We start from the raw sequence: 68,981 nt of genomic DNA on the forward strand, positions 1-68,981 counted from the left end.
TTCAGTGATTTTATAAAAACAGCTAGGAAGCACAATTTAGCAGTGGGTTGCAGAGAAAAAGAAATATGCTGGCAAAAAAATCCAATTGACTGATTAAACAGCTCTTCATTTTCTGGCTTTATTTTTATGCTAACAAATTTGTTCTCTGAAAAGTGTCCACAAAGCCAAGTATCTGATTAACATCTTTGTAGGGATGGTTTTTCACCTATTACTAAATTAAACTTGCTTCATTGGAAAGGCAGCAAGATGCATCCTCATTTCAATATCTACTGAAATAATACAGGTTGACACCAGGAAACATTAACGCCACTGCATCCTTGCTGCTTTCTCATGTGGAAGTCTGTTTAATGTGAAAACAAGGTGATATCTAATTAGCACACAGGTAAGGAATTAAGAAAATCTTTATTTAAGGGTGAAGATGTTTCTCACAAAATCGTTGCCCCAATGCATCATTGAAATTCAAGCTGGAAAGATGATTTTAATATATCACTTGTACATGTTGTATTGCTCTTCTGGTGACAATGTAGTTTGCTTTTGTCAATTACCATTTTAATAATCGGGTAAAGAAAATTAATTGGATTTTTGAAAGAAAACAATACTGTCAATATACTATTAAAACAAATTAAAATGGTAAAAGTTATTGTACTTTAAGTAAAAATAAAAGAGCAAAAATATCAATCCCAGTTTTGGATTACTTTAATTAACAAAAAAAAAATGCATATAGCAGAGGATAGTTTCAATCTGCCTACCTCTGGGTTATGGACCCAGCATGCTTCCATTACAGTACTCTGCTGCACATGTAAGTGCAAGAGATCCTGAAGCACTCACTCATCATGGGAAAGTACCAATGTGTTTCTTCATTGGTTGATGGAAGAAACATCATACAAAAACTCTCCACATTATTGACTTTTTAAAATGTTTCTAGGAATCGTTCTAGATGAATGCTTATTAGCCTTTGTCAGTATGTACTTTTGCAAAGTGTCGCGGTGGCGCAATCAGTTAGTGTGTAAGGCTATTAACCAAAAGGTTGGTGGTTCAATCCCACCCAGGGACTTAATTGACCTTGTTATCAGATTTTGGTGATCTTTAAGTAGACAAGTCAAAATTTCAAACCCCCTGTTATGGTGTAGGGTACCTGGCCTTCTCTGATGTAATCAGAGTTAGATTTGATTCAGTGATTTTATAAAAACAGCTAGGAAGCACAATTTAGCAGTGGGTTGCAGAGAAAAAGAAAAATGCTGGCAGAAAAATCCAATTGAGTGATTAAACAGCTCTTCATTTTCTGGCTTTATTTTTATGCTAACTAATTTGTTCTCTGAAAAGTGTCCACAAAGCCAAGTATCTGATTAACATATTTGTAGGGATGGTTTTTCACCTATTACTAAATTAAACTTGCTTCATTGGAAAGGCAGCAAGATGCATCCTCATTTCAATATCTACGGAAATAATACAGGTTGACACCAGGAAACATTAACGCCACTGCATCCTTGCTGCTTTCTCATGTGGAAGTCTGTTTAATGTGAAAACAAGGTGATATCTAATTAGCACACAGGTAAGGAATTAAGAAAATCTTTATTTAAGGGTGAAGATGTTTCTCACAAAATCGTTGCCCCAATGCATCATTGAAATTCAAGCTGGAAAGATGATTTTAATATATCACTTGTACATTTTGTATTGCTCTTCTGGTGACAATGTAGTTTGTTTTTGTCAATTACCATTTTAATAATCGGGTAAAGAAAATTAATTGGATTTTTGAAAGAAAACAATACTGTCAATATACTATTAAAAAAAATTAAAATGGTAAAAGTTATTGTACTTTAAGTAAAAATAAAAGCTAAAATATCAATCCCAGTTTTGGATTACTTTAATGAACAAAAAAAAAAATGCATATAGCAAAGGATAGTTTCAATCTGCCTACCTCTGGGTTATGGGCCCAGCATGCTTCCAGTGCAGTACTCTGCTGCACATGTAAGTGCAAGAGATCCTGAAGCACTCACTCATCATGCGAAAGTACCAATGTGTTTCTTCATTGGTTGCTGGAAGAAACATCTTACAAAAACTCTCCAGATTATTGACTTTTTAAAGTTTTTCTAGGAAACGTTCTAGATGAATGCTTATTAGTCTTTGTCAGTATGTACTTTTTGCAAAGTGTCTCTGTGGCGCAATCGGTTAGTGTGTTCAGCTATTAATCAAAAGGTTGGTGGTTCAATCCCACCCAGGGACGTAATTGACCTTGTGATCAGATTTTGGTGATATTTAAGTAGACAAGTCAAAATTTCGAAAACCCCTGTTATGGTGTAGGGTACCTGGCCTTCTCTGATGTAATCAGAGTTAGATTTGATTCAGTGATTTTATAAAAACAGCTAGGAAGCACAATTTAGCAGTGGGTTGCAGAGAAAAAGAAATATGCTGGCAAAAAAATCCAATTGACTGATTAAACAGCTCTTCATTTTCTGGCTTTATTTTTATGCTAACAAATTTGTTCTCTGAAAAGTGTCCACAAAGCCAAGTATCTGATTAACATCTTTGTAGGGATGGTTTTTCACCTATTACTAAATTAAACTTGCTTCATTGGAAAGGCAGCAAGATGCATCCTCATTTCAATATCTACTGAAATAATACAGGTTGACACCAGGAAACATTAACGCCACTGCATCCTTGCTGCTTTCTCATGTGGAAGTCTGTTTAATGTGAAAACAAGGTGATATCTAATTAGCACACAGGTAAGGAATTAAGAAAATCTTTATTTAAGGGTGAAGATGTTTCTCACAAAATCGTTGCCCCAATGCATCATTGAAATTCAAGCTGGAAAGATGATTTTAATATATCACTTGTACATTTTGTATTGCTCTTCTGGTGACAATGTAGTTTGCTTTTGTCAATTACCATTTTAATAATCGGGTAAAGAAAATTAATTGGATTTTTGAAAGAAAACAATACTGTCAATATACTATTAAAACAAATTAAAATGGTAAAAGTTATTGTACTTTAAGTAAAAATAAAAGAGCAAAAATATCAATCCCAGTTTTGGATTACTTTAATTAACAAAAAAAAAATGCATATAGCAGAGGATAGTTTCAATCTGCCTACCTCTGGGTTATGGACCCAGCATGCTTCCATTACAGTACTCTGCTGCACATGTAAGTGCAAGAGATCCTGAAGCACTCACTCATCATGGGAAAGTACCAATGTGTTTCTTCATTGGTTGATGAAAGAAACATCATACAAAAACTCTCCACATTATTGACTTTTTAAAATGTTTCTAGGAATCGTTCTAGATGAATGCTTATTAGCCTTTGTCAGTATGTACTTTTGCAAAGTGTCGCGGTGGCGCAATCAGTTAGTGTGTAAGGCTATTAACCAAAAGGTTGGTGGTTCAATCCCACCCAGGGACTTAATTGACCTTGTTATCAGATTTTGGTGATCTTTAAGTAGACAAGTCAAAATTTCAAACCCCCTGTTATGGTGTAGGGTACCTGGCCTTCTCTGATGTAATCAGAGTTAGATTTGATTAAGTGATTTTATAAAAAATCAGCTAGGAAGCACAATTTAGCAGTGGGTTGCAGAGAAAAAGAAAAATGCTGGCAGAAAAATCCAATTGAGTGATTAAACAGCTCTTCATTTTCTGGCTTTATTTTTATGATAACAAATTTGTTCTCTGAAAAGTGTCCACAAAGCCAAGTATCTGATTAACATCTTTGTAGGGATGGTTTTTCACCTATTACTAAATTAAACTTGCTTCATTGGAAAGGCAGCAAGATGCATCCTCATTTCAATATCTACGGAAATAATACAGGTTGACACCAGGAAACATTAACGCCACTGCATCTTTGCTGTTTTCTCATGTGGAAGTCTGTTTAATGTGAAAACAAGGTGATATCTAATTAGCACACAGGTAAGGAATTAAGAAAATCTTTATTTAAGGGTGAAGATGTTTCTCACAAAATCGTTGCCCCAATGCATCATTGAAATTCAAGCTGGAAAGATGATTTTAATATATCACTTGTACATTTTGTATTGCTCTTCTGGTGACAATGTAGTTTGTTTTTGTCAATTACCATTTTAATAATCGGGTAAAGAAAATTAATTGGATTTTTGAAAGAAAACAATACTGTCAATATACTATTAAAACAAATTAAAATGGTAAAAGTTATTGTACTTTAAGTAAAAATAAAAGAGCAAAAATATCAATCCCAGTTTTGGATTACTTTAATTAACAAAAAAAATGCATATAGCAGAGGATAGTTTCAATCTGCCTACCTCTGGGTTATGGACCCAGCATGCTTCCATTACAGTACTCTGCTGCACATGTAAGTGCAAGAGATCCTGAAGCACTCACTCATCATGGGAAAGTACCAATGTGTTTCTTCATTGGTTGATGGAAGAAACATCTTACAAAAACTCTCCACATTATTGACTTTTTAAAATGTTTCTAGGAATCGTTCTAGATGAATGCTTATTAGCCTTTGTCAGTATATAGTTTTGCAAAGTGTCGCTGTGGCGCAATCAGTTAGTGTGTAAGGCTATTAACCAAAAGGTTGGTGGTTCAATCCCACCCAGGGACTTAATTGACCTTGTTATCAGATTTTGGTGATCTTTAAGTAGACAAGTCAAAATTTCAAACCCCCTGTTATGGTGTAGGGTACCTGGCCTTCTCTGATGTAATCAGAGTTAGATTTGATTCAGTGATTTTATAAAAACAGCTAGGAAGCACAATTTAGCAGTGGGTTGCAGAGAAAAAGAAATATGCTGGCAGAAAAATCCAATTGAGTGATTAAACAGCTCTTCATTTTCTGGCTTTATTTTTATGCTAACTAATTTGTTCTCTGAAAAGTGTCCACAAAGCCAAGTATCTGATTAACATATTTGTAGTGATGGTTTTTCACCTATTACTAAATTAAACTTGCTTCATTGGAAAGGCAGCAAGATGCATCCTCATTTCAATATCTACTGAAATAATACAGGTTGACACCAGGAAACATTAACGCCACTGCATCCTTGCTGCTTTCTCATGTGGAAGTCTGTTTAATGTGAAAACAAGGTGATATCTAATTAGCACACAGGTAAGGAATTAAGAAAATCTTTATTTAAGGGTGAAGATGTTTCTCACAAAATCGTTGCCCCAATGCATCATTGAAATTCAAGCTGGAAAGATGATTTTAATATATCACTTGTACATTTTGTATTGCTCTTCTGGTGACAATGTAGTTTGTTTTTGTCAATTACCATTTTAATAATCGGGTAAAGAAAATTAATTGGATTTTTGAAAGAAAACAATACTGTCAATATACTATTAAAACAAATTAAAATGGTAAAAGTTATTGTACTTTAAGTAAAAATAAAAGCTAAAATATCAATCCCAGTTTTGGATTACTTTAATGAACAAAAAAAAAATGCATATAGCAAAGGATAGTTTCAATCTGCCTACCTCTGGGTTATGGGCCCAGCATGCTTCCAGTGCAGTACTCTGCTGCACATGTAAGTGCAAGAGATCCTGAAGCACTCACTCATCATGCGAAAGTACCAATGTGTTTCTTCATTGGTTGCTGGAAGAAACATCTTACAAAAACTCTCCAGATTATTGACTTTTTAAAGTTTTTCTAGGAAACGTTCTAGATGAATGCTTATTAGTCTTTGTCAGTATGTACTTTTTGCAAAGTGTCTCTGTGGCGCAATCGGTTAGTGTGTTCAGCTATTAATCAAAAGGTTGGTGGTTCAATCCCACCCAGGGACGTAATTGACCTTGTGATCAGATTTTGGTGATATTTAAGTAGACAAGTCAAAATTTCGAAAACCCCTGTTATGGTGTAGGGTACCTGGCCTTCTCTGATGTAATCAGAGTTAGATTTGATTCAGTGATTTTATAAAAACAGCTAGGAAGCACAATTTAGCAGTGGGTTGCAGAGAAAAAGAAATATGCTGGCAAAAAAATCCAATTGACTGATTAAACAGCTCTTCATTTTCTGGCTTTATTTTTATGCTAACAAATTTGTTCTCTGAAAAGTGTCCACAAAGCCAAGTATCTGATTAACATCTTTGTAGGGATGGTTTTTCACCTATTACTAAATTAAACTTGCTTCATTGGAAAGGCAGCAAGATGCATCCTCATTTCAATATCTACTGAAATAATACAGGTTGACACCAGGAAACATTAACGCCACTGCATCCTTGCTGCTTTCTCATGTGGAAGTCTGTTTAATGTGAAAACAAGGTGATATCTAATTAGCACACAGGTAAGGAATTAAGAAAATCTTTATTTAAGGGTGAAGATGTTTCTCACAAAATCGTTGCCCCAATGCATCATTGAAATTCAAGCTGGAAAGATGATTTTAATATATCACTTGTACATTTTGTATTGCTCTTCTGGTGACAATGTAGTTTGTTTTTGTCAATTACCATTTTAATACTCGGGTAAAGAAAATTAATTGGATTTTTAGAAAGAAAACAATACTGTCAATATACTATTAAAACAAATTAAAATGGTAAAAGTTATTGTACTTTAAGTAAAAATAAAAGCTAAAATATCAATCCCAGTTTTGGATTACTTTAATGAACAAAAAAAAATGCATATAGCAAAGGATAGTTTCAATCTGCCTACCTCTGGGTTATGGGCCCAGCATGCTTCCAGTGCAGTACTCTGCTGCACATGTAAGTGCAAGAGATCCTGAAGCACTCACTCATCATGCGAAAGTACCAATGTGTTTCTTCATTGGTTGCTGGAAGAAACATCTTACAAAAACTCTCCAGATTATTGACTTTTTAAAGTTTTTCTAGGAAACGTTCTAGATGAATGCTTATTAGTCTTTGTCAGTATGTACTTTTTGCAAAGTGTCTCTGTGGCCCAATCGGTTAGTGTGTTCAGCTATTAATCAAAAGGTTGGTGGTTCAATCCCACCCAGGGACGTAATTGACCTTGTGATCAGATTTTGGTGATATTTAAGTAGACAAGTCAAAATTTCGAAAACCCCTGTTATGGTGTAGGGTACCTGGCCTTCTCTGATGTAATCAGAGTTAGATTTGATTCAGTGATTTTATAAAAACAGCTAGGAAGCACAATTTAGCAGTGGGTTGCAGAGAAAAAGAAATATGCTGGCAAAAAAATCCAATTGACTGATTAAACAGCTCTTCATTTTCTGGCTTTATTTTTATGCTAACAAATTTGTTCTCTGAAAAGTGTCCACAAAGCCAAGTATCTGATTAACATCTTTGTAGGGATGGTTTTTCACCTATTACTAAATTAAACTTGCTTCATTGGAAAGGCAGCAAGATGCATCCTCATTTCAATATCTACTGAAATAATACAGGTTGACACCAGGAAACATTAACGCCACTGCATCCTTGCTGCTTTCTCATGTGGAAGTCTGTTTAATGTGAAAACAAGGTGATATCTAATTAGCACACAGGTAAGGAATTAAGAAAATCTTTATTTAAGGGTGAAGATGTTTCTCACAAAATCGTTGCCCCAATGCATCATTGAAATTCAAGCTGGAAAGATGATTTTAATATATCACTTGTACATTTTGTATTGCTCTTCTGGTGACAATGTAGTTTGCTTTTGTCAATTACCATTTTAATAATCGGGTAAAGAAAATTAATTGGATTTTTGAAAGAAAACAATACTGTCAATATACTATTAAAACAAATTAAAATGGTAAAAGTTATTGTACTTTAAGTAAAAATAAAAGAGCAAAAATATCAATCCCAGTTTTGGATTACTTTAATTAACAAAAAAAAAATGCATATAGCAGAGGATAGTTTCAATCTGCCTACCTCTGGGTTATGGACCCAGCATGCTTCCATTACAGTACTCTGCTGCACATGTAAGTGCAAGAGATCCTGAAGCACTCACTCATCATGGGAAAGTACCAATGTGTTTCTTCATTGGTTGATGGAAGAAACATCATACAAAAACTCTCCACATTATTGACTTTTTAAAATGTTTCTAGGAATCGTTCTAGATGAATGCTTATTAGTCTTTGTCAGTATGTACTTTTGCAAAGTGTCGCGGTGGCGCAATCAGTTAGTGTGTAAGGCTATTAACCAAAAGGTTGGTGGTTCAATCCCACCCAGGGACTTAATTGACCTTGTTATCAGATTTTGGTGATCTTTAAGTAGACAAGTCAAAATTTCAAACCCCCTGTTATGGTGTAGGGTACCTGGCCTTCTCTGATGTAATCAGAGTTAGATTTGATTCAGTGATTTTATAAAAACAGCTAGGAAGCACAATTTAGCAGTGGGTTGCAGAGAAAAAGAAAAATGCTGGCAGAAAAATCCAATTGAGTAATTAAACAGCTCTTCATTTTCTGGCTTTATTTTTATGCTAACTAATTTGTTCTCTGAAAAGTGTCCACAAAGCCAAGTATCTGATTAACATATTTGTAGGGATGGTTTTTCACCTATTACTAAATTAAACTTGCTTCATTGGAAAGGCAGCAAGATGCATCCTCATTTCAATATCTACTGAAATAATACAGGTTGACACGAGGAAACATTAACGCCACTGCATCCTTGCTGCTTTCTCATGTGGAAGTCTGTTTAATGTGAAAACAAGGTGATATCTAATTAGCACACAGGTAAGGAATTAAGAAAATCTTTATTTAAGGGTGAAGATGTTTCTCACAAAATCGTTGCCCCAATGCATCATTGAAATTCAAGCTGGAAAGATGATTTTAATATATCACTTGTACATTTTGTATTGCTCTTCTGGTGACAATGTAGTTTGTTTTTGTCAATTACCATTTTAATAATAGGGTAAAGAAAATTAAGTGGATTTTTGAAAGAAAACAATACTGTCAATATACTATTAAAACAAATTAAAATGGTAAAAGTTATTGTACTTTAAGTAAAAATAAAAGCTAAAATATCAATCCCAGTTTTGGATTACTTTAATGAACAAAAAAAAATGCATATAGCAAAGGATAGTTTCAATCTGCCTACCTCTGGGTTATGGACCCAGCATGCTTCCATTGCAGTACTCTGCTGCACATGTAAGTGCAAGAGATCCTGAAGCACTCACTCATCATGCGAAAGTACCAATGTGTTTCTTCATTGGTTGCTGGAAGAAACATCTTACAAACACTCTCCAGATTATTGACTTTTTAAAGTTTTTCTAGGAAACGTTCTAGATGAATGCTTATTAGTCTTTGTCAGTATATACTTTTTGCAAAGTGTCTCTGTGGCGCAATCGGTTAGTGTGTTCAGCTATTAATCAAAAGGTTGGTGGTTCAATCCCACCCAGGGACGTAATTGACCTTGTGATCAGATTTTGGTGATATTTAAGTAGACAAGTTAAAATTGCAAACCCCCTCTTATGGTGTAGGGTACCTGGCCTTCTCTGATGTAATCAGAGTTAGATTTGATTCAGTGATTTTATAAAAACAGCTAGGAAGCACAATTTAGCAGTGGGTTGCAGAGAAAAAGAAATATGCTGGCAGAAAAATCCAATTGAATGATTAAACAGCTCTTCATTTTCTGGCTTTATTTTTATGCTAACTAATTTGTTCTCTGAAAAGTGTCCACAAAGCCAAGTATCTGATTAACATATTTGTAGTGATGGTTTTTCACCTATTACTAAATTAAACTTGCTTCATTGGAAAGGCAGCAAGATGCATCCTCATTTCAATATCTACTGAAATAATACAGGTTGACACCAGGAAACATTAACGCCACTGCATCCTTGCTGCTTTCTCATGTGGAAGTCTGTTTAATGTGAAAACAAGGTGATATCTAATTAGCACACAGGTAAGGAATTAAGAAAATCTTTATTTAAGGGTGAAGATGTTTCTCACAAAATCGTTGCCCCAATGCATCATTGAAATTCAAGCTGGAAAGATGATTTTAATATATCACTTGTACATTTTGTATTGCTCTTCTGGTGACAATGTAGTTTGTTTTTGTCAATTACCATTTTAATAATCGGGTAAAGAAAATTAATTGGATTTTTGAAAGAAAACAATACTGTCAATATACTATTAGAAAAAATTAAAATGGTAAAAGTTATTGTACTTTAAGTAAAAATAAAAGCTAAAATATCAATCCCAGTTTTGGATTACTTTAATGAACAAAAAAAAATGCATATAGCAAAGGATAGTTTCAATCTGCCTACCTCTGGGTTATGGGCCCAGCATGCTTCCAGTGCAGTACTCTGCTGCACATGTAAGTGCAAGAGATCCTGAAGCACTCACTCATCATGCGAAAGTACCAATGTGTTTCTTCATTGGTTGCTGGAAGAAACATCTTACAAAAACTCTCCAGATTATTGACTTTTTAAAGTTTTTCTAGGAAACGTTCTAGATGAATGCTTATTAGTCTTTGTCAGTATGTACTTTTTGCAAAGTGTCTCTGTGGCGCAATCGGTTAGTGTGTTCAGCTATTAATCAAAAGGTTGGTGGTTCAATCCCACCCAGGGACGTAATTGACCTTGTGATCAGATTTTGGTGATATTTAAGTAGACAAGTCAAAATTTCGAAAACACCTGTTATGGTGTAGGGTACCTGGCCTTCTCTGATGTAATCAGAGTTAGATTTGATTCAGTGATTTTATAAAAACAGCTAGGAAGCACAATTTAGCAGTGGGTTGCAGAGAAAAAGAAATATGCTGGCAAAAAAATCCAATTGACTGATTAAACAGCTCTTCATTTTCTGGCTTTATTTTTATGCTAACAAATTTGTTCTCTGAAAAGTGTCCACAAAGCCAAGTATCTGATTAACATCTTTGTAGGGATGGTTTTTCACCTATTACTAAATTAAACTTGCTTCATTGGAAAGGCAGCAAGATGCATCCTCATTTCAATATCTACTGAAATAATACAGGTTGACACCAGGAAACATTAACGCCACTGCATCCTTGCTGCTTTCTCATGTGGAAGTCTGTTTAATGTGAAAACAAGGTGATATCTAATTAGCACACAGGTAAGGAATTAAGAAAATCTTTATTTAAGGGTGAAGATGTTTCTCACAAAATCGTTGCCCCAATGCATCATTGAAATTCAAGCTGGAAAGATGATTTTAATATATCACTTGTACATGTTGTATTGCTCTTCTGGTGACAATGTAGTTTGCTTTTGTCAATTACCATTTTAATAATCGGGTAAAGAAAATTAATTGGATTTTTGAAAGAAAACAATACTGTCAATATACTATTAAAACAAATTAAAATGGTAAAAGTTATTGTACTTTAAGTAAAAATAAAAGAGCAAAAATATCAATCCCAGTTTTGGATTACTTTAATTAACAAAAAAAAAATGCATATAGCAGAGGATAGTTTCAATCTGCCTACCTCTGGGTTATGGACCCAGCATGCTTCCATTACAGTACTCTGCTGCACATGTAAGTGCAAGAGATCCTGAAGCACTCACTCATCATGGGAAAGTACCAATGTGTTTCTTCATTGGTTGATGGAAGAAACATCATACAAAAACTCTCCACATTATTGACTTTTTAAAATGTTTCTAGGAATCGTTCTAGATGAATGCTTATTAGCCTTTGTCAGTATGTACTTTTGCAAAGTGTCGCGGTGGCGCAATCAGTTAGTGTGTAAGGCTATTAACCAAAAGGTTGGTGGTTCAATCCCACCCAGGGACTTAATTGACCTTGTTATCAGATTTTGGTGATCTTTAAGTAGACAAGTCAAAATTTCAAACCCCCTGTTATGGTGTAGGGTACCTGGCCTTCTCTGATGTAATCAGAGTTAGATTTGATTCAGTGATTTTATAAAAACAGCTAGGAAGCACAATTTAGCAGTGGGTTGCAGAGAAAAAGAAAAATGCTGGCAGAAAAATCCAATTGAGTGATTAAACAGCTCTTCATTTTCTGGCTTTATTTTTATGCTAACTAATTTGTTCTCTGAAAAGTGTCCACAAAGCCAAGTATCTGATTAACATATTTGTAGGGATGGTTTTTCACCTATTACTAAATTAAACTTGCTTCATTGGAAAGGCAGCAAGATGCATCCTCATTTCAATATCTACTGAAATAATACAGGTTGACACCAGGAAACATTAACGCCACTGCATCCTTGCTGCTTTCTCATGTGGAAGTCTGTTTAATGTGAAAACAAGGTGATATCTAATTAGCACACAGGTAAGGAATTAAGAAAATCTTTATTTAAGGGTGAAGATGTTTCTCACAAAATCGTTGCCCCAATGCATCATTGAAATTCAAGCTGGAAAGATGATTTTAATATATCACTTGTACATTTTGTATTGCTCTTCTGGTGACAATGTAGTTTGTTTTTGTCAATTACCATTTTAATAATCGGGTAAAGAAAATTAATTGGATTTTTGAAAGAAAACAATACTGTCAATATACTATTAAAAAAAATTAAAATGGTAAAAGTTATTGTACTTTAAGTAAAAATAAAAGCTAAAATATCAATCCCAGTTTTGGATTACTTTAATGAACAAAAAAAAAAATGCATATAGCAAAGGATAGTTTCAATCTGCCTACCTCTGGGTTATGGGCCCAGCATGCTTCCAGTGCAGTACTCTGCTGCACATGTAAGTGCAAGAGATCCTGAAGCACTCACTCATCATGCGAAAGTACCAATGTGTTTCTTCATTGGTTGCTGGAAGAAACATCTTACAAAAACTCTCCAGATTATTGACTTTTTAAAGTTTTTCTAGGAAACGTTCTAGATGAATGCTTATTAGTCTTTGTCAGTATGTACTTTTTGCAAAGTGTCTCTGTGGCGCAATCGGTTAGTGTGTTCAGCTATTAATCAAAAGGTTGGTGGTTCAATCCCACCCAGGGATGTAATTGACCTTGTGATCAGGTTTTGGTGATATTTAAGTAGACAAGTCAAAATTTCGAAAACCCCTGTTATGGTGTAGGGTACCTGGCCTTCTCTGATGTAATCAGAGTTAGATTTGATTCAGTGATTTTATAAAAACAGCTAGGAAGCACAATTTAGCAGTGGGTTGCAGAGAAAAAGAAATATGCTGGCAAAAAAATCCAATTGACTGATTAAACAGCTCTTCATTTTCTGGCTTTATTTTTATGCTAACTAATTTGTTCTCTGAAAAGTGTCCACAAAGCCAAGTATCTGATTAACATATTTGTAGTGATGGTTTTTCACCTATTACTAAATTAAACTTGCTTCATTGGAAAGGCAGCAAGATGCATCCTCATTTCAATATCTACTGAAATAATACAGGTTGACACCAGGAAACATTAACGCCACTGCATCCTTGCTGCTTTCTCATGTGGAAGTCTGTTTAATGTGAAAACAAGGTGATATCTAATTAGCACACAGGTAAGGAATTAAGAAAATCTTTATTTAAGGGTGAAGATGTTTCTCACAAAATCGTTGCCCCAATGCATCATTGAAATTCAAGCTGGAAAGATGATTTTAATATATCACTTGTACATTTTGTATTGCTCTTCTGGTGACAATGTAGTTTGCTTTTGTCAATTACCATTTTAATAATCGGGTAAAGAAAATTAATTGGATTTTTGAAAGAAAACAATACTGTCAATATACTATTAAAACAAATTAAAATGGTAAAAGTTATTGTACTTTAAGTAAAAATAAAAGAGCAAAAATATCAATCCCAGTTTTGGATTACTTTAATGAACAAAAAAAAAATGCATATAGCAGAGGATAGTTTCAATCTGCCTACCTCTGGGTTATGGACCCAGCATGCTTCCATTACAGTACTCTGCTGCACATGTAAGTGCAAGAGATCCTGAAGCACTCACTTATCATGGGAAAGTACCAATGTGTTTCTTCATTGGTTGATGGAAGAAACATCATACAAAAACTCTCCACATTATTGACTTTTTAAAATGTTTCTAGGAATCGTTCTAGATGAATGCTTATTAGCCTTTGTCAGTATGTACTTTTGCAAAGTGTCGCGGTGGCGCAATCAGTTAGTGTGTAAGGCTATTAACCAAAAGGTTGGTGGTTCAATTCCACCCAGGGACTTAATTGACCTTGTTATCAGATTTTGGTGATCTTTAAGTAGACAAGTCAAAATTTCGAAAACCCCTGTTATGGTGTAGGGTACCTGGCCTTCTCTGATGTAATCAGAGTTAGATTTGATTCAGTGATTTTATAAAAACAGCTAGGAAGCACAATTTAGCAGTGGGTTGCAGAGAAAAAGAAATATGCTGGCAAAAAAATCCAATTGACTGATTAAACAGCTCTTCATTTTCTGGCTTTATTTTTATGCTAACAAATTTGTTCTCTGAAAAGTGTCCACAAAGCCAAGTATCTGATTAACATCTTTGTAGGGATGGTTTTTCACCTATTACTAAATTAAACTTGCTTCATTGGAAAGGCAGCAAGATGCATCCTCATTTCAATATCTACTGAAATAATACAGGTTGACACCAGGAAACATTAACGCCACTGCATCCTTGCTGCTTTCTCATGTGGAAGTCTGTTTAATGTGAAAACAAGGTGATATCTAATTAGCACACAGGTAAGGAATTAAGAAAATCTTTATTTAAGAGTGAAGATGTTTCTCACAAAATCGTTGCCCCAATGCATCATTGAAATTCAAGCTGGAAAGATGATTTTAATATATCACTTGTACATTTTGTATTGCTCTTCTGGTGACAATGTAGTTTGTTTTTGTCAATTACCATTTTAATAATCGGGTAAAGAAAATTAATTGGATTTTTGAAAGAAAACAATACTGTCAATATACTATTAAAACAAATTAAAATGGTAAAAGTTATTGTACTTTAAGTAAAAATAAAAGAGCAAAAATATCAATCCCAGTTTTGGATTACTTTAATTAACAAAAAAAAAATGCATATAGCAGAGGATAGTTTCAATCTGCCTACCTCTGGGTTATGGACCCAGCATGCTTCCATTACAGTACTCTGCTGCACATGTAAGTGCAAGAGATCCTGAAGCACTCACTCATCATGGGAAAGTACCAATGTGTTTCTTCATTGGTTGATGGAAGAAACATCATACAAAAACTCTCCACATTATTGACTTTTTAAAATGTTTCTAGGAATCGTTCTAGATGAATGCTTATTAGCCTTTGTCAGTATGGACTTTTGCAAAGTGTCGTGGTGGCGCAATCAGTTAGTGTGTAAGACTATTAACCAAAAGGTTGGTGGTTCAATCCCACCCAGGGACTTAATTGACCTTGTTATCAGATTTTGGTGATCTTTAAGTAGACAAGTCAAAATTTCAAACCCCCTGTTATGGTGTAGGGTACCTGGCCTTCTCTGATGTAATCAGAGTTAGATTTGATTCAGTGATTTTATAAAAACAGCTAGGAAGCACAATTTAGCAGTGGGTTGCAGAGAAAAAGAAAAATGCTGGCAGAAAAATCCAATTGAGTGATTAAACAGCTCTTCATTTTCTGGCTTTATTTTTATGCTAACTAATTTGTTCTCTGAAAAGTGTCCACAAAGCCAAGTATCTGATTAACATATTTGTAGGGATGGTTTTTCACCTATTACTAAATTAAACTTGCTTCATTGGAAAGGCAGCAAGATGCATCCTCATTTCAATATCTACTGAAATAATACAGGTTGACACCAGGAAACATTAACGCCACTGCATCCTTGCTGCTTTCTCATGTGGAAGTCTGTTTAATGTGAAAACAAGGTGATATCTAATTAGCACACAGGTAAGGAATTAAGAAAATCTTTATTTAAGGGTGAAGATGTTTCTCACAAAATCGTTGCCCCAATGCATCATTGAAATTCAAGCTGGAAAGATGATTTTAATATATCACTTGTACATTTTGTATTGCCCTTCTGGTGACAATGTAGTTTGTTTTTGTCAATTACCATTTTAATAATAGGGTAAAGAAAATTAAGTGGATTTTTGAAAGAAAACAATACTGTCAATATACTATTAAAACAAATTAAAATGGTAAAAGTTATTGTACTTTAAGTAAAAATAAAAGCTAAAATATCAATCCCAGTTTTGGATTACTTTAATGAACAACAAAAAAATGCATATAGCAAAGGATAGTTTCAATCTGCCTACCTCTGGGTTATGGACCCAGCATGCTTCCATTGCAGTACTCTGCTGCACATGTAAGTGCAAGAGATCCTGAAGCACTCACTCATCATGCGAAAGTACCAATGTGTTTCTTCATTGGTTGCTGGAAGAAACATCTTACAAACACTCTCCAGATTATTGACTTTTTAAAGTTTTTCTAGGAAACGTTCTAGATGAATGCTTATTAGTCTTTGTCAGTATATACTTTTTGCAAAGTGTCTCTGTGGCGCAATCGGTTAGTGTGTTCAGCTATTAATCAAAAGGTTGGTGGTTCAATCCCACCCAGGGACGTAATTGACCTTGTGATCAGATTTTGGTGATATTTAAGTAGACAAGTCAAAATTGCAAACCCCCTCTTATGGTGTAGGGTACCTGGCCTTCTCTGATGTAATCAGAGTTAGATTTGATTCAGTGATTTTATAAAAAAACAGCTAGGAAGCACAATTTAGCAGTGGGTTGCAGAGAAAAAGAAAAATGCTGGCAGAAAAATCCAATTGAGTGATTAAACAGCTCTTCATTTTCTGGCTTTATTTTTATGCTAACTAATTTGTTCTCTGAAAAGTGTCCACAAAGCCAAGTATCTGATTAACATCTTTGTAGGGATGGTTTTTCACCTATTACTAAATTAAACTTGCTTCATTGGAAAGGCAGCAAGATGCATCCTCATTTCAATGTCTACGGAAATAATACAGGTTGACACCAGGAAACATTAACGCCACTGCATCTTTGCTGTTTTCTCATGTGGAAGTCTGTTTAATGTGAAAACAAGGTGATATCTAATTAGCACACAGGTAAGGAATTAAGAAAATCTTTATTTAAGGGTGAAGATGTTTCTCACAAAATCGTTGCGCCAATGCATCATTGAAATTCAAGCTGGAAAGATGATTTTAATATATCACTAGTACATTTTGTATTGCTCTTCTGGTGACAATGTAGTTTGTTTTTGTCAATTACCATTTTAATAATCGGGTAAAGAAAATTAAGTGGATTTTTGAAAGAAAACAATACTGTCAATTATAAGGGCACGGTCGTGCCCTTATATTAAGGCTGAATCGAACAAACGGAATTCTCCCATAGGGAACTTCTGAGATGGGGGCATGGTGTTTGAGGGGCTACACCTCAAAACTGATAGGACGTACTGAGCTGAAATTTGGCATGGACGCGTAGAATCGTCACCCGCTGCTGCAGGCCAAATTTCAGGGCAAAATAATAAAAAATGAGGAATTGGGAGTAAGCTAAAGTTCCAACTGTCAGTTTTTTTCTGCCACTCCCTCTGTGGCTTTTTGACAACGTTTTCCTATAGAGTGAATGAAGATTTTTTTGGGAAGGCATAACTCAGGATAGAGGACGAATTAAGACTTGGGGTTTGTTTTACTAGATAGAGTATGCCCCAGTGTAGTGCCTTTTGGGGTTGTGGTTTTTCAGAAAGTTATAGGGTTTTTTTAATTAAGAGAAATATGCCCCATTATAGAGATAGGGCATTTCAATTTGTTGCGCCTGCGCAGTGACCGCCAGCAGGGGGTGTACAGAGAGTAGCTCTGGCAGTTGGGCACGAGGAGACAGAGCGGGAAGGAGTCACGTGGAGCTGCAGGAGGACAGCCAGCGGTTCCCGGCGTGTGAGTTCATTGAGGTCCATGAAGCGGGAGGAGATCGCCGGAGCTGCGTAGCACTGGGTGAGTTCTGTCAGGCAGCCCACCGCTGTGTACCCAGCTTCCACTTCTCCCCCGCGTGTCCGGCCACCCTCCCTTCCCGCCCGCCCGGCCACCCTCCCCTCCCGCCCGCCCGCCCGCTCGCCCGCTCGCCCGCCCGCTTGCCCGCTGTGTGCCCGGCCGCCCGCCGGACCTTCCCTGGTGGCTGCCTGCGTCTCCTCCCCGCGTCTGTGGTGCGGCTGGCAGTAGGAGGCGTCTCGGGCAGCTGTGTCCGGCCACTCCTCCCTCCTCCTCCTCCCGCTGTGTCCGGCCCTCCCTACCTGCAGTATGCGGTATTTATCAAGGTCTCTATGGTCACCAGTCACCCCCCCTTCCCCCTCTCGCCCTCCCTGCTGTGTGTCCGTCTCCCCCCCCCTGCTGTGTGTCCGTCGCCCCCCCCCTTGCCCTCCCTGCTGTGTGTCCCCCCCTCCTCCCTGCAGTGTGTTCCCCCCCGTGCCCTCCCTGCTGTGAGTCCGGCCACCCTCCCCTCCTCCCGCTGTGTCCGGCCACCCCCCCTCCCGCTGTGTCCGGCCACCCCCCCCCCCTCTCGCTGTGTCCGTCCACCCCCCCCCTCCCGCTGTGTCCGGCCACCCCCCCCTCCCGCTGTGACCGGCCACCCCCCCCACTCCCGCTGTGTCTGGCCACCCCCCCCTCCCGCTGTGTCCGGCCACCCTCCCCTCCTCCCGCTGTGTCCGGCCACCCTCCCCTCCTCCCGCTGTGTCCGGCCACCCCCCCCTCCCGCTGTGTCCGGCCACCCCCCCTCCCGCTGTGTCCGTCCACCCCCCCCTCCCGCTGTGTCCGGCCACCCTCCCCCTCCCGCTGTGTCCGGCCACCCCCCCCTCCTCCCGCTGTGTCCGGCCACCCCCCCTCCTCCCGCTGTGTCAGGCCACCCCCCCTCCTCCCGCTGTGTCTGTCCACCCCCCCTCCTCCTCTCTGCTGTGTGTCCGTTCTCCCCCCGCCCTCCCTGCTGTGTGTCCGTCCCCCCCCGCCCTCCCTGCAGCGCCTGACACACGCACACGCAGCGCCTGACACACACGCACACACGCAGCACCTGACACACACACACAGACGCAGCACCTGACACTCACACGGACCTGACACACACGCACACACTCACACGCAGCGCCTGACACACACAGACACGCAGCGCCTGACACACACAGACACGCAGCGCCTGACACACACACACTCACGCACCTGACACACACACTCACGCACCTGACACACACACACACACTCACGCACCTGACACACACACACTCACGCACCTGACACACGCACACTCACGCACCTGACACACGCACACGGCACGCAGCACCTGACACACACACACAGCACCTGACACACACACACACACGCAGCACCTGACACACAGACATGCAGCGCCTGACACACACACACAGACACGCAGCACCTGACACACACACGCAGACACGCAGCACCTGACACACACACACACACGCAGCACCTGACACACACGCAGACATGCAGCACCTGACACACACACGCAGACACGCAGCACCTGACACACACACGCAGACACGCAGCACCTGACACAGACACGCAGCACCTGACACACACACACATACGCAGCACCTGACACACACACACACACAGCACCTGACACACACACACGCAGCACCTGACACAGACATGCAGCGCCTGACACACACACGCAGACATGCAGCACCTGACACACACATGCAGCACCTGACAGACACACACACACACACACACACACATGCAGCACCTGACACACCCACACACACAGACATGCAGCACCTGACACACCCACACACACACGCAGCACCTGACACACATACATACATGTGGCATTTAACGCACACACGCACAGCACCTGACACACAATCATATACACTCAGAGCACCTAACACACACATACACTCGCAGCACCTCACACACACTCGTATACACACGCAGCACCTGCCACTCACACATATATACACATGTAGCACCTGCCACTCCCACATACATGAACAGCACCTAACACACACATATATACATGCAGCACCTGACACACACATACACATGCAGCACCTGACAGTCACACACATACAGATGCGACACAAACACATACACGCTCAACACCTGACACCCACGTGGCAGCTGACGCATACAAATGCAGCACCTTAGATACACACATATACACGTGCAGCACCTGAGACACACACATACACGTACAGCACCTGACACACACACACATGTATGTACACGCGCGGCTCCAGGCACACACATACGTACGTACACACGCGGAATTTAACACACACACACACATACACGTGCGGCACCTGACACACATGTACGAACACGCGTGGCTCCTGACACACACACACGCGTGGCTCCTGACACACACACACACACACATGTACGAACACGCGCGGCTCCTGACACACACACGTATATACGTATACGCACGGCACCTGACACCTACACGTATGTACGTATACGCACGGCTCCTGACACCCACACGCATGTACACGCGCGGCTCCTGGCACACACACACACACACACGTACGTACACGCGCGGCACCTGACACACGCCTGTACGTACACACATGCACAGCACCTGACATACACACATGTAGGTTCGCGCCACCTGACACACACACACACACACACGTACACGTACGACACTTGACACACACGTACGTACACGCACGGCACTGATACGTATGTACGCGCACGGCACCTGACACTCACGTACATACTAGTGATGAGTGGGTTCGGTTCGTCGGAATCCGAACCCCCCGAACTTCACCCATTTTACACGGGTCCGAGGCAGGTTCGAACCTTCCCGCCTTGCTCGGCTAGCCTGAGCGCGCACGAACGTCATCATCCCGCTGTCGGATTCTCGCGAGATTCGGATGTCTGCATTCGTGGAAAGGGATCCCATGTGTAAACATGGGACCCCTTTCAGTCCGTCTGGTCCGGGTGTTCGGTTTGTTGTTTTGCCAAGTACGTGGATTTAATCTGGAACCTGGATCAGGTGAGTATAATTATCTTTTATTTTCAGGTACCCGTGGATTCTACTTGGAGAAGAGGACCGACTGCTTCATGTCAACATAGGTAAGTATGTGTGTGTCGGCAGGTGGGAAATAAAGTTATACTTTCACGGTGTCTGTGTCCTGTTTTTATTTGGGTATTTTTTCCCCAGTAGAACTACAGGTACCAGCGGGCCCGTTTTTCTCCTGCATGCTGGTACTTGTGGTTCTCCAAGTACCAGCTTGCGGGGGAGGCTTGCTGGGACTTGTAGTACTACTAGAAAAAACAATATTCTTTAAATTTTCTCAAGGCTATCAGCCTCCCATCCGCAGCCCTTGGATGGGGGGGACAGCCTCGGGCTTCACCCCTGGCCCTTAGGTGGCTGGGGGGGGGGACCCCTTGATTGAAGGGGTCCCCACTCCCCCAGGGTACCCCGGCCAGGGGTGACTAGTTGGATATTTAATGCCACGGCCGCAGGGCACTGTATAAAAGTGACCCCCGGCTGTGGCATTATCTGTCCAGCTAGTGGAGCCCGATGCTGGTGTAAAAAATACGGGGGACCCCTACTCTTTTTGTCCCCCGTATTTTTTGCACCAGCACCAGGCGCAGAGCCCGGTGCTGGTTTTAAAAATACGGGGGATCCCCTGTCCGTTTTTCCCCCGGATTTTTAGAACCAGGACCGGCTCGAAGAGCCCGAGGCTGGTTATGCTTTGGAGGGGGGACCCACGCAATTTTTTTTTCGGGTTTTTCACATTCCATTTAAAAAATAAATAATATTTTAAAAAATATATAAATAATACTTGTGCCTCCAAAAAAGACAAACCAAGTACCTAATCCCTTCTAATATAAATAGATATGCTATTACCAAGAAAAAAAAACTGCAAAAAAAAAACATGTTTTTAAATTTTTTTTATTAGATTCCGCCAGCAAAGTGTGGCGGATTGAAAATGACGAATTTACTGTTTAAAAGCACTGTTGTCGAATTTACAAACTTCAATTGAATATACTTTTGTCGAATTGCCGCATTTGTACCATTGCAGAAAAGTCGAATTTGTCAAATGTCGAATTTTAAAGTCGAATTTTGAAAGCCTGTAAGAATAGGCTCCGTCCCCTTCTACCCCTGTACCTTGCTCTCTCCTGTCTGTGCTCTCTCCCGTCTGTAGGACTAGGCCCCGCCCCCTTCTTACCCTCCTGTGACTGCTCTCTCCTGACAAGTGGACCAGGCCTGCCCCCTACACGCTGCTGGTGTCTTCATTGTTACTTGGTCTGGAGCTCCGTTGGGGAGAGAACTCACGTGAGCTCATTAAGAATGAGGAACTGGGATGTTTTAATTTTATTGTGAGTAGTGTAGTGTGGTGATGTAGTATGTTGTATGGGGGGTATAGTGTAATTATGAAGTGCAGCATATGGGAGGGCTGTAGCATAGTGATGTAGTGTGGCATATGGGGGGTGGTAGCGCATAGGCGTGCGTACAGGGGGTGCCTGGTGCGCACAGGCACTCCCTAATGTCCAGCACCGCTGCACGCCACGCTTGCTGTAGCACAGTGATCGCTGACTGTGTGATCGGTGGAGCCTAGCCTGCAGCTCATTTCCGTACCTCCCACCACCGCTGCACCCGACCCCCCTCTGCCTGCTGCTAATACTATGCTGAGTGCATTCGTCGGCGGCCTCACTGGGGGGACTGGCGTCACCTTGCAATGTGACGTGGTGATGTCCGCCCATGCTCTCCTCCCGCCCACCTGTGCTTTCCTCCTGCTGCGGTCTCTCAGTCCTAGTGTGCCGCGGCCGCCACACCACTGGCAGTGTTCCTCTAGGAGGGACTGGGAGCTGCTGGCAGACACATTCTGCTGAGACTTACTTGTCAGTGCGGGTTCCGGACGGCAGGCGGCGGGTGGGAGGGCAGACGGGGAGCAGGTGTCACAAGGAGTGTGTGGGTAACTAATTCACAATACTTCCGCTCAACGTGGCACTGCTGGTCCTTCATCTCCCATGTCTCTTCACCAGGTGGCGGGCGGCCCGGAAATTAAGTGATGTGTTGTGCAGCAGTCAGTGTGAAGTGACTGTGAGTAACACTGGTGGTGCTGATGATGCTGCTGCAGAATCTGGAAGCAATTAATTCATAAATATAATGTACTCTATCAGTGTTTCTCTGACGTCCTAGTGGATGCTGGGAACTCCGTAAGGACCATGGGGATTAGCGGCTCCGCAGGATACTGGGCACAAAAGTAAAGCTTTAGGACTACCTGGTGTGCACTGGCTCCTCCCCCTATGACAATCCTCCAAGCCTCAGTTAGATTTTTGTGCCCGGCCGAGAAGGGTGCACACTAGGGGCTCTCCTGAGCTTCTTAGTGAAAGTTTAGTTTTAGGTTTTTTATTTTCAGTGAGACCTGCTGGCAACAGGCTCACTGCATCGAGGGACTAAGGGGAGAAGAAGCGAACTCACCTGCGTGCAGAGTGGATTGGGCTTCTTAGGCTACTGGACACCATTAGCTCCAGAGGGACCGAACACAGGCCCAGCCTCGGAGCTCGGTCCCAGAGCCGCGCCGCCGGCCCCCTTACAGAGCCAGAAGCAAGAAGAGGTCCGGAAAATCGGCGGCAGAAGACATCCTGTCTTCACCAAGGTAGCGCACAGCACTGCAGCTGTGCGCCATTGCTCCTCAGCACACTTCACACTTCGGTCACTGAGGGTGCAGGGCGCTAGGGGGGGGCACCCTGAGCAGCAATAGAAACACCTTGGCTGGCGAAAATACATCACATATAGCCCCCAGGGCTATATGGATGAATTTTAACCCCTGGCAGATTCCACAGAAAAACGGGAGAAAAGGCTGCCGAGAAGGGGGCGGAGCCTATCTCCTCAGCACACTGGCGCCATTTTCTCTCACAGCTCCGTTGGAGGGAAACTCCCTGGCTCTCCCCTGCAGTTACTACACTACAGAAAGGGGTTAAAAAAGAGAGGGGGGCACTAATTAGGCGTAGTATAACAATACAGCAGCTATAAGGGGAAAAACACTTATATAAGGTTATCCCTGTATATATATATATATATATAGCGCTCTGGTGTGTGCTGGCATACTCTCCCTCTGTCTCCCCAAAGGGCTAGTGGGGTCCTGTCCTCTATCAGAGCATTCCCTGTGTGTGTGTCGGTACGATTGTGTCGACATGTATGAGGAGGAAAATGGTGTGGAGGCGGAGCAATTGCCTGTAATGGAGTTGTCACCCCCTAGGGAGTCGACACCTGAGTGGCTGAGCTTATGGAAGGAATTACGTGACAGTGTCAGCTCTTTACAAAAGATTGATGACATGAGACAGCCGGCTACTCAGCCTGTGCCTGTCCAGGTGTCTCAAAAGCCATCAGGGGCTCTAAAACGCCCGTTACCGCAGATGGCAGATACAGACGCCGACACGGATACTGATTCCAGTGTCGACGATTAAGAGACGAATGTGACTTCCAGTAGGGCCACACGTTACATGATTGAGGCTATGGAAAATGTTTTTACACATTTCTGATAATACCAGTACCACTAAAAAGGGTATTATGTTGGGTGAGAAAAAACTGCCTGTAGTTTTTCCTGCATCTGAGGAATTAAATGAAGTGTGTGATGATGCGTGGGTTTCCCCCGATAAAAACTGTTAATTCCTAAAAAGTTATTAGCATCATACCCCTTCCCGCCAGAGGATAGGGCACATTGGGAAACACCCCCTAGGGTGAATAAAGCGCTCACACGCTTGTCTAAACAGGTGGCACTACCGTCCCCGGATACGGCCGCCCTTAAGGAACCTGCTGACAGAAAGCAGTAAAATATCCTAAAATGTATATACACTCACACGGGTGTGATACTGCGACCAGCAATCGCCTCAGCCTGGATGTGCAGTGCTGGGGTGGCTTGGTCGGATTCCCTGACTGACAATATTGATACCCTAGATAGGGACAGTATATTACTGACTATAGAGCATTTAAAAGATGCTTTCTATATATGCGTGATGCACAGAGGGATATTTGCCGACTGGCATCAAGAGTAAGTGCGCTGTCCATTTCTGCCAGAAGAGGGTTATGGACAAGACAGTGGTCAGGTGATGCTGATTCCAAAAGGCATATGGAAGTATCGCCTTATAAAAGGGAGGAGTTATTTGGGGTAGGTCTAACAGACCTGGTGGCCACGGCAACGGCTGGGAAATCCACATTTTTACCCCAGGTAGCCTCTCAACATAAGAAGACGCCGTATTATCAGGCGCAGTCCTTTGGGCCCCATAAGGGCAAGCGGGCAAAAGGCTCCTCATTTCTGCCCCGTGGCAGAGGGAGAGGAAAAAGGCTGCAGCAAACAGCCAGTTCCCAGGAACAGAAACGGTGGGGGCCCGTCTCATAAATTTCAGCGTGCAGTGGGCTCACTCACAGGTGGACCCCTGGATCCTTCAGGTGGTATCTCAGGGGTACAAATTGGAATTCGAGACGTCTCCCCTTCGCCGTTTTCCTAAAGTCTGCTTTACCGACGTCTCCCTCCGACAGGGAGGCGGTATGGGAAGCCATTCACAAGCTGTATTCCCAGCAGGTGATAATCAAGGTACCCCTCCTACAACAGGGAAAGGGGTATTATTCCACGCTGTTTGTGGTACCGAAGCCGGACGGCTCGGTGAGACCTAATTTAAATCTGAAATCCTTGAACACTTACATACAAAGGTTCAAATTCAAGATGGAGTCACTCAGAGCGGTGATGGCAAACCGGGAAGAAGGGGATTATATGGTGTCTCTGGACATCAAGGATGCTTATCTCCATGTCCCAAATTACCCTTCTCACCAAGGGTACCTCAGGTTTGTGGTACAGAACTGTCACTATCAGTTTCAGACGCTGCCGTTTGGTTTGTCCACGGCACCCCGGGTCTTTACCAAAGTAATGGCCGAAATGATGATACTCCTTCGAAGGAAGGGAGTTTTAATTATCCCTTACTTGGACGATCTCCGGATAAGGGCAAGATCCAGGGAACAGTTGGTAGTCGGGGTAGCACTATCTCAAGTAGTGTTGCGGCAGCACGGTTGGATTCTTAATATTCCAAAATCGCAGCTGATTCCGACGACACGTCTTCTATTCCTAAGGATGATCCTGGACACAGTCCAGAAAATAAGAATTTACTTACCGATAATTCTATTTCTCATAGTCCGTAGTGGATGCTGGGGACTCCGAAAGGACCATGGGGAATAGCGGCTCCGCAGGAGACTGGGCACAAAGTAAAAGCTTTAGGACTAGCTGGTGTGCACTGGCTCCTCCCCCTATGACCCTCCTCCAAGCCTCAGTTAGGATACTGTGCCCGGACGAGCGTACACAATAAGGAAGGATTTTGAATCCCGGGTAAGACTCATACCAGCCACACCAATCACACCGTACAACTTGTGATCTGAACCCAGTTAACAGCATGATAACAGAAGGAGCCTCTGAAAAGATGGCTCACAACAACAATAACCCGATTTTTGTAACAATAACTATGTACAAGTAATGCAGACAATCCGCACTTGGGATGGGCGCCCAGCATCCACTATGGACTATGAGAAATAGAATTATCGGTAAGTAAATTCTTATTTTCTCTAACGTCCTAGTGGATGCTGGGGACTCCGAAAGGACCATGGGGATTATACCAAAGCTCCCAACCGGGTGGGAGAGTGCGGATGACTCTGCAGCACCGAATGAGAGAACTCCAGGTCCTCCTCAGCCAGGGTATCAAATTTGTAGAATTTAGCAAACATGTTTTCCCCTGACCAAGTAGCTGCTCGGCAAAGTTGTAAAGCCGAGACCCCTCGGGCAGCCGCCCAAGATGAGCCCACTTTCCGTGTGGAATGGGCTTTTACAGATTTTGGCTGTGGCAGGCCTGTCACAGAATGTGCAAGCTGAATTGTACTACAAATCCAACGAGCAATCGTCTGCTTAGAAGCAGGAGCACCCAGCTTGCTGGGTGCATACAGGATAAACAGCGAATCAGATTTTCTGACTCCAGCCGTCCTGGAAACATATATTTTCAGGGCCCTGACTACGTCCAGCAACTTGGAATCCTCCAAGTCCCTAGTAGCCGCAGGCACCACATATGAAAAATTAGGTAAGGGCTTTTATAGGATAAAGCCGCCAATTCTGAGACACGATGTACAGAGAGCCAACGTAAAAAATAACAATGTTTATTAATAAAACATATAAAAAGATTAATTGTCAAATAACCGGTGAAAAATATATATAAATATATATAAGAACATTCTACCTTTGAGAAAGTCATGTGAACGTGACGAAACGCGTCAGGACCCGCCCCTATCCACACTCAGCTCAGGTGAAATCTTCCAGGTGTTCCTTGGTCCCCACTGCACCCTCCTTCTACAGCATCCGACATCAGCGGCTTCAGCGCACACGCCGCCACGACCGGGTTGTGAGAGAGACGGTCCATTCCTTTCCGCTGCACAGCGTATATGGGCATTGCAGGACATTGAAGCCGAGGACGCTCGGCTCTTACCAGCCCATTTTGGAAAGGTATTGAATATCAATTTCAACTGAGGGACTTTTTTATTCATTAGGATCCTACCAACACACCTGGTATTTATCAACTATCTAACAAGTGAATCACTGAACTTTTCACCCCAAGAAGCTGAGTCATTACAATATACCACTAGTTCACGTCTAGTGACTGTTCTTATATATATTTGTATATATTTTTCACCGGTTATTTGACAATTAATCTTTTTATATGTTTTATTAATAAACATTGTTATTTTTTACGTTGGCTCTCTGTACATCATGTTTCGTTCCTGATATTCAGCGCAGCCGTTTGTTCTTTTTCTATGCTATCACCACAATACTACACATAGTATTCCGGCAAGCGCAGACTATCAGGAACATAAAATTGTGATTATTTAATTCTATGAAACACGTATTGGTTTTCACTTTTTATTTTGATGATTAGGCGCTCGTTTGTTGCAGTTTTTTGTTTTGGTCAATTCTGAGACACGCCTGGCTGAAGCCAGGGCTAACAGCATTACCACTTTCCATGTGAGATATTTTAAGTCCACAGTGGTGAGTGGTTCAAACCAATGTGATTTTAGGAATCCCAAAACTACATTGAGATCCCAAGGTGCCACTGGAGGCACAAAAGGAGGCTGTATATGCAGTACTACCTTGACAAACGTCTGAACTTCAGGAACAGAAGCCAGTTCTTTTTGGAAGAATATTGACAGGGCCGAAATTTGAACCTTAATGGACCCTAATTTGAGGCCCATAGACAGTCCTGTTTGCAGGAAATGCAGGAAACGACCCAGTTGAAATTCCTCTGTAGGGGCCTTCCTGGCCTCGCACCACGCAACATATTTACGCCAAATACGGTGATAATGTTGTATGGTTACATCCTTCCTGGCTTTGATCAGGGTAGGGATGACTTCATCCGGAATGCCTTTTTCCTTCAGGATCCGGCGTTCAACCGCCATGCCGTCAAACGCAGCCGCGGTAAGTCTTGGAACAGACATGGTCCCTGCTGGAGCAGGTCCTTTCTTAGAGGTAGAGGCCACGGGTCTTCCGTGAGCATCTCTTGAATTTCCGGGTACCAAGTCCTTCTTGGCCAATCCGGAGCCACGAGTATAGTCTTTACTCCTCTCCTTCTTATGATTCTCAGTACTTTTGGTATGAGAGGAAGAGGAGGGAACACATACACTGACTGGTACACCCACGGTGTTACCAGAGAGTCCACAGCTATTGCCTGAGGGTCCCTTGACCTGGCGCAATATCTGTCCAGCTTTTTGTTGAGGCGGGACGCCATCATGTCCACCCTTTGGTTTTTCCCAACGGTTCACAATCATGTGGAAGACTTCTGGGTGAAGTCCCCACTCCCCCGGGTGAAGATCGTGTCTGCTGAGGAAGTCTGCTTCCCAGTTGTCCACTCCCGGAATGAACACTGCTGACAGTGCTATCACATGATTCTCCGCCCAGCGAAGAATCCTTGCCACTTCCATCATTGCCCTCCTGCTTCTTGTGCCGCCCTGTCTGTTTACGTGGGCGACTGCCGTGATGTTGTCCGACTGGATCAACACCGGCTGACCCTGAAGCAGAGGTCTTGCCTGACTTAGGGCATTGTAAATGGCCCTTAGTTCCAGGATATTTATGTGAAGTGACGTTTCCATGCTTGACCACAAGCCCAGGAAATTTCTTCCCTGTGTGACTGCTCCCCAGCCTCTCAGGCTGGCATCCGTGGTCACCAGGACCCAATCCTGAATGCCGAATCTGCGGCCCTCTAGGAGATGAGCACTCTGTAACCACCACAGGAGAGACATCCTTGTCCTTGGAGACAGGGTTATCCGCTGATGCATTTGAAGATGCGATCCGGACCATTTGTCCAGCAGATCCCACTGAAAAGTTCTTGCATGGAATCTGCCGAATGGAATCGCTTCGTAAGAAGCCACCATCTTTCCCAGGACCATTGTGCATTGTACTGACACTTGGCCTGGTCTTAGGAGGTTCCTGACTATGTCGGATAACTCCTTGGCTTTCTCCTCCGGGAGAAACACCTTTTTCTGTACTGTGTCCAGAATCATCCCTAGGAACAGCAGACGTGTCGTCGGAATCAGCTGCGATTTTGGAATATTTAGAATCCATCCGTGCTGTCGTAGTACTACTTGAGATAGTGCTACTCCGACCTCTAACTGTTCTCTGGACCTTGCCTGCTTACTTTGTGCCTTCCAATGCACAATGCAAACTACAGGTAGTGCTGCAGGGCCCACACCCTTTTACTTGCCGTACAGAGCAGCTCTGGAGCTGTTACAGTGCCCAGCTGCTGCAAGAAATCAGCTTGAATGCTTCAGGGGCTGGGGCATAGCCAACATGAGCCCCACACCGAAGGAGGGTGGAGGTGTTTAATGTGAACTAGGGGTCATCCAAGCGCCGCAAAAGGCCGCCATGCCCTGCACGCCCCTTTTCTCTTTTCATATGCAGACGAGGGTTGAAGCCAACTTTGACTCACTGCTTGGATGACATCACCGTATGCAAATCCATCTGCTGCAGGCCTTCCCCCAGGAATGCTTGCACTAGTTGTTGCATTTGGTTTGTTGTTTGACCCACTGCTTGGATGACATCACCGTATGCAAATCCATCTGCTGCAGGCCTTCCCCCAGGAATGCTTGCACTAGTTGTTGCATTTGGTTTGTTGTTTGGGGGTGCTTCATTATTAGGCAGCCTTCTGCCCTCCCATGTTCATCTGAAAATTTGTGTTCTCCCTGCAGTTGTTGTCCCCAGATGAGAGTTCCCTTGTGCTGCCTCAGTTGAATCTCCTTTACTTGACAGAGATGTGCCTGAGCAGCGGCCCTCCCCAGCCCTATCCCAAATCATACTTATTTTGCATAGGAGATACCATGGTCATGAAGATTGTTCTCCCAGGGTGAGGTTCATTCATTGCATTCTGGGTATGCTGACCCCTGTGATTTCCCCAAATGTGGGAAACTCGACTGCATTATTTGTGGTAGTGGGGGACTGTGTTTGTGCTTTCCTCTGGTCAGCTCTGGTAAAAGTCAGATTTATTTGTCTCAGATCTTCCTCTAGCCTTGTTCTTCTTTCGAGAGTTCCCTTGTGCTGCCTCAGTTGGATCTCCTTCACTTGACAGGGGGGTACCCGAGCAGCGACCCTCCCCAGCTCTAGCCCAACTTCTACTTACCTGGCAGGTGAGATACTATGATCATGTAGGTGCTTCTCCCAGGGCAAGGCTCACCCATTGCACTCTGGGTGTGCTGCTCCTGCGATTTCCCCAAATGTGGGAAACTTGACTGCATAATTTGTGTTTCCCCTGGTCGGCTCTCATATAATTCAGATCTCTTTGTCTCAGGTCTCTCTCCAGCCTAGTTTGCTGTCTGTTTCCACTTCTTTTTTCATGAGCCCTCCCTTTTATACCCTTGTGCACTATCCTGACTTCTCCTCCTGTCTGCTTACTTTGTGCCTTCCAATGCACAATGCAAACTACAGGTAGTGCTGCAGGGCCCACACCCTTTTACTTGCCGTACAGAGCAGCTCTGGAGCTGTTACAGTGCCCAGCTGCTGCAAGAAATCAGCTTGAATGCTTCAGGGGCTGGGGCATAGCCAACATGAGCCCCACACCGAAGGAGGGTGGAGGTGTTTAATGTGAACTAGGGGTCATCCAAGCGCCGCAAAAGGCCGCCATGCCCTGCACGCCCCTTTTCTCTTTTCATATGCAGACGAGGGTTGAAGCCAACTTTGACCCACTGCTTGGATGACATCACCGTATGCAAATCCATCTGCTGCAGGCCTTCCCCCAGGAATGCTTGCACTAGTTGTTGCATTTGGTTTGTTGTTTGGGGGTGCTTCAGTATTAAGCAGCCTTCTGCCCTCCCATGTTCATCTGAAAATATGTGTTCTCCCTGCAGTTGTTGTCCCCAGATGAGAGTTCCCTTGTGCTGCCTCAGTTGAATCTCCTTTACTTGACAGAGATGTGCCTGAGCAGCGGCCCTCCCCAGCCCTATCCCAAATCATACTTATTTTGCATAGGAGATACCATGGTCATGAAGATTGTTCTCCCAGGGTGAGGTTCATTCATTGTATTCTGGGTATGCTGACCCCTGTGATTTCCCCAAATGTGGGAAACTCGACTGCATTATTTGTGGTAGTGGGGGACTGTGTTTGTGCTTTCCTCTGGTCAGCTCTGGTAAAAGTCAGATTTATTTGTCTCAGATCTTCCTCTAGCCTTGTTCTTCTTTCGAGCGTTCCCTTGTGCTGCCTCAGTTGGATCTCTTTCACTTGACAGGGGGGTGCCCGAGCAGCGACCCTCCCCAGCTCTAGCCCAACTCCTACTTACCTGCCAGGTGAGATACTATGATCATGAAGGTGCTTCTCCCAGGGCAAGGCTCACCCATTGCACTCTGATTTCCCCAAATGTGGGAAGCTTGACTGCATAATTTGTGTTTCCCCTGGTCGGCTCTCGTATAATTCAGATCTCTTTGTCTCAGGTCTCTCTCCAGCCTAATTTGCTGTCTGTTTCCACTTCTTTTTTCATGAGCCCCTCCCTTTTATACCCTTGTGCACTATCCTGACTTCTCCTCCTGTCTGCTTTCTTTGTGCCTTCCAATGCACAATGCAAACTACAGGTAGTGCTGCAGGGCCCACACCCTTTTACTTGCCGTACAGAGCAGCTCTGGAGCTGTTACAGTGCCCAGCTGCTGCAAGAAATCAGCTTGAATGCTTCAGGGGCTGGGGCATAGCCAACATGAGCCCCACACCGAAGGAGGGTGGAGGTGTTTAATGCGAACTAGGGGTCATCCAAGCGTCGCAAAAGGCCGCCATGCCCTGCACGCCCCTTTTCTCTTTTCATATGCAGACGAGGGTTGAAGCCAACTTTGACCCACTGCTTGGATGACATCACCGTATGCAAATCCATCTGCTGCAGGCCTTCCCCCAGGAATGCTTGCACTAGTTGTTGCATTTGGTTTGTTGTTTGGGGGTGCTTCAGTATTAGGCAGCCTTCTGCCCTCCCATGTTCATCTGAAAATATGTGTTCTCCCTGCAGTTGTTGTCCCCAGATGAGAGTTCCCTTGTGCTGCCTCAGTTGAATCTCCTTTACTTGACAGAGATGTGCATGAGCAGCGGCCCTCCCCAGCCCTATCCCAAATCATACTTATTTTGCATAGGAGATACCATGGTCATGAAGATTACTCTCCCAGGGTGAGGTTCATTCATTGCATTCTGGGTATGCTGACCCCTGTGATTTCCCCAAATGTGGGAAACGCGACTGCTTTATTTGTTGGTAGTGGGGGGACTGTGTTTGTGCTTTCTTCTGGTCAGCTCTGGTAAAAGTCAGATTTCTTTGTCTCAGATCTTCCTCTAGCCTTGTTCTTCTTTCGAGAGTTCCTTTGTGCTGCCTCAGTTGGATCTCCTTCACTTGACAGGGGGGTGCCCGAGCAGCGACCCTCCCCAGCTCTTGCCCAACTCCTACTTACCTGCCAGGTGAGATACTATGATCATGAAGGTGCTTCTCCCAGGGCAAGGCTCACCCATTGCACTCTGGGTGTGCTGCCCCTGCGATTTCCCCAAATGTGGGAAACTTGACTGCATAATTTGTGTTTCCCCTGGTCGGCTCTCGTATAATTCAGATCTCTTTGTCTCAGGTCTCTCTCCAGCCTAGTTTGCTGTCTGTTTCCACTTCTCTTTTCTTGAGCCGCTCCCTTCTATGCCCTTGCGCACTATCCTGACTTCTCCCGTCTGCTTACTTTGTGCCTTCCTACGCACAATGCGAACTACAGGTAGTGCTGCAGGGCCCACACCCTTTTAGTTGCCTTACAGAGCAGCTCTGGAGCTGTTACAGTGCCCAGCTGCTGCAAGAAATCAGCTTGAATGCTTCAGGGGCTGGGGCATAGCCAACATGAGCCCCACACCGAAGGAGGGTGGAGGTGTTTAATGCGAACTAGGGGTCATCCAAGCGCCGCAAAAGGCCGCCATGCCCTGCATAACCCTTTTCTCTTTTCATATGCAGATGAGGGTTCCAGCCAACTTTGGCCCACTGCTTGGATGACATCACCGTATGCAAATCCGTCTTCTGCAGACCTTCACCCAGGAATGCTTTTACTAGTTGTTGCATTTGGTTTGTTGTTTGGGGGTGCTTCAGTATTAGGCAGCCTTCTGTCCTCCCATGTTCATCTGAAAATATGTGTTCTCCCTGCAGTTGTTGTCCCCAGATGAGAGTTCCCTTGTGCTGCCTCAGTTGAATCTCCTTTACTTGACAGAGATGTGCCTGAGCAGCGGCCCTCCCCAGCCCTATCCCAAATCATACTTATTTTGCATAGGAGATACCATGGTCATGAAGATTGTTCTCCCAGGGTGAGGTTCATTCATTGCATTTTGGGTATGCTGACCCCTGTGATTTCCCCAAATTTGGGAAACTCGACTGCATTATTTGTGGTAGTGGGGGACTGTGTTTGTGCTTTCCTCTGGTCAGCTCTGGTAAAAGTCAGATTTCTTTGTCTCAGATCTTCCTCTAGCCTTGTTCTTCTTTCGAGAGTTTCCTTGTGCTGCCTCAGTTGGATCTCCTTCACTTGACAGGGGGGTGCCCGAGCAGCGACCCTCCCAAGCTCTAGCCCAACTCCTACTTACCTGCCAGGTGAGATACTATAATCAGGAAGGTGCTTCTCCCAGGGCAAGGCTCACCCATTGCACTCTGGGTGTGCTGCTCCTGCGATTTCCCCAAATGTGGGAAACTTGACTGCATAATTTGTGTTTCCCCTGGTCGGCTCTCGTATAATTCAGATCTCTTTGTCTCAGGTCTCTCTCCAGCCTAGTTTGCTGTCTGTTTCAACTTCTCTTTTCTTGAGCCGCTCCCTTCTATGCCCTTGCGCACTATCCTGACTTCTCCCGTCTGCTTACTTTGTGCCTTCCAATGCACAATGCATACTACAGGTAGTGCTGCAGGGCCCACACCCTTTTACTTGCCGTTCAGAGCAGCTCTGGAGCTGTTACAGTGCCCTGCTGCTGCAATAAATCAGCTTGAATGCTTCAGGGGATGGGGCATGGCCAACATGAGCCCCACACCAAAGGAGGGTGGGGGTGTTTAATGCGAACTAGGGGTCATCCAAGCACCGCAAAAGGCCGCCATGCCCTGCACGCCCCTTTTCTCTTTTCATATGCAGATGAGGGTTGAAGCCAACTTTGACCCACTGCTTGGATGACATCACCGTATGCAAATCCGTCTTCTGCAGAACTTACCCCAGGAATGCTTGCACTAGTTGTTGCATTTGGTTTGTTGTTTGGGGGTGCTTCAGTATTAGGCAGCCTTCTGCCCTCCCATGTTCATCTGAAAATATGTGTTCTCCCTGCAGTTGTTGTCCCCAGATGAGAGTTCCCTTGTGCTGCCTCAGTTGAATCTCCTTTACTTGACAGAGATGTGCATGAGCAGCGGCCCTCCCCAGCCCTATCCCAAATCATACTTATTTTGCATAGGAGATACCATGGTCATGAAGATTACTCTCCCAGGGTGAGGTTCATTCATTGCATTCTGGGTATGCTGACCCCTGTGATTTCCCCAAATGTGGGAAACGCGACTGCTTTATTTGTTGGTAGTGGGGTACTGTGTTTGTGTTTTCCTCTGGTCAGCTCTGGTAAAAGTCAAATTTCTTTGTCTCAGATCTTCCTCTAGCCTTGTTCTTCTTTCGAGAGTTTCCTTGTGCTGCCTCAGTTGGATCTCCTTCACTTGACAGGGGGGTGCCCGAGCAGCGACCCTCCCCAGCTCTAGCCCAACTCCTACTTACCTGCCAGGTGAGATACTATGATCATGAAGGTGCTTCTCCCAGGGCAAGGCTCACCCATTGCACTCTGGGTGTGCTGCCCCTGCGATTTCCCCAAATGTGGGAAACTTGACTGCATAATTTGTGTTTCCCCTGGTCAGGTCTCGTATAATTCAGATCTCTTTGTCTCAGGTCTCTCTCCAGCCTAGTTTGCTGTCTGTTTCAACTTCTCTTTTCTTGAGCCGCTCCCTTTTATACCCTTGTGCACTATCCTGACTTCTCCTCCTGTCTGCTTACTTTGTGCCTTCCAATGCGCAATGCAAACTACAGGTAGTGCTGCAGGGCCCACACCCTTTTACTTGCCTAACAGAACAGCTCTGGAGCTGTTACAGTGCCAAGCTGCTGCAAGAAATCAGCTTGAATGCTTCAGAGGATGGGGCATGGCCAACATGAGCCCCACACCGAAGGAGGGTGGGGGTGTTTAATGCGAACTAAGGGTCATCCAAGCGCCGCAAAAGGCCGCCATGCCCTGCATACCCCTTTTCTCTTTTCATATGCAGATGAGGGTTCCAGCCAACTTTGGCCCACTGCTTGGATGACATCACCGTATGCAATTCCGTCTTCTGCAGAACTTCCCCCAGGAATGCTTGTACTAGTTGTTGCATTTGGTTTGTTGTTTGGGGGTGCTTCAGTATTAGGCAGCCTTCTGCCCTCCCATGTTCATCTGAAAATATGTGTTCTCCCTGCAGTTGTTGTCCCCAGATGAGAGTTTCCTTGTGCTGCCTCAGTTGAATCTCCTTTACTTGACAGAGATGTGCATGAGCAGCGGCCCTCCCCAGCCCTATCCCAAATCATACTTTTTTTGCATAGGAGATACCATGGTCATGAAGATTGTTCTCCCAGGGTGAGGTTCATTCATTGCATTTTGGGTATGCTGACCCCTGTGATTTCCCCAAATGTGGGAAACTCGACTGCATTATTTGTGGTAGTGGGGGACTGTGTTTGTGCTTTCCTCTGGTCAGCTCTGGAAAAAGTCAGATTTCTTTGTCTCAGATCTTCCTCTAGCCTTGTTCTTCTTTCGAGAGTTCCCTTGTGCTGCCTCAGTTGGATCTCTTTCACTTGACAGGGGGGTGCCCGAACAGCGACTTTCCCCAGCTCTAGCCCAACTCCTACTTACCTGCCAGGTGAGATACTATGATCATGAAGGTGCTTCTCCCAGGGCAAGGCTCACCCATTGCACTCTGGGTGTGCTGCCCCTGCGATTTCCCCAAATGTGGGAAACTTGACTGCATAATTTGTGTTTCCCCTGGTCGGCTCTCGTATAATTCAGATCTCTTTGTCTCAGGTCTCTCTCCAGCCTAGTTTGCTGTCTGTTTCCACTTCTCTTTTCTTCAGCCGCTCCCTTCTATACCCTTGTGCACTATCCTGACTTCTCCTCCCATCTGCTTACTTTGTGCCTTCCAATGCACAATGCAAACTACAGGTAGTGCTGCAGGGCCCACACCCTTTTACTTGCCTTACAGAGCAGCTCTGGAGCTGTTACAGTGCCCAGCTGCTGCAAGAAATCAGCTTGAATGCTTCAGGGGATGGGGCATGGCCAACATGAGCCCCACACCAAAGGAGGGTGGAGGTGTTTAATGCGAACTAGGGGTCATCCAAGCACCGCAAAAGGCCGCCATGCCCTGCACGCCCCTTTTCTCTTTTCATATGCAGATGAGGGTTGAAGCCAACTTTGACCCACTGCTTGGATGACATCACCGTATGCAAATCCGTCTTCTGCAGAACTTCCCCCAGGAATGCTTGGACTAGTTGTTGCATTTGGTTTGTTGTTTGGGGGTGCTTCAGTATTAGGCAGCCTTCTGCCCTCCCATGTTCATCTGAAAATATGTGTTCTCCCTGCAGTTGTTGTCCCCAGATGAAAGTTCCCTTGTGCTGCCTCAGTTGAATCTCCTTTACTTGACAGAGATGTGCATGAGCAGCGGCCCTCCCCAGCCCTATTCCAAATCATACTTTTTTTGCATAGGAGATACCATGGTCATGAAGATTTTTCTCCCAGGGTGAGGTTCATTCATTGCATTTTGGGTATGCTGACCCCTGTGATTTCCCCAAATGTGGGAAACTTGACTGCATTATTTGTGGTAGTGGGAGACTGTGTTTGTGCTTTCCTCTGGTCAGCTCTGGTAAAAGTCAGATTTCTTTGTCTCAGATTTTCCTTTAGCCTTGTTCTTCTTTCGAGAGTTCCCTTGTGCTGCCTCAGTTGGATCTCCTTCACTTTACAGGGGGGTACCCGAGCAGCGACCCTCCCCAGCTCTAGCCCAACTCCTACTTACCTGCCAGGTGAGATACTATGATCATGAAGGTGCTTCTCCCAGGGCAAGGCTCACCCATTGTACTCTGGGTGTGCTGCTCCTGCGATTTCCCCAAATGTGGGAAACTTGACTGCATAATTTGTGTTTCCCCTGGTCGGCTCTCGTATAATTCAGATCTCTTTGTCACAGGTCTCTCTCCAGCCTAGTTTGCTGTCTGTTTCCACTTCTCTTTTCTTCAGCCGCTCCCTTCTATACCCTTGTGCACTATCCTGACTTCTCCTCCCGTCTGCTTACTTTGTGCCTTCCAATGCACAATGCAAACTACAGGTAGTGCTGCAGGGCCCACACCCTTTTACTTGCCTTACAGAGCAGCTCTGGAGCTGTTACAGTGCCCAGCTGCTGCAAGAAATCAGCTTGAATGCTTCAGGGGCTGGGGCATAGCCAACATGAGCCCCACACCGAAGGAGGGTGGAGGTGTTTAATGCAAACTAGGGGTCAGACAAGCGCCGCAAAAGGCCACCATGCCCTGCACGCCCCTTTTCTGTTTTCATATGCAGACGAGGGTTGAAGCCAACTTTGACCCACTGCTTGGATGACATCACCATATGCAAATCCATCTGCGGCAGGCCTTCCCCCAGGAATGCTTGCACTAGTTGTTGCATTTGGTTTGTTGTTTGGGGGTGCTTCAGTATTAGGCAGCCTTCTGCCCTCCCATGTTCATCTGAAAATATGTGTTCTCCCTGCAGTTGTTGTCCCAAGATGAGAGTTCCCTTTTGCTGCCTCAGTTGAATCTCCTTTACTTGACAGAGATGTGCATGAGCAGCGGCCCTCCCCAGCCCTATTCCAAATCATACTTATTTTGCATAGGAGATACCATGGTCATGAAGATTTTTCTCCCAGGGTGAGGTTCATTCATTGCATTTTGGGTATGCTGACCCCTGTGATTTCCCCAAATGTGGGAAACTTGACTGCATTATTTGTGGTAGTGGGAGACTGTGTTTGTGCTTTCCTCTGGTCAGCTCTGGTAAAAGTCAGATTTCTTTGTCTCAGATTTTCCTTTAGCCTTGTTCTTCTTTCGAGAGTTCCCTTGTGCTGCCTCAGTTGGATCTCCTTCACTTTACAGGGGGGTACCCGAGCAGCGACCCTCCCCAGCTCTAGCCCAACTCCTACTTACCTGCCAGGTGAGATACTATGATCATGAAGGTGCTTCTCCCAGGGCAAGGCTCACCCATTGTACTCTGGGTGTGCTGCTCCTGCGATTTCCCCAAATGTGGGAAACTTGACTGCATAATTTGTGTTTCCCCTGGTCGGCTCTCGTATAATTCAGATCTCTTTGTCTCAGGTCTCTCTCCAGCCTAGTTTGCTGTCTGTTTCCACTTCTCTTTTCTTCAGCCGCTCCCTTCTATACCCTTGTGCACTATCCTGACTTCTCCTCCCGTCTGCTTACTTTGTGCCTTCCAATGCACAATGCAAACTACAGGTAGTGCTGCAGGGCCCACACCCTTTTACTTGCCTTACAGAGCAGCTCTGGAGCTGTTACAGTGCCCAGCTGCTGCAAGAAATCAGCTTGAATGCTTCAGGGGATGGGGCATGGCCAACATGAGCCCCACACCAAAGGAGGGTGGAGGTGTTTAATGCGAACTACGGGTCATCCAAGCACCGCAAAAGGCCGCCATGCCCTGCACGCCCCTTTTCTCTTTTCATATGCAGATGAGGGTTGAAGCCAACTTTGACCCACTGCTTGGATGACATCACCGTATGCAAATCCGTCTTCTGCAGAACTTCCCCCAGGAATGCTTGCACTAGTTGTTGCATTTGGTTTGTTGTTTGGGGGTGCTTCAGTATTAGGCAGCCTTCTGCCCTCCCATGTTCATCTGAAAATATGTGTTCTCCCTGCAGTTGTTGACCCAAGATGAGAGTTCCCTTGTGCTGCCTCAGTTGAATCTCCTTTACTTGACAGAGATGTGCATGAGCAGCGGCCCTCCCCAGCCCTATTCCAAATCATGCTTATTTTGCATAGGAGATACCATGGTCATGAAGATTTTTCTCCCAGGGTGAGGTTCATTCATTGCATTTTGGGTATGCTGACCCCTGTGATTTCCCCAAATGTGGGAAACTTGACTGCATTATTTGTGGTAGTGGGAGACTGTGTTTGTGCTTTCCTCTGGTCAGCTCTGGTAAAAGTCAGATTTCTTTGTCTCACATTTTCCTTTAGCCTTGTTCTTCTTTCGAGAGTTCCCTTGTGCTGCCTCAGTTGGATCTCCTTCACTTTACAGGGGGGTACCCGAGCAGCGACCCTCCCCAGCTCTAGCCCAACTCCTACTTACCTGCCAGGTGAGATACTATGATCATGAAGGTGCTTCTCCCTGGGCAAGGCTCACCCATTGTACTCTGGGTGTGCTGCTCCTGCAATTTCCCCAAATGTGGGAAACTTGACTGCATAATTTGTGTTTCCCCTGGTCGGCTCTCGTATAATTCAGATCTCTCTGTCTCAGGTCTCTCTCCAGCCTAGTTTGCTGTCTGTTTCCACTTCTCTTTTCTTCAGCCGCTCCCTTCTATACTCTTGTGCACTATCCTGACTTCTCCTCCCGTCTGCTTACTTTGTGCCTTCCAATGCACAATGCAAACTACAGGTAGTGCTGCAGGGCCCACACCCTTTTACTTGCCTTACAGAGCAGCTCTGGAGCTGTTACAGTGCCCAGCTGCTGCAAGAAATCAGCTTGAATGCTTCAGGGGCTGGGGCATAGCCAACATGAGCCCCACACCGAAGGAGGGTGGAGGTGTTTAATGCAAACTAGGGGTCAGACAAGCGCCGCAAAAGGCCACCATGCCCTGCACGCCCCTTTTCTGTTTTCATATGCAGACGAGGGTTGAAGCCAACTTTGACCCACTGCTTGGATGACATCACCATATGCAAATCCATCTGCGGCAGGCCTTCCCCCAGGAATGCTTGCACTAGTTGTTGCATTTGGTTTGTTGTTTGGGGGTGCTTCAGTATTAGGCAGCCTTCTGCCCTCCCATGTTCATCTGAAAATATGTGTTCTCCCTGCAGTTGTTGTCCCCAGATGAGAGTTCCCTTGTGCTGCCTCAGTTGAATCTCCTTAACTTGACAGAGATGTGCCTGAGCAGCGGCCCACCCCAGCTCTATCCCAAATCATACTTATTTTGCATAGGAGATACCATGGTCATGAAGATTATTCTCCCAGGGTGAGGTTCATTCATTGCATTCTGGGTATGCTGACCCCTGTGATTTCCCCAAATGTGGGAAACTCGACTGCTTTATTTGTGGTAGTGGGGGACTGTGTTTGTGTTTTCCTCTGGTCAGCTCTGGTAAAAGTCAGATTTCTTTGTTTCAGATCTTCCTCTAGCCTTGTTCTTCTTTTGAGAGTTCCCTTGTGCTGCCTCAGTTGGATCTCCTTCACTTGACAGGGGGGTGCCCGAGCAGAGACCCTCCCCAGCTCTAGCCCAACTCCTACTTACCTGCCAGGTGAGATACTATGATCATGATGGTGCTTCTCCCAGGGCAAGGCTCACCCATTGCACTCTGGGTGTGCTGCCCCTGCGATTTCCCCAAATGTGGGAAACTTGACTGCATAATTTGTGTTTCCCCTGGTCGGCTCTCGTATAATTCAGATCTCTTTGTCTCAGGTCTCTCTCCAGCCTAGTTTGCTGTCTGTTTCCACTTCTCTTTTCTTCAGCCGCTCCCTTCTATACCCTTATGCACTATCCTGACTTCTCCTCCCGTCTGCTTACTTTGTGCCTTCCAATGCACAATGCAAACTACAGGTAGTGCTGCAGGGCCCACACCCTTTTAGTTGCCTTACAGAGCAGCTCTGGAGCTGTTACAGTGCCCAGCTGCTGCAAGAAATCTGCTTGAATGCTTCAGGGGATGGGGCATGGCCAACATGAGCCCCACACCAAAGGAGGGTGGAGGTGTTTAATGCGAACTAGGGGTCATCCAAGCACCGCAAAAGGCCGCCATGCCCTGCACGCCCCTTTTCTCTTTTCATATGCAGATGAGGGTTGAAGCCAACTTTGACCCACTGCTTGGATGACATCACCGTATGCAAATCCGTCTTCTGCAGAACTTCCCCCAGGAATGCTTGCACTAGTTGTTGCATTTGGTTTGTTGTTTGGGGGTGCTTCAGTATTAGGCAGCCTTCTGCCCTCCCATGTTCATCTGAAAATATGTGTTCTCCCTGCAGTTGTTGTCCCCAGATGAGAGTTCCCTTGTGCTGCCTCAGTTGAATCTCCTTTACTTGACAGAGATGTGCATGAGCAGCGGCCCTCCCCAGCCCTATTCCAAATCATACTTATTTTGCATAGGAGATACCATGGTCATGAAGATTGTTCTCCCAGGGTGAGGTTCATTCATTGCATTTTGGGTATGCTGACCCCTGTGATTTCCCCAAATGTGGGAAACTTGACTGCATTATTTGTGGTAGTGGGGGACTGTGTTTGTGCTTTCCTCTGGTCAGCTCTGGTAAAAGTCAGATTTCTTTGTCTCAGATTTTCCTCTAGCCTTGTTCTTCTTTCGAGAGTTCCCTTGTGCTGCCTCAGTTGGATCTCCTTCACTTTACAGGGGGGTACCCGAGCAGCGACCCTCCCCAGCTCTAGCCCAACTCCTACTTACCTGCCAGGTGAGATACTATGATCATGAAGGTGCTTCTCCCAGGGCAAGGCTCACCCATTGCTCTGGGTGTGCTGCTCCTGCGATTTCACCAAATGTGGGAAACTTGACTGCATAATTTGTGTTTCCCCTGGTCGGCTCTCGTATAATTCAGATCTCTTTGTCTCAGGTCTCTCTCCAGCCTAGTTTGCTGTCTGTTTCCACTTCTCTTTTCTTGAGCCGCTCCCTTCTATGCCCTTGCGCACTATCCTGACTTCTCCTCCTGTCTGCTTACTTTGTGCCTTCCAACGCACAATGCGAACTACAGGTAGTGCTGCAGGGCCCACACCCTTTTACTTGCCTTACAGAGCAGCTCTGGAGCTGTTACAGTGCCCATCTGCTGCAAGAAATCAGCTTGAATGCTTCAGGGGCTGGGGCATAGCCAACATGAGCCCCACACCAAAGGAGGGTGGAGGTGTTTAATGCAAACTAGGGGTCAGCCAAGCGCCGCAAAAGGCCACCATGCCCTGCACGCCCCTTTTCTCTTTTCATATGCAGACGAGGGTTGAAGCCAACTTTGACCCACTGCTTGGATGACATCACCATATGCAAATCCATCTGCGGCAGGCCTTCCCCCAGGAATGCTTGCACTAGTTGTTGCATTTGGTTTGTTGTTTGGGGGTGCTTCAGTATTAGGCAGCCTTCTGCCCTCCCATGTTCATCTGAAAATATATGTTCTCCCTGCAGTTGTTGTCCCCAGATGAGAGTTCCCTTGTGTTGCCTCAGTTAAATCTCCTTTACTTGACAGAGATGTGCATGAGCAGCGGCCCTCCCCAGCCCTATTCCAAATCATACTTATTTTGCATAGGAGATACCATGGTCATGAAGATTTTTCTCCCAGGGTGAGGTTTATTCATTGCATTTTGGGTATGCTGACCCCTGTGATTTCCCCAAATGTGGGAAACTTGACTGCATTATTTGTGGTAGTGGGAGGCTGTGTTTGTGATTTCTTCTGGTCAGCTCTGGTAAAAGTCAGATTTCTTTGTCTCAGATTTTCCTTTAGCCTTGTTCTTCTTTCGAGAGTTCCCTTGTGCTGCCTCAGTTGGATCTCCTTCACTTTACAGGGGGGTACCCGAGCAGCGACCCTCCCCAGCTCTAGCCCAACTCCTACTTACCTGCCAGGTGAGATACTATGATCATGAAGGTGCTTCTCCCAGGGCAAGGCTCACCCATTGTACTCTGGGTGTGCTGCTCCTGCGATTTCCCCAAATGTGGGAAACTTGACTGCATAATTTGTGTTTCCCCTGGTCGGCTCTCGTATAATTCAGATCTCTTTGTCTCAGGTCTCTCTCCAGCCTAGTTTGCTGTCTGTTTCCACTTCTCTTTTCTTCAGCCGCTCCCTTCTATACCCTTGTGCACTATCCTGACTTCTCCTCCCGTCTGCTTACTTTGTGCCTTCCAATGCACAATGCAAACTACAGGTAGTGCTGCAGGGCCCACACCCTTTTACTTGCCTTACAGAGCAGCTCTGGAGCTGTTACAGTGGCCAGCTGCTGCAAGAAATCAGCTTGAATGCTTCAGGGGCTGGGGCATAGCCAACATGAGCCCCACACCGAAGGAGGGTGGAGGTGTTTAATGCAAACTAGGGGTCAGTCAAGCGCCGCAAAAGGCCACCATGCCCTGCACGCCCCTTTTCTGTTTTCATATGCAGACGAGGGTTGAAGCCACCTTTGACCAACTGCTTGGATGACATCACCACAAATCCATCTGCGGCAGGCCTTCCCCCAGGAATGCTTGCACTAGTTGTTGCATTTGGTTTGTTGTTTGGGGGTGCTTCAGTATTAGGCAGCCTTCTGCTCCACCCTCCTTTGGTGTGGGGCTCATGTTGGCCATGTCCCATCCCCTGAAGCATTCAAGCAGATTTCTTGCAGCAGCTGGGCACTGTAACAGCTCCAGAGACGCTCTGTAAGGCAAGTAAAAGGGTGTGGGCCCTGCAGCACTACCTGTAGTTTGCATTGTGCATTGGAAGGCACAAAGTAAGCAGACGGGAGGAGAAGTCAGGATAGTGCACAAGGGTATAGAAGGGAGCGGCTGAAGAAAAGAGAAGTGGAAACAGACAGCAAACTAGGCTGGAGAGAGATCTGAGACAAAGAGATCTGAATTATACGAGAGCCGACCAGGGGAAACACAAATTATGCAGTCAAGTTTCCCACATTTGGGGAAATCGCAGGGGCAGCACACCCAGAGTGCAATGGGTGAGCCTTGCCCTGGGAGAAGCACCTTCATGATCATAGTATCTCACCTGGCAGGTAAGTAGGAGTTGGGCTAGAGCTGGGGAGGGTCGCTGCTCGGGCACCCCCCTGTTAAGTGAAGGAGATCCAACTGAGGCAGCACAAGGGAACTCTCGAAAGAAGAACAAGGCTAAAGGAAAATCTGAAACAAAGAAATCTGACTTTTACCAGAGCTGACCAGAAGAAATCACAAACACAGCCTCCCACTACCACAAATAATGCAGTCGAGTTTCCCACATTTGGGGAAATCACAGGGGTCAGCATACCCAAAATGCAATGAATGAACCTCACCCTGGGAGAAAAATCTTCATGACCATGGTATCTCCTATGCAAAATAAGTATGATTTGGAATAGGGCTGGGGAGGGCCGCTGCTCATGCACATCTCTGTCAAGTAAAGGAGATTCAACTGAGGCAGCACAAGGGAACTCTCATCTTGGGACAACAACTGCAGGGAGAACATATATTTTCAGATGAACATGGGAGGGCAGAAGGCTGCCTAATACTGAAGCACCCCCAAACAACAAACCAAATGCAACAACTAGTGCAAGCATTCCTGGGGGAAGGCCTGCCGCAGATGGATTTGCATATGGTGATGTCATCCAAGCAGTTGGTCAAAGTTGGCTTCAACCCTCGTCTGCATATGAAAAGAGAAAAGGGGCGTGCAGGGCATGGTGGCCTTTTGCGGCGCTTGGCTGACCCCTAGTTTGCATTAAACACCTCCACCCTCCTTTGGTGTGGGGCTCATGTTGGCTATGCCCCAGCCCCTGAAGCATTCAAGCTGAATTCTTGCAGCAGCTGGGCACTGTAACAGCTCCAGAGCTGCTCTGTAAGGCAAGTAAAAGGGTGTGGGCCCTGCAGCACTACCTGTAGTTCGCAGATGGATTTGCCGCCATAGAATGCGCCTGCTGAATCGTGTTACAGATCCAGAGAGCAATAGTCTGCTTTGAAGCAGGGGTGCCAATCTTGTTGGCTGCATACAGGACAAACAGTGCTTCTGTTTTTCTGACTCTAGCCGTTCTGGCCACGTAAATTTTCAAAGCCCTGACCACATCAAGGGACTCGGAATCCTCCAAGTCACGCGTAGCCACAGGCATCACAATAGGTTGGTTCATATGAAAGGATGATTCCACTTTTAGCAGGAATTGAGGACGGGTCTGCAATTCCGCTGCCACCGCGCTACAACCCCGGCCGACGCAATTGCCGGTCTGAGTAAGGTACCAGAATGTGTGTAAATGGACTTTAGGGTAACCTCCTGCTTGCGGTCAGCAGGGTCCCTGATGGTAGCCGTATCCTGGGATGGCAGCGCTACCTTTTTGGATAAGCGTGTCAATGCTTTATCCACCCTAGGGGAGGATTCCCACCGTATCCTGTCCATTGGCGGGAAAGGATACGCCATAAGAATCCTTTTGGGAATCTGCAGCTTTTTGTCTGGAGATTCCCAAGCTTTTTCACATAATTCGTTCAACTCATGTGAGGGGGGAAAGGTTATCTCAGGTTTCTTTCCCTTATACATGTGTACCCTCGTGTCAGGGACAGGGGACTCTGTGATGTGCAAAACATCTTTTAGTGCAATAATCATATATCGAATACATTTAGCCAATTTTGGCTGTAACTTTGCATCATCGTAGTCGACACTGGAGTCAGAATCCGTGTCGGTATCTGTGTCAACTATTTGGGATAGTGGGCGCTTTTGAGACCCCGAAGGTCCCTGCGACATAGGGACAGGCATGGGTTGACTCCCTGACTGTTCCCTAGCTTCAGCTTTGTCTAATCTCTTGTGTAATAAGTTTACATTAGCACTTAAAACATTCCACATATCCATCCAGTCAGGTGTCGGCGTTGTCGATGGAGACACCACATTAATTTGCTCCTGCTCCTCTCTAGGAGAGCCTTCTACCTCAGACATGTCGACACACGTGTACCGACACACCATACACTCAGGGAATCCTCTTATCTGAGGACAGTTCCCCAACAAGGCCCTTTGGAGAGACAGAGAGAGAGAGTATGCCAGCACACACCCCAGCGCTATATGACCCAGGAAAAAAACACAATAATTTTATGTTTACCCAGTAGCGCTGTATTTCCATATATATATGCGCCTAATTATGTGCCCCCCTCTTCTTTAAGACCCTCTTTCTACCGTGGTATAAGCAGGGGAGAGTCCGTGGAGCTTCCCCTCAGCGGTGCTGTGGAGAAAATGGCGCTGGTGAGTGCTGAGGGAGAAGCCCCACCCCCTCAGCGACGGGCTTCTGTCCCGCTCAAATATAGTAAAAAAAAGGCGGGGGCTCTTATATATATATACAGTGCCTAGCTGCATATATATTTATTTTGCCAAAGAGAGGTCTATATTGCTGCCCAGGGCGTCCCCCCTGCGCCCTTCACCCTTACACTGACTGCCGTGTGAGAGGTGTATGGGAGCAATGGAGCACAGCTTTACTGCTGTGCGTTACCTCAGTGAAGATCATGAAGTCTTCCGCCGCCTCTGAAGTCTTCTTTTCTTCTCATACTCACCCGGCTTCTATCTTCCGGCTCTGCGAGGGGGACGGCGGCGCGGCGCTGGGACGGACGGCGAGGGTGAGACCTGCGTACCGATCCCTCTGGAGCTAATGCTGTACAGTAGCCTAAGAAGCAGAGCCTATCAACTCACAGAAGTAGGTGTGCATCTCTCCCCTCCGCCCCTCGATGCAGGGAGTCTGTTGCCAGCAGGCTCCCTGAAAATAAAAAAATCTAACAAATATACTTTCTGTCAGGAAACTCAGGAGAGCTCCCTGAAAAGCACCCAGTCTCCTCTGGGCACAGTAGTAAACTGAGGTCTGGAGGAGGGGCATAGAGGGAGGAGCCAGTGCACACCCAGATCTAAAGTCTTTCTTAAAGTGCCCATGTCTCCTGCGGAGCCCGTCTATCCCCCATGGTCCTTACGGAGTCCCCAGCATCCTCTAGGACGTAAGAGAAAAATTATGCTGGCAGAAAAATCCAATTGAGTGATTAAACAGCTCCAGAGCTGCTCTGTAAGGCAAGTAAAAGGGTGTGGGCCCTGCAGCACTACCTGTAGTTTGCATTGTGCATTGGAAGCCTAGTTTGCTGTCTGTTTCCACTTCTTTTTTCTTGAGCCCCTCCCGTCTATACCCTTGTGCACTATCCTGACTTCTCTTCCCGTCTGCTTACTTTGTGCCTTCCAAAGCACAATGCAAACTACAGGTAGTGCTGCAGGGCCCACACCCTTTTACTTGCCTTACAGAGCAGCTCTTGAGCTGTTACAGTGCCCAGCTGCTGCAAGAAATCAGCGTGAATGCTTCAGGGGCTGGGGCATGGCCAACATGAGCCCCACACCGAAGGAGGGTGGGGGTGTTTAATGCGAACTAGGGGTCTCGCACAATGCGAACTACAGGTAGTGCTGCAGGGCCCACACCCTTTTACTTGCCTTACAGAGCAGCTCTGGAGCTGTTACAGTGCCCAGCTGCTGCAAGAAATGTGAACTAGGGGTCATCCAAGTGCCGCAAAAGGCCGCCATGCCCTGCACGCCCCTTTTCTCTTTTCATATGCAGACGAGGGTTGAAGCCAACTTTGACCCACTGCTTGGATGACATCGCCATATGCAAATCCATCTGCTGCAGGCCTTCCCCCAGGAATGCTTGCACTAGTTGTTGCATTTGGTTTGTTGTTTGGGGGTGCTTCAGTATTAGGCAGCCTTCTGCCCTCCCATGTTCATCTGAAAATATGTGTTCTCCCTGCAGTTGTTGTCCCCAGATGAGAGTTCCCTTGTGCTGCCTCAGTTGAATCTCCTTTACTTGACAGAGATGTGCCTGAGCAGCGGCCCTCCCCAGCCCTATCCCAAATCATACTTATTTTGCATAGGAGATACCATGGTCATGAAGACTGTTCTCCCAGGGAGCGGTTCATTCATTGCATTCTGGGTATGCTGACCCCTGTGATTTCCCCAAATGTGGGAAACTCGACTGCATTATTTAATGCGAACTAGGGGTCATCCAAGCACCGCAAAAGGCCGCCATGCCCTGCATACCCCTTTTCTCTTTTCATAAGCAGACGAGGTTTGAAGCCAACTTTGACCCACTGCTTGGATGACATCACTTGCTGCCTTTCCAATGAAGCAAGTTTAATTTAATAATAGGTGAAAAACCATCCCTACAAAGGTGTTAATCAGATACTTGGCTTTGTGGACACTTTTCAGAGCACAAATTTGTTAGCATAAAATAAAGCCAGAAAATGAAGAGCTGTTTAATCACTCAATTGGATTTTTCTGCCAGCATATTTCTTTTTCTCTGCAACCCACTGCTAAATTGTGCTTCCTAGCTGTTTTTATAAAATCACTGAATCAAATCTAACTCTGATTACATCAGAGAAGGCCAGGTACCCTACACCATAACAGGGGGTTTGAAATTTTGACTTGTCTACTTAAAGATCACCAAAATCTGATAACAAGGTCAATTAAGTCTCTGGGTGGGATTGAACCACCAACCTTTTGGTTAATAGCCTTACACACTAACTGATTGCGCCACAGCAACACTTTGCAAAAGTCCATACTGACAAAGGCTAATAAGCATTCATCTAGAACGATTAATAGAAACATTTTAAAAAGTCAATAATGTGGAGAGTTTTTGTAAGATGTTTCTTCCATCAACCAATGAAGAAACACATTGGTACTTTCCCATGATGAGTGAGTGCTTCAGGATCTTTTGCACTTACATGTGCAGCAGAGTACTGTAATGGAAGTGCTGGGTCCATAACCCAGAGGTAGGCAGATTGAAACTATCCTCTGCTATATGCATTTTTTTTTGTTAATTAAAGTAATCCAAAACTGGGATTGATATTTTTGCTCTTTTATTTTTACTTAAAGTACAATAACTTTTACCATTTTAATTTGTTTTAATAGTATATTGACAGTATTGTTTTCTTTCAAAAATCCAATTAATTTTCTTTACCCGATTATTAAAATGGTAATTGACAAAAACAAACTACATTGTCACCAGAAGAGCAATACAAAATGTACAAGTGATATATTAAAATCATCTTTCCAGCTTGAATTTCAATGATGCATTGGGGCAACGATTTTGTGAGAAACATCTTCACCCTTAAATAAAGATTTTCTTAATTCCTTACCTGTGTGCTAATTAGATATCACCTTGTTTTCATATTAAACAGACTTCCACATGAGAAAACAGCAAAGATGCAGTGGCGTTAATGTTTCCTGGTGTCAACCTGTATTATTTCCGTAGATATTGAAATGAGGATGCATCTTGCTGCCTTTCCAATGAAGCAAGTTTAATTTAGTAATAGGTGAAAAACCATCCCTACAAAGATGTTAATCAGATACTTGGCTTTGTGGACACTTTTCTGAGAACAAATTTGTTATCATAAAAATAAAGCCAGAAAATGAAGAGCTGTTTAATCACTCAATTGGATTTTTCTGCCAGCATTTTTCTTTTTCTCTGCAACCCACTGCTAAATTGTGCTTCCTAGCTGTTTTTTTTATAAAATCACTTAATCAAATCTAACTCTGATTACATCAGAGAAGGCCAGGTACCCAACACCATAAGAGGGGGTTTGCAATTTTGACTTGTCTACTTAAATATCACCAAAATCTGATCACAAGGTCAATTACGTCCCTGGGTGGGATTGAACCACCAACTTTTTGATAAATAGCTGAACACACTAACCGATTGCGCCACAGAGACACTTTGCAGAAAATACATACTGACAAAGACTAATAAGCATTCATCTAGAACGTTTCCTAGAAAAACTTTAAAAAGTCAATAATCTGGAGAGTTTTTGTAAGATGTTTCTTCCAGCAACCAATGAAGAAACACATTGGTACTTTCGCATGATGAGTGAGTGCTTCAGGATCTCTTGCACTTACATGTGCAGCAGAGTACTGCAATGGAAGCATGCTGGGCCCATAACCCAGAGGTAGGCAGATTGAAACTATCCTTTGCTATATGCATTATTTTTTTGTACATTAAAGTAATTCATAACTGGGATTGATATTTTAGCTTTTATTTTTACTTAAAGTACAATAACTTTTACCATTTTAATTTGTTTTAATAGTATATTGACAGTATTGTTTTCTTTCAAAAATCCAAGCCACTGCATCTTTGCTGTTTTCTCATATGGAAGTCTGTTTAATGTGAAAACAAGGTGATATCTAATTAGCACACAGGTAAGGAATTAAGAAAATCTTTATTTAAGGGTGAAGATGTTTCTCACAAAATCGTTGCCCCAATGCATCATTGAAATTCAAGCTGGAAAGATGATTTTAATATATCACTTGTACATTTTGTATTGCTCTTCTGGTGACAATGTAGTTTGTTTTTGTCAATTACCATTTTAATAATCGGGTAAAGAAAATTAATTGGATTTTTGAAAGAAAACAATACTGTCAATATACTATTAAAACAAATTAAAATGGTAAAAGTTATTGTACTTTAAGTAAAAATAAAAGCTAAAATATCAATCCCAGTTTTGGATTACTTTAATGAACAAAAAAAATGCATATAGCAAAGGATAGTTTCAATCTGCCTACCTCTGGGTTATGGGCCCAGCATGCTTCCAGTGCAGTACTCTGCTACACATGTAAGTGCAAGAGATCCTGAAGCACTCACTCATCATGCGAAAGTACCAATGTGTTTCTTCATTGGTTGCTGGAAGAAACATCTTACAAAAACTCTCCAGATTATTGACTTTTTAAAGTTTTTCTAGGAAACGTTCTAGATGAATGCTTATTAGTCTTTGTCAGTATGTACTTTTTGCAAAGTGTCTCTGTGGCGCAATCGGTTAGTGTGTTCAGCTATTAATCAAAAGGTTGGTGGTTCAATCCCACCCAGGGACGTAATTGACCTTGTGATCAGATTTTGGTGATATTTAAGTAGACAAGTCAAAATTGCAAACCCCCTCTTATGGTGTAGGGTACCTGGCCTTCTCTGATGTAATCAGAGTTAGATTTGATTAAGTGATTTAAAAAAAAAACAGCTAGGAAGCACAATTTAGCAGTGGGTTGCAGAGAAAAAGAAAAATGCTGGCAGAAAAATCCAATTGAGTGATTAAACAGCTCTTCATTTTCTGGCTTTATTTTTATAACAAATTTGTTCTCTGAAAAGTGTCCACAAAGCCAAGTATCTGATTAACATCTTTGTAGGGATGGTTTTTCACCTATTACTAAATTAAACATGCTTCATTGGAAAGGCAGCAAGATGCATCCTCATTTCAATATCTACGGAAATAATACAGGTTGACACCAGGAAACATTAACGCCACTGCATCTTTGCTGTTTTCTCATGTGGAAGTCTGTTTAATGTGAAAACAAGGTGATATCTAATTAGCACACAGGTAAGGAATTAAGAAAATCTTTATTTAAGGGTGAAGATGTTTCTCACAAAATCGTTGCCCCAATGCATCATTGAAATTCAAGCTGGAAAGATGATTTTAATATATCACTTGTACATTTTGTATTGCTCTTCTGGTGACAATGTAGTTTGTTTTTGTCAATTACCATTTTAATAATCGGGTAAAGAAAATTAATTGGATTTTTGAAAGAAAACAATACTGTCAATATACTATTAAAACAAATTAAAATGGTAAAAGTTATTGTACTTTAAGTAAAAATAAAAGAGCAAAAATGTCAATCCCAGTTTTGGATTACTTTAATTAACAAAAAAAATGCATATAGCAGAGGATAGTTTCAATCTGCCTACCTCTGGGTTATGGACCCAGCATGCTTCCATTACAGTACTCTGCTGCACATGTAAGTGCAAGAGATCCTGAAGCACTCACTCATCATGGGAAAGTACCAATGTGTTTCTTCATTGGTTGATGGAAGAAACATCTTACAAAAACTCTCCAGATTATTGACTATTTAAAGTTTTTATAGGAAACGTTCTAGATAAATGCTTATTAGCCTTTGTCAGTATGTACTTTTGAAAAGTATCGCTGTGGCGCAATCAGTTAGTGTGTACGGCAATTAACCAAAAGGTTGGTGGTTCAATCCCACCCAGGGACGTAATTGACCTTGTTATCAGATTTTGTTGATCTTTAAGTAGACAAGTCAAAATTTCGAATACCCCTGTTATGGTGTAGGGTACCTGGCCTTCTCTGATGGAATCAGAATTAGATTTGATTCAGTGATTTTATAAAAACAGCTAGGAAGCACAATTTAGCAGTGGGTTGCAGAGAAAAAGAAATATGCTGGCAGAAAAATCCAATTGAGTGATTAAACAGCTCTTCATTTTCTGGCTTTATTTTTATGCTAACTAATTTGTTCTCTGAAAAGTGTCCACAAAGCCAAGTATCTGATTAACATATTTGTAGGGATGGTTTTTCACCTATTACTAAATTAAACTTGCTTCATTGGAAAGGCAGCAAGATGCATCCTCATTTCAATATCTACTGAAATAATACAGGTTGACACCAGGAAACATTAACGCCACTGCATCCTTGCTGCTTTCTCATGTGGAAGTCTGTTTAATGTGAAAACAAGGTGATATCTAATTAGCACACAGGTAAGGAATTAAGAAAATCTTTATTTAAGGGTGAAGATGTTTCTCACAAAATCGTTGCCCCAATGCATCATTGAAATTCAAGCTGGAAAGATGATTTTAATATATCACTTGTACATTTTGTATTGCTCTTCTGGTGACAATGTAGTTTGTTTTTGTCAATTACCATTTTAATAATAGGGTAAAGAAAATTAAGTGGATTTTTGAAAGAAAACAATACTGTCAATATACTATTAAAACAAATTAAAATGGTAAAAGTTATTGTACTTTAAGTAAAAATAAAAGCTAAAATATCAATCCCAGTTTTGGATTACTTTAATGAACAAAAAAAAATGCATATAGCAAAGGATAGTTTCAATCTGCCTACCTCTGGGTTATGGGCCCAGCATGCTTCCATTGCAGTACTCTGCTGCACATGTAAGTGCAAGAGATCCTGAAGCACTCACTCATCATGCGAAAGTACCAATGTGTTTCTTCATTGGTTGCTGGAAGAAACATCTTACAAAAACTCTCCAGATTATTGACTTTTTAAAGTTTTTCTAGGAAACGTTCTAGATGAATGCTTATTAGTCTTTGTCAGTATATAGTTTTTGCAAAGTGTCTCTGTGGCGCAATCGGTTAGTGTGTTCAGCTATTAATCAAAAGGTTGGTGGTTCAATCCCACCCAGGGACGTAATTGACCTTGTGATCAGATTTTGGTGATATTTAAGTAGACAAGTCAAAATTGCAAACCCCCTCTTATGGTGTAGGGTACCTGGCCTTCTCTGATGTAATCAGAGTTAGATTTGATTAAGTGGTTTTATAAAAAAACAGCTAGGAAGCACAATTTAGCAGTGGGTTGCAGAGAAAAAGAAAAATGCTGGCAGAAAAATCCAATTGAGTGATTAAACAGCTCTTCATTTTCTGGCTTTATTTTTATGATAACAAATTTGTTCTCTGAAAAGTGTCCACAAAGCCAAGTATCTGATTAACATCTTTGTAGGGATGGTTTTTCACCTATTACTAAATTAAACTTGCTTCATTGGAAAGGCAGCAAGATGCATCCTCATTTCAATATCTACGGAAATAATACAGGTTGACACCAGGAAACATTAACGCCACTGCATCTTTGCTGTTTTCTCATGTGGAAGTCTGTTTAATGTGAAAACAAGGTGATATCTAATTAGCACACAGGTAAGGAATTAAGAAAATCTTTATTTAAGGGTGAAGATGTTTCTCACAAAATCGTTGCCCCAATGCATCATTGAAATTCAAGCTGGAAAGATGATTTTAATATATCACTTGTACATTTTGTATTGCTCTTCTGGTGACAATGTAGTTTGTTTTTGTCAATTACCATTTTAATAATCGGGTAAAGAAAATTAAGTGGATTTTTGAAAGAAAACAATACAGTCAATTATAAGGGCACGGTCGTGCCCTTATATTAAGGCTGAATCGAACAAACGGAATTCTCCCATAGGGAACTTCTGAGATGGGGGCATGGTGTTTGAGGGGCTACACCTCAAAACTGATTGGACGTACTGAGCTGAAATTTGGTATGGACGCGTAGAATCGTCACCCGCTGCTGCAGGACAAATTTCAGGGCAAAATAATAAAAAATGAGGAATTGGGAGTAAGCTAAATTTCCAACTGTCAGTTTTTTTCTGCCACTCCCTCTGTGGCTTTTTGACAACGTTTTCCCATAGAGTGAATGAAGATTTTTTTGGGAAGGCATAAGTCAGGATAGAGGACGAATTAAGACTTGGGGTTTGTTTTACTAGATAGAGTATGCCCCAGTGCAGTGCCTTTTGGGTTTGTGGTTTTTCAGAAAGTTATAGGGTTTTTTTAATTAAGAGAAATATGCCCCATTATAGAGATAGGGCATTTCAATTTGTTGCGCCTGCGCAGTGACCGCCAGCAGGGGGTGTACAGAGAGTAGCTCTGGCAGTTGGGCACGAGGAGACAGAGCGGGAAGGAGTCACGTGGAGCTGCAGGAGGACAGCCAGCGGTTCCCGGCGTGTGAGTTCATTGAGGTCCATGAAGCGGGAGGAGATCGCCGGAGCTGCGTAGCACTGGGTGAGTTCTGTCAGGCAGCCCACCGCTGTGTACCCAGCTTCCACTTCTCCCCCGCGTGTCCGGCCACCCCCTCTCCTCCCGCTGTGTCCGGCCACCCCCCCTCCTCCCGCTGTGTCCGGCCACCCCCCTCCTCCCGCTGTGTCCGGCCACCCCCCCTCCTCCCGCTGTGTCCGGCCACCCCCCCTCCTCCTCTCTGCTGTGTGTCCGTTCTCCCCCCGCACTCCCTGCTGTGTGTCCGTCCCCCCCCCGCCCTCCCTGCTGTCCGTCCCCCCCGCCCTCCCTGCAGCGCCTGACACACGCACACGCAGCGCCTGACACACACGCACACACGCAGCACCTGACACACACACACAGACGCAGCACCTGACACTCACACGGACCTGATACACACGCACACACTCACACGCAGCGCCTTACACACACAGACACGCAGCGCCTGACACACACAGACACGCAGCGCCTGACACACACACACTCACGCACCTGACACACACACTCACGCACCTGACACACACACACACACTCACGCACCTGACACACACACACTCACGCACCTGACACACGCACACTCACGCACCTGACACACGCACACGGCACGCAGCACCTGACACACACACACAGCACCTGACACACACACACGCAGCACCTGACACACAGACATGCAGCGCCTGACACACACATGCAGACATGCAGCACCTGACACACACACGCAGACACGCAGCACCTGACACACACACACACACACACACACACGCAGCACCTGACACACACACGCAGACACGCAGCACCTGACACACACACACACACACACACACACAGCACCTGACACACACACACACACACACACGCAGCACCTGACACAGACATGCAGCGCCTGACACACACGCAGACATGCAGCACCTGACACACACATGCAGCACCTGACAGACACACACACACACACATGCAGCACCTGACACACCCACACACACAGACATGCAGCACCTGACACACCCACACACACACGCAGCACCTGACACACATACATACATACATGTGGCATTTAACGCACACACGCACAGCACCTGACACACAATCATATACACTCAGAGCACCTAACACACACATACACTCGCAGCACCTCACACACACTTGTATACACACGCAGCACCTGCCACTCACACATATATACACATGTAGCACCTGCCACTCCCACATACATGAACAGCACCTAACACACACATATATACATGCAGCACCTGACACACACATACACGTGCAGCACCTGACAGTCACACACATACAGATGCGACACAAACACATACACGCTCAACACCTGACACCCACGTGGCAGCTGACGCATACAAATGCAGCACCTGAGATACACACATATACACGTGCAGCACCTGAGACACACACATACACGTACAGCACCTGACACACACACACATGTATGTACACGCGCGGCTCCAGGCACACACATACGTACGTACACACGCGGAATTTAACACACACACACACATACACGTGCGGCACCTGACACACATGTACGAACACGCGCGGCTCCTGACACACACACACACACGCGTGGCTCCTGACACACACACACATGTACGAACACGCGCGGCTCCTGACACACACACGTATATACGTATACGCACGGCACCTGACACCTACACGTATGTACGTATACGCACGGCTCCTGACACCCACACGCATGTACACGCGCGGCTCCTGGCACACACACACACGTACGTACACGCGCGGCACCTGACACACGCCTGTACGTACACACATGCACAGCACCTGACATACACACATGTAGGTACGCGCCACCTGACACACACACACACACGTACACGCACGACACTTGACACACACGTACGTACACGCACGGCACTGACACGTATGTACGCGCACGGCACCTGACACTCACGTACATACTAGTGATGAGTGGGTTCGGTTCGTCGGAATCCGAACCCCCCGAACTTCACCCATTTTACACGGGTCCGAGGCAGGTTCGAACCTTCCCGCCTTGCTCGGCTAGCCCGAGCGCGCACGAACGTCATCATCCCGCTGTCGGATTCTCGCGAGATTCGGATGTCTGCATTCGTGGAAAGGGATCCCATGTGTAAACATGGGACCCCTTTCAGTCCGTCTGGTCCGGGTGTTCGGTTTGTTGTTTTGCCAAGTACGTGGATTTAATCTGGAACCTGGATCAGGTGAGTATAATTATCTTTTATTTTCAGGTACCCGTGGATTCTACTTGGAGAAGAGGACCGACTGCTTCATGTCAACATAGGTAAGTATGGGTGTGTCGGCAGGTGGGAAATAAAGTTATATTTTTACGGTGTCTGTGTCCTGTTTTTATTTGGGTATTTTTTCCCCAGTAGAACTACAGGTACCAGCGGGCCCGTTTTTCTCCTGCATGCTGGTACTTGTGGTTCTCCAAGTACCAGCTTGCGGGGGAGGCTTGCTGGGACTTGTAGTACTACTAGAAAAAACAATATTATTTAAATTTTCTCAAGGCTATCAGCCTCCCATCCGCAGCCCTTGGATGGGGGGGACAGCCTCGGGCTTCACCCCTGGCCCTTGGGTGGCTGGGGGGGACCCCTTGATTGAAGGGGTCCCCACTCCCCAAGGGTACCCCGGCCAGGGGTGACTAGTTGGATATTTAATGCCACGGCCGCAGGGCACTGTATAAAAGTGACCCCCGGCTGTGGCATTATCTGTCCAGCTAGTGGAGCCCGATGCTGGTGTAAAAAATACGGGGGACCCCTACTCTTTTTGTTCCCCGTATTTTTTGCACCAGCACCAGGCGCAGAGCCCGGTGCTGGTTTTAAAAATACGGGGGATCCCCTGTCCGTTTTTCCCCCAGATTTTTAGAACCAGGACCGGCTCGAAGAGCCCGAGGCTCGTTATGCTTTGGAGGGGGGACCCACGCAATTTTTTTTCGGGTTTTTCACATTCCATTTAAAAAATAAATAATATTTTAAAAAATATATAAATAATACTTGTGCCTCCAAAAAAGACAAACCAAGTACCTAATCCCTTCTAATATAAATAGATATGCTATTACCAAAAAAAAAAAACTGCAAAAAAAAAACATGTTTTTAAATTTTTTTTATTAGATTCCGCCAGCAAAGTGTGGCGGATTGAAAATGACGAATTTACTGTTTAAAAGCACTGTTGTCGAATTTACAAACTTCAATTGAATATACTTTTGTCGAATTGCCGCATTTGTACCATTGCAGAAAAGTCGAATTTGTCAAATGTCGAATTTTAAAGTCGAATTTTGAAAGCGTGTAAGAATAGGCTCCGTCCCCTTCTACCCCTGTACCTTGCTCTCTCCTGTCTGTGCTCTCTCCCGTCTGTAGGACTAGGCCCCGCCCCCTTCTTACCCTCCTGTGACTGCTCTCTCCTGACAAGTGGACCAGGCCTGCCCCCTACACGCTGCTGGTGTCTTCATTGTTACTTGGTCTGGAGCTCCGTTGGGGAGAGAACTCACGTGAGCTCATTAAGAATGAGGAACTGGGATGTTTTAATTTTATTGTGAGTAGTGTAGTGTGGTGATGTAGTATGTTGTATGGGGGGTATAGTGTAATTATGAAGTGCAGCATATGGGAGGGCTGTAGCATAGTGATGTAGTGTGGCATATGGGTGGTGGTAGCGCATAGGCGTGCGTACAGGGGGTGCCTGGTGCGCACAGGCACTCCCTAATGTCCAGCACCGCTGCACGCCACGCTTGCTGTAGCACAGTGATCGCTGAGTGTGTGATCGGTGGAGCCTAGCCTGCAGCTCATTTCCGTACCTCCCACCACCGCTGCACCCGACCCCCCTCTGCCTGCTGCTAATACTATGCTGAGTGCATTCATCGGCGGCCTCACTGGGGGGACTGGCGTCACCTTGCAATGTGACATGGTGATGTCCGCCCATGCTCTCCTCCCGCCCACCTGTGCTTTCCTCCTGCTGCGGTCTCTCAGTCCTAGTGTGCCGCGGCCGCCACACCACTGGCAGTGTTCCTCTAGGAGGGACTGGGAGCTGCTGGCAGACACATTCTGCTGAGACTTACTTGTCAGTGCGGGTTCCGGACGGCAGGCGGCGGGTGGGAGGGCAGACGGGGAGCAGGTGTCACAAGGAGTGTGTGGGTAACTAATTCACAATACTTCCGCTCAACGTGGCACTGCTGGTCCTTCATCTCCCATGTCTCTTCACCAGGTGGCGGGCGGCCCGGAAATTAAGTGATGTGTTGTGCAGCAGTCAGTGTGAAGTGACTGTGAGTAACACTGGTGGTGCTGATGATGCTGCTGCAGAATCTGGAAGCAATTAATTCATAAATATAATGTACTCTATCAGTGTTTCTCTGACGTCCTAGTGGATGCTGGGAACTCCATAAGGACCATGGGGATTAGCGGCTCCGCTGGAGACTGGGCACAAAAGTAAAGCTTTAGGACTACCTGGTGTGCACTGGCTCCTCCCCCTATGACAATCCTCCAAGCCTCAGTTAGATTTTTGTGCCCGGCCGAGAAGGGTGCACACTAGGGGCTCTCCTGAGCTTCTTAGTGAAAGTTTAGTTTTAGGTTTTTTATTTTCAGTGAGACCTGCTGGCAACAGGCTCACTGCATCGAGGGACTAAGGGGAGAAGAAGCGAACTCACCTGCGTGCAGAGTGGATTGGGCTTCTTAGGCTACTGGACACCATTAGCTCCAGAGGGACCGAACACAGGCCCAGCCTCGGAGCTCGGTCCCAGAGCCGCGCCGCCGGCCCCCTTACAGAGCCAGAAGCAAGAAGAGGTCCGGAAAATCGGCGGCAGAAGACATCCTGTCTTCACCAAGGTAGCGCACAGCACTGCAGCTGTGCGCCATTGCTCCTCAGCACACTTCACACTTCGGTCACTGAGGGTGCAGGGCGCTAGGGGGGGGCGCCCTGAGCAGCAATAGAAACACCTTGGCTGGCGAAAATACATCACATATAGCCCCCAGGGCTATATGGATGAATTTTAACCCCTGCCAGATTCCACAGAAAAACGGGAGAAAAGGCCGCCGAGAAGGGGGCGGAGCCTATCTCCTCAGCACACTGGCGCCATTTTCTCTCACAGCTCCGTTGGAGGGAAGCTCCCTGGCTCTCCCCTGCAGTTACTACACTACAGAAAGGGGTTAAAAAAGAGAGGGGGGCACTAATTAGGCGTAGTATAACAATACAGCAGCTATAAGGGGAAAAACACTTATATAAGGTTATCCCTGTATATATATTATTAGCGCTCTGGTGTGTGCTGGCATACTCTCCCTCTGTCTCCCCAAAGGGCTAGTGGGGTCCTGTCCTCTATCAGAGCATTCCCTGTGTGTGTGCTGTGTGTCGGTACGATTGTGTCGACATGTATGAGGAGGAAAATGGTGTGGAGGCGGAGCAATTGCCTGTAATGGAGTTGTCACCCCCTAGGGAGTCAACACCTGAGTGGCTGAGCTTATGGAAGGAATTACGTGACAGTGTCAGCTCTTTACAAAAGATTGATGACATGAGACAGCCGGCTACTCAGCCTGTGCCTGTCCAGGTGTCTCAAAAGCCATCAGGGGCTCTAAAACGCCCGTTACCGCAGATGGCAGATACAGACGCCGACACGGATACTGATTCCAGTGTCGACAATTAAGAGACGAATGTGACTTCCAGTAGGGCCACACGTTACATGATTGAGGCTATGGAAAATGTTTTTACACATTTCTGATAATACCAGTACCACTAAAAAGGGTATTATGTTGGGTGAGAAAAAACTGCCTGTAGTTTTTCCTGCATCTGAGGAATTAAATGAAGTGTGTGATGATGCGTGGGTTTCCCCCGATAAAAACTGTTAATTCCTAAAAAGTTATTAGCATCATACCCCTTCCCGCCAGAGGATAGGGCACATTGGGAAACACCCCCTAGGGTGAATAAAGCGCTCACACGCTTGTCTAAACAGGTGGCACTACCGTCCCCGGATACGGCCGCCCTTAAGGAACCTGCTGACAGAAAGCAGTAAAATATCCTAAAATGTATATACACTCACACGGGTGTGATACTGCGACCAGCAATCGCCTCAGCCTGGATGTGCAGTGCTGGGGTGGCTTGGTCGGATTCCCTGACTGACAATATTGATACCCTAGATAGGGACAGTATATTACTGACTATAGAGCATTTAAAATATGCTTTCTATATATGCGTGATGCACAGAGGGATATTTGCCGACTGGCATCAAGAGTAAGTGCGCTGTCCATTTCTGCCAGAAGAGGGTTATGGACAAGACAGTGGTCAGGTGATGCTGATTCCAAAAGGCATATGGAAGTATCGCCTTATAAAAGGGAGGAGTTATTTGGGGTAGGTCTAACAGACCTGGTGGCCACGGCAACGGCTGGGAAATCCACATTTTTACCCCAGGTAGCCTCTCAACATAAGAAGACGCCGTATTATCAGGCGCAGTCCTTTGGGCCCCATAAGGGCAAGCGGGCAAAAGGCTCCTCATTTCTGCCCCGTGGCAGAGGGAGAGGAAAAAGGCTGCAGCAAACAGCCAGTTCCCAGGAACAGAAACGGTGTGGGCCCATCTCATAAATTTCAGCGTGCAGTGGGCTCACTCACAGGTGGACCCCTGGATCCTTCAGGTGGTATCTCAGGGGTACAAATTGGAATTCGAGACGTCTCCCCTTCGCCGTTTTCCTAAAGTCTGCTTTACCGACGTCTCCCTCCGACAGGGAGGCGGTATGGGAAGCCATTCACAAGCTGTATTCCCAGCAGGTGATAATCAAGGTACCCCTCCTACAACAGGGAAAGGGGTATTATTCCACGCTGTTTGTGGTACCGAAGCCGGACGGCTCGGTGAGACCTAATTTAAATCTGAAATCCTTGAACACTTACATACAAAGGTTCAAATTCAAGATGGAGTCACTCAGAGCGGTGATGGCAAACCGGGAAGAAGGGGATTATATGGTGTCTCTGGACATCAAGGATGCTTATCTCCATGTCCCAAATTACCCTTCTCACCAAGGGTACCTCAGGTTTGTGGTACAGAACTGTCACTATCAGTTTCAGACGCTGCCGTTTGGTTTGTCCACGGCACCCCGGGTCTTTACCAAAGTAATGGCCGAAATGATGATACTCCTTCGAAGGAAGGGAGTTTTAATTATCCCTTACTTGGACGATCTCCGGATAAGGGCAAGATCCAGGGAACAGTTGGTAGTCGGGGTAGCACTATCTCAGGTAGTGTTGCGGCAGCACGGTTGGATTCTTAATATTCCAAAATCGCAGCTGATCCCTACGACACGTCTTCTATTCCTAAGGATGATCCTGGACACAGTCCAGAAAATAAGAATTTACTTACCGATAATTCTATTTCTCATAGTCCGTAGTGGATGCTGGGGACTCCGAAAGGACCATGGGGAATAGCGGCTCCGCAGGAGACTGGGCACAAAGTAAAAGCTTTAGGACTAGCTGGTGTGCACTGGCTCCTCCCCCTATGACCCTCCTCCAAGCCTCAGTTAGGATACTGTGCCCGGACGAGCGTACACAATAAGGAAGGATTTTGAATCCCGGGTAAGACTCATACCAGCCACACCAATCACACCGTACAACTTGTGATCTGAACCCAGTTAACAGCATGATAACAAAGAGATAGGCATTGGAAAATTCAGGGCTATAACAAGTAGATGAAGCACTAACAGGAGGCTTTAAAATTTTCATTCTAGTGTCTTTCGTTTGGGAGAAAAATGCAAAGGTACAATACAGCTTTTCCTTGCCGATATCTCTCTTTTGCAAAGAGATAGGCATTGGAAAATTCAGGGCTATAACGTGTAGATGAAGCATTAACAGGAGGCTTTAAAATTTTCATTCTAGTGTCCTTCGTTTGGGAGAAAAATGCAAAGGTACAATACAGCTTTTCCTTGCCGATATCTCTCTTTTGCAAAGAGATAGGCATTGGAAAATTCAGGGCTATAACGTGTAGATGAAGCACTAACAGGAGGCTTTAAAATTTTCATTCTAGTGTCCTTCGTTTGGGAGAAAAATGCAAAGGTACAATACAGCTTTTCCTTGCCGATATCTCTCTTTTGCAAAGAGATAGGCATTGGAAAATTCAGGGCTATAACGTGTAGATGAAGCACTAACAGGAGGCTTTAAAATTTTCATTCTAGTGTCTTTCGTTTGGGAGAAAAATGCAAAAGTACAATGCAGCTTTTCCTTGCCGATATCTCTCTTTTGCAAAGAGATAGGCATTGGAAAATGCAGGGCTATAACGTGTAGATGAAGCACTAACAGGAGGCTTTAAAATTTTCATTCTAGTGTCTTTCGTTTGGGAGAAAAATGCAAAGGTACAATACAGCATTTCCTTGCCGATATCTCTCTTTTGCAAAGAGATAGGCATTGGAAAATTCAGGGCTATTACGTGTAGATGAAGCACTAACAGGAGGCTTTAAAATTTTCATTCTAGTGTCTTTCGTTTGGGAGAAAAATGCAAAAGTACAATGCAGCTTTTCCTTGCCGATATCTCTCTTTTGCAAAGAGATAGGCATTGGAAAATGCAGGGCTATAACATGTAGATGAAGCACTAACAGGAGGCTTTAAAATTTTCATTCTAGTGTCTTTCGTTTGGGAGAAAAATGCAAAGGTACAATACAGCATTTCCTTGCCGATATCTCTCTTTTGCAAAGAGATAGGCATTGGAAAATTCAGGGCTATAACGTGTAGATTAAGCACTAACAGGAGGCTTTAAAATTTTCATTCTAGTGTCCTTCGTTTGGGAGAAAAATGCAAAGGTGCAATACAGCTTTTCCTTGCCGATATCTCTCTTTTGCAAAGAGATAGGCATTGGAAAATTCAGGGCTATAACGTGTAGTTGAAGCACTAATAGGAGGCTTTAAAATTTTCATTCTAGTGTCCTTCGTTTGGGAGAAAAATGCAAAGGTACAATACAGCTTTTCCTTGCCGATATCTCTCTTTTGCAAAGAGATAGGCATTGGAAAATTCAGGGCTATAACGTGTAGATGAAGCACTAATAGGAGGCTTTAAAATTTTCATTCTAGTGTCCTTCGTTTGGGAGAAAAATGCAAAGGTACAATACAGCTTTTCCTTGCCGATATCTCTCTTTTGCAAAGAGATAGGAATTGGAAAATTCAGGGCTATAACGTGTAGATGAAGCACTAACAGGAGGCTTTAAAATTTTCATTCTAGTGTCTTTCGTTTGGGAGAAAAATGCAAAGGTACAATACAGCATTTCCTTGCCGATATCTCTCTTTTGCAAAGAGATAGGCATTGGAAAATTCAGGGCTATTACGTGTAGATGAAGCACTAACAGGAGGCTTTAAAATTTTCATTCTAGTGTCCTTCGTTTGGGAGAAAAATGCAAAGGTACAATACAGCTTTTCCTTGCCGATATCTCTCTTTTGCAAAGAGATAGGCATTGGAAAATTCAGGGCTATAACGTGTAGACGAAGCACTAACAGGAGGCTTTAAAATTTTCATTCTAGTGTCTTTCGTTTGGGAGAAAAATGCAAAGGTACAATACAGCTTTTCCTTGCCGATATCTCTCTTTTGCAAAGAGCTAGGCATTGGAAAATTCAGAGCTATAACGTGTAGATGAAGCACTAACAGTAGGCTTTAAAATTTTCATTCTAGTGTCTTTCGTTTGGGAGAAAAATGCAAAGGTACAATACAGCTTTTCCTTGCCAATATCTCTCTTTTGCAAAGAGATAGGCATTGGAAAATGCAGGGCTATAACGTGTAGATGAAGCACTAACAGGAGGCTTTAAAATTTTCATTCTAGTGTCTTTCGTTTGGGAGAAAAATGCAAAGGTACAATACAGATTTTCCTTGCCGATATCTCTCTTTTGCAAAGAGCTAGGCATTGGAAAATTCAGGGCTATAACGTGTAGATGAAGCACTAACAGGAGGCTTTAAAATTTTCATTCTAGTGTCCTTCGTTTGGGAGAAAAATGCAAAGGTACAATACAGCTTTTCCTTGCCAATATCTCTCTTTTGCAAAGAGCTAGGCATTGGAAAATTCAGGGCTATTCTTTTTCTAGGAAACGTTCTAGATGAATGCTTATTAGTCTTTGTCAGTATGTACTTTTTGCCAGGTACCCTACACCATAACAGGGGGTTTGAAATTTTGACTTGTCTACTTAAAGATCACCAAAATCTGATAACAAGGTCAATTAAGTCCCTGGGTGGGATTGAACCACCAACCTTTTGGTTAATAGCCTTACACACTAACTGATTGCGCCACCGCGACACTTTGCAAAAGTACATACTGACAAAGACTAATAAGCATTCATCTAGAACGTTTCCTAGAAAAACTTTAAAAAGTCAATAATCTGGAGAGTTTTTGTAAGATGTTTCTTCCAGCAACCAATGAAGAAACACATTGGTACTTTCGCATGATGAGTGAGTGCTTCAGGATCTCTTGCACTTACATGTGCAGCAGAGTACTGCACTGGAAGCATGCTGGGCCCATAACCCAGAGGTAGGCAGATTGAAACTATCCTTTGCTATATGCATTTTTTTTTGTTCATTAAAGTAATCCAAAACTGGGATTGATATTTTAGCTTTTATTTTTACTTAAAGTACAATAACTTTTACCATTTTAATTTTTTTTAATAGTATATTGACAGTATTGTTTTCTTTCAAAAATCCAATTAATTTTCTTTACCCGATTATTAAAATGGTAATTGACAAAAACAAACTACATTGTCACCAGAAGAGCAATACAAAATGTACAAGTGATATATTAAAATCATCTTTCCAGCTTGAATTTCAATGATGCATTGGGGCAACGATTTTGTGAGAAACATCTTCACCCTTAAATAAAGATTTTCTTAATTCCTTACCTGTGTGCTAATTAGATATCACCTTGTTTTCACATTAAACAGACTTCCACATGAGAAAGCAGCAAGGATGCAGTGGCGTTAATGTTTCCTGGTGTCAACCTGTATTATTTCAGTAGATATTGAAATGAGGATGCATCTTGCTGCCTTTCCAATGAAGCAAGTTTAATTTAGTAATAGGTGAAAAACCATCCCTACAAAGATGTTAATCAGATACTTGGCTTTGTGGACACTTTTCAGAGAACAAATTTGTTAGCATAAAAATAAAGCCAGAAAATGAAGAGCTGTTTAATCAGTCAATTGGATTTTTTTGCCAGCATATTTCTTTTTCTCTGCAACCCACTGCTAAATTGTGCTTCCTAGCTGTTTTTATAAAATCACTGAATCAAATCTAACTCTGATTACATCAGAGAAGGCCAGGTACCCTACACCATAACAGGGGTTTTCGAAATTTTGACTTGTCTACTTAAATATCACCAAAATCTGATCACAAGGTCAATTACGTCCCTGGGTGGGATTGAACCACCAACCTTTTGATTAATAGCTGAACACACTAACCGATTGCGCCACAGAGACACTTTGCAAAAAGTACATACTGACAAAGACTAATAAGCATTCATCTAGAACGTTTCCTAGAAAAACTTTAAAAAGTCAATAATCTGGAGAGTTTTTGTAAGATGTTTCTTCCAGCAACCAATGAAGAAACACATTGGTACTTTCGCATGATGAGTGAGTGCTTCAGGATCTCTTGCACTTACATGTGCAGCAGAGTACTGCACTGGAAGCATGCTGGGCCCATAACCCAGAGGTAGGCAGATTGAAACTATCCTTTGCTATATGCATTTTTTTTTTGTTCATTAAAGTAATCCAAAACTGGGATTGATATTTTAGCTTTTATTTTTACTTAAAGTACAATAACTTTTACCATTTTAATTTTTTTTAATAGTATATTGACAGTATTGTTTTCTTTCAAAAATCCAATTAATTTTCTTTACCTGATTATTAAAATGGTAATTGACAAAAACAAACTACATTGTCACCAGAAGAGCAATACAAAATGTACAAGTGATATATTAAAATCATCTTTTCAGCTTGAATTTCAATGATGCATTGGGGCAACGATTTTGTGAGAAACATCTTCACCCTTAAATAAAGATTTTCTTAATTCCTTACCTGTGTGCTAATTAGATATCACCTTGTTTTCACATTAAACAGACTTCCACATGAGAAAGCAGCAAGGATGCAGTGGCGTTAATGTTTCCTGGTGTCAACCTGTATTATTTCAGTAGATATTGAAATGAGGATGCATCTTGCTGCCTTTCCAATGAAGCAAGTTTAATTTAGTAATAGGTGAAAAACCATCACTACAAATATGTTAATCAGATACTTGGCTTTGTGGACACTTTTCAGAGAACAAATTAGTTAGCATAAAAATAAAGCCAGAAAATGAAGAGCTGTTTAATCATTCAATTGGATTTTTCTGCCAGCATATTTCTTTTTCTCTGCAACCCACTGCTAAATTGTGCTTCCTAGCTGTTTTTATAAAATCACTGAATCAAATCTAACTCTGATTACATCAGAGAAGGCCAGGTACCCTACACCATAAGAGGGGGTTTGCAATTTTGACTTGTCTACTTAAATATCACCAAAATCTGATCACAAGGTCAATTACGTCCCTGGGTGGGATTGAACCACCAACCTTTTGATTAATAGCTGAACACACTAACCGATTGCGCCACAGAGACACTTTGCAAAAAGTACATACTGACAAAGACTAATAAGCATTCATCTAGAACGTTTCCTAGAAAAACTTTAAAAAGTCAATAATCTGGAGAGTTTTTGTAAGATGTTTCTTCCAGCAACCAATGAAGAAACACATTGGTACTTTCGCATGATGAGTGAGTGCTTCAGGATCTCTTGCACTTACATGTGCAGCAGAGTACTGCACTGGAAGCATGCTGGGCCCATAACCCAGAGGTAGGCAGATTGAAACTATCCTTTGCTATATGCATTTTTTTTTTGTTCATTAAAGTAATCCAAAACTGGGATTGATATTTTAGCTTTTATTTTTACTTAAAGTACAATAACTTTTACCATTTTAATTTGTTTTAATAGTATATTGACAGTATTGTTTTCTTTCAAAAATCCAATTAATTTTCTTTACCCGATTATTAAAATGGTAATTGACAAAAACAAACTACATTGTCACCAGAAGAGCAATACAAAATGTACAAGTGATATATTAAAATCATCTTTCCAGCTTGAATTTCAATGATGCATTGGGGCAACGATTTTGTGAGAAACATCTTCACCCTTAAATAAAGATTTTCTTAATTCCTTACCTGTGTGCTAATTAGATATCACCTTGTTTTCACATTAAACAGACTTCCACATGAGAAAGCAGCAAGGATGCAGTGGCGTTAATGTTTCCTGGTGTCAACCTGTATTATTTCAGTAGATATTGAAATGAGGATGCATCTTGCTGCCTTTCCAATGAAGCAAGTTTAATTTAGTAATAGGTGAAAAACCATCCCTACAAATATGTTAATCAGATACTTGGCTTTGTGGACACTTTTCAGAGAACAAATTAGTTAGCATAAAAATAAAGCCAGAAAATGAAGAGCTGTTTAATCACTCAATTGGATTTTTCTGCCAGCATTTTTCTTTTTCTCTGCAACCCACTGCTAAATTGTGCTTCCTAGCTGTTTTTATAAAATCACTGAATCAAATCTAACTCTGATTACATCAGAGAAGGCCAGGTACCCTACACCATAACAGGGGGTTTGAAATTTTGACTTGTCTACTTAAAGATCACCAAAATCTGATAACAAGGTCAATTAAGTCCCTGGGTGGGATTGAACCACCAACCTTTTGGTTAATAGCCTTACACACTAACTGATTGCGCCACCGCGACACTTTGCAAAAGTACATACTGACAAAGGCTAATAAGCATTCATCTAGAACGATTCCTAGAAACATTTTAAAAAGTCAATAATGTGGAGAGTTTTTGTATGATGTTTCTTCCATCAACCAATGAAGAAACACATTGGTACTTTCCCATGATGAGTGAGTGCTTCAGGATCTCTTGCACTTACATGTGCAGCAGAGTACTGTAATGGAAGCATGCTGGGTCCATAACCCAGAGGTAGGCAGATTGAAACTATCCTCTGCTATATGCATTTTTTTTTGTTAATTAAAGTAATCCAAAACTGGGATTGATATTTTTGCTCTTTTATTTTTACTTAAAGTACAATAACTTTTACCATTTTAATTTGTTTTAATAGTATATTGACAGTATTGTTTTCTTTCAAAAATCCAATTAATTTTCTTTACCCGATTATTAAAATGGTAATTGACAAAAGCAAACTACATTGTCACCAGAAGAGCAATACAAAATGTACAAGTGATATATTAAAATCATCTTTCCAGCTTGAATTTCAATGATGCATTGGGGCAACGATTTTGTGAGAAACATCTTCACCCTTAAATAAAGATTTTC

At 44.1% G+C, this 68,981-nt stretch overlaps 24 non-coding genes and 2 pseudogenes across 24 annotated transcripts; 24 read left to right on the forward strand and 2 right to left on the reverse strand.

Moving 5' to 3' along the window:
• The first annotated feature begins 29,999 nt into the window (after positions 1-29,999).
• LOC135038059 (U1 spliceosomal RNA) lies at positions 30,000-30,163 on the forward strand. The gene has a single exon (XR_010232484.1). It is a non-coding gene; the product is annotated as a U1 spliceosomal RNA (small nuclear RNA).
• Positions 30,164-30,315: 152 nt separating this feature from the next.
• On the forward strand, positions 30,316-30,457 carry LOC135038072 (U1 spliceosomal RNA; annotated as a pseudogene).
• Positions 30,458-31,151: 694 nt separating this feature from the next.
• LOC135038033 (U1 spliceosomal RNA) lies at positions 31,152-31,315 on the forward strand. Its single transcript, XR_010232458.1, has one exon. It is a non-coding gene; the product is annotated as a U1 spliceosomal RNA (small nuclear RNA).
• A 972-nt stretch (positions 31,316-32,287) lies between these two features.
• On the forward strand, positions 32,288-32,453 carry LOC135037965 (U1 spliceosomal RNA). Its single transcript, XR_010232399.1, has one exon. It is a non-coding gene; the product is annotated as a U1 spliceosomal RNA (small nuclear RNA).
• Positions 32,454-32,605: 152 nt separating this feature from the next.
• On the forward strand, positions 32,606-32,768 carry LOC135037969 (U1 spliceosomal RNA). The gene has a single exon (XR_010232403.1). It is a non-coding gene; the product is annotated as a U1 spliceosomal RNA (small nuclear RNA).
• Positions 32,769-33,439: 671 nt separating this feature from the next.
• On the forward strand, positions 33,440-33,603 carry LOC135037970 (U1 spliceosomal RNA). The gene has a single exon (XR_010232404.1). It is a non-coding gene; the product is annotated as a U1 spliceosomal RNA (small nuclear RNA).
• A 152-nt stretch (positions 33,604-33,755) lies between these two features.
• LOC135038000 (U1 spliceosomal RNA) lies at positions 33,756-33,918 on the forward strand. Its single transcript, XR_010232432.1, has one exon. It is a non-coding gene; the product is annotated as a U1 spliceosomal RNA (small nuclear RNA).
• A 671-nt stretch (positions 33,919-34,589) lies between these two features.
• Positions 34,590-34,754, forward strand: LOC135037993 (U1 spliceosomal RNA). Its single transcript, XR_010232427.1, has one exon. It is a non-coding gene; the product is annotated as a U1 spliceosomal RNA (small nuclear RNA).
• A 152-nt stretch (positions 34,755-34,906) lies between these two features.
• LOC135037977 (U1 spliceosomal RNA) lies at positions 34,907-35,069 on the forward strand. The gene has a single exon (XR_010232411.1). It is a non-coding gene; the product is annotated as a U1 spliceosomal RNA (small nuclear RNA).
• Positions 35,070-35,743: 674 nt separating this feature from the next.
• On the forward strand, positions 35,744-35,907 carry LOC135038040 (U1 spliceosomal RNA). The gene has a single exon (XR_010232465.1). It is a non-coding gene; the product is annotated as a U1 spliceosomal RNA (small nuclear RNA).
• Positions 35,908-36,059: 152 nt separating this feature from the next.
• On the forward strand, positions 36,060-36,222 carry LOC135037971 (U1 spliceosomal RNA). The gene has a single exon (XR_010232405.1). It is a non-coding gene; the product is annotated as a U1 spliceosomal RNA (small nuclear RNA).
• A 674-nt stretch (positions 36,223-36,896) lies between these two features.
• Positions 36,897-37,060, forward strand: LOC135038068 (U1 spliceosomal RNA). The gene has a single exon (XR_010232493.1). It is a non-coding gene; the product is annotated as a U1 spliceosomal RNA (small nuclear RNA).
• Positions 37,061-37,212: 152 nt separating this feature from the next.
• On the forward strand, positions 37,213-37,375 carry LOC135037988 (U1 spliceosomal RNA). Its single transcript, XR_010232422.1, has one exon. It is a non-coding gene; the product is annotated as a U1 spliceosomal RNA (small nuclear RNA).
• A 674-nt stretch (positions 37,376-38,049) lies between these two features.
• LOC135038056 (U1 spliceosomal RNA) lies at positions 38,050-38,213 on the forward strand. The gene has a single exon (XR_010232481.1). It is a non-coding gene; the product is annotated as a U1 spliceosomal RNA (small nuclear RNA).
• A 152-nt stretch (positions 38,214-38,365) lies between these two features.
• On the forward strand, positions 38,366-38,528 carry LOC135037989 (U1 spliceosomal RNA). Its single transcript, XR_010232423.1, has one exon. It is a non-coding gene; the product is annotated as a U1 spliceosomal RNA (small nuclear RNA).
• Positions 38,529-39,202: 674 nt separating this feature from the next.
• LOC135038066 (U1 spliceosomal RNA) lies at positions 39,203-39,366 on the forward strand. The gene has a single exon (XR_010232491.1). It is a non-coding gene; the product is annotated as a U1 spliceosomal RNA (small nuclear RNA).
• A 152-nt stretch (positions 39,367-39,518) lies between these two features.
• Positions 39,519-39,681, forward strand: LOC135037980 (U1 spliceosomal RNA). The gene has a single exon (XR_010232414.1). It is a non-coding gene; the product is annotated as a U1 spliceosomal RNA (small nuclear RNA).
• A 674-nt stretch (positions 39,682-40,355) lies between these two features.
• On the forward strand, positions 40,356-40,519 carry LOC135038049 (U1 spliceosomal RNA). Its single transcript, XR_010232474.1, has one exon. It is a non-coding gene; the product is annotated as a U1 spliceosomal RNA (small nuclear RNA).
• A 152-nt stretch (positions 40,520-40,671) lies between these two features.
• LOC135037985 (U1 spliceosomal RNA) lies at positions 40,672-40,834 on the forward strand. The gene has a single exon (XR_010232419.1). It is a non-coding gene; the product is annotated as a U1 spliceosomal RNA (small nuclear RNA).
• Positions 40,835-41,508: 674 nt separating this feature from the next.
• On the forward strand, positions 41,509-41,672 carry LOC135038038 (U1 spliceosomal RNA). The gene has a single exon (XR_010232463.1). It is a non-coding gene; the product is annotated as a U1 spliceosomal RNA (small nuclear RNA).
• A 152-nt stretch (positions 41,673-41,824) lies between these two features.
• On the forward strand, positions 41,825-41,985 carry LOC135038015 (U1 spliceosomal RNA). Its single transcript, XR_010232443.1, has one exon. It is a non-coding gene; the product is annotated as a U1 spliceosomal RNA (small nuclear RNA).
• A 674-nt stretch (positions 41,986-42,659) lies between these two features.
• Positions 42,660-42,823, forward strand: LOC135038057 (U1 spliceosomal RNA). The gene has a single exon (XR_010232482.1). It is a non-coding gene; the product is annotated as a U1 spliceosomal RNA (small nuclear RNA).
• A 152-nt stretch (positions 42,824-42,975) lies between these two features.
• LOC135037990 (U1 spliceosomal RNA) lies at positions 42,976-43,138 on the forward strand. The gene has a single exon (XR_010232424.1). It is a non-coding gene; the product is annotated as a U1 spliceosomal RNA (small nuclear RNA).
• An 824-nt stretch (positions 43,139-43,962) lies between these two features.
• LOC135037972 (U1 spliceosomal RNA) lies at positions 43,963-44,125 on the reverse strand. Its single transcript, XR_010232406.1, has one exon. It is a non-coding gene; the product is annotated as a U1 spliceosomal RNA (small nuclear RNA).
• Positions 44,126-44,277: 152 nt separating this feature from the next.
• On the reverse strand, positions 44,278-44,441 carry LOC135038060 (U1 spliceosomal RNA). The gene has a single exon (XR_010232485.1). It is a non-coding gene; the product is annotated as a U1 spliceosomal RNA (small nuclear RNA).
• Positions 44,442-47,938: 3,497 nt separating this feature from the next.
• LOC135038013 (U1 spliceosomal RNA) lies at positions 47,939-48,117 on the forward strand (annotated as a pseudogene).
• The last annotated feature ends 20,864 nt before the right edge of the window (positions 48,118-68,981 follow it).

This window comes from Pseudophryne corroboree, unplaced genomic scaffold (assembly GCF_028390025.1).
Source record: "Pseudophryne corroboree isolate aPseCor3 unplaced genomic scaffold, aPseCor3.hap2 scaffold_697, whole genome shotgun sequence".
In the NCBI taxonomy this organism is placed as follows: Eukaryota; Metazoa; Chordata; class Amphibia; order Anura; family Myobatrachidae; genus Pseudophryne; species Pseudophryne corroboree.